This window comes from Fukomys damarensis, unplaced genomic scaffold, assembly GCF_012274545.1.
Source record: "Fukomys damarensis isolate Sample0158 unplaced genomic scaffold, DMR_v1.0_HiC HiC_scaffold_39, whole genome shotgun sequence".
NCBI lineage: Eukaryota > Metazoa > Chordata > Mammalia > Rodentia > Bathyergidae > Fukomys > Fukomys damarensis.
The window spans coordinates 68,367,361-68,439,449 of NW_022900951.1; the positions used below are offsets into that span (position 1 = coordinate 68,367,361).

The window sequence follows — 72,089 nt, forward strand, 5'->3', positions numbered from 1 at the left end:
TCCCTTTTGTAAAAGATTCAGTCTAGGATCAGGTATATTGTCCTTCCTTGTTATGTCTGTTTAATCTCCTTGAGTCTGAAATGCTCCTGCAGCTTTGTGTACCTTTTTAAAATCGCTGGTATTTTTAAAAAATGCAGCACAACACAAAACCCTCATGCACATTTATGAGCCTTAAATTTTTTCATAATAAAACTTAGTCAATTTGATAGGAAGAGGAAAATGGAAAAGATCGCTCACCTTTATATTATAAATGTTGTTGTGAAGCTAATAGTACTTTATGATGTGTTATATCAGGATGTATTTTCTACTGATTTTTGCAAAAATAGACTAAGCTTACTTTCATTCACAGGGATTTGTATTCACAGTTCTCTATAAAAATTGAGAAACTGACAAATCTTGAGATTATATTTCCATAAGTGGAAGATATGGGAAAAAGCATGTTTTATGGATTCTGATTTCAGATTACATTCTAATGTATATATATATACATACATACATGCATACACACATGCACACACACACACACTTTGAACATACTTATTCCATCACCCTTGCCAATTTCAGAAGCAGTTCTGCAAGGATGCTTTAGTGAGTGTCTAATTGTGTTCTTGTTCCTGAATCCTTTCAAAATGTTTACCTTTCATAATGATTTTGACTTTGCAGAAAAGCCAAAAATCAAAAGGTGCTATATCCAGTGGATGGAGACACATCATAATGTATTTAGGAGCCTGCTTTTCTGTTGGATGGCACTCTCAGCAGCAACATTATTGTGTTTTATAGCATAGTTCATAAAGATCAAAAACATGTTTATACATAGGTGTGTGTATTTTCAAAACTGAATTACAATGTTATTTAAATAAAATATTAATATGTAATAATAAATGGTTCTCCTGTTCCCTTCTTACTCATCTCTTCTCCTGGTTGTACAAATACTTGTCCTCCTCATCCTTTCCTCCATCTCCTCTTCCTCCCCCTCCTCCTCCCCCTTCATATCTTCTTCCTCTTTCTTCCTCCCACCCTTCCTCCTCCCCTTCACCTCTCTCTTCTTACTCCCCCTCCTTATTATCCTTTTCCTCCTCTCCCTCCTCCTCCCCATCCTCTCCATCCTCCCATTCCTCCTCCTCATTGTCCTCTTCCTCCTTCTACTCCTCTTATCTGTTTGCTAAAACAGCTAAAACAAAGAACCACAAATTAAGTGGCTATAAAGAACAGACATTTATTCTCTCTCAGTTCATTAATTTTGAAATCATATTATTGACAGAAACATCTTCCTTATAAAGAGTTATGGGAAAATATGCAGGCCTTGTCCTAGGTTCTGTTTGTTCTCAGCAATTCTTATTCCTTGGCTAGTGGCTGCATCATTCCAATACCTGACTGCTTTCACATAGACCTATTCCTGATGAGTTTTCCTACTTGTCCAAATCTCCTTCTTTTATCAATGATATCAGTCGTTGAATTAAATATCCACCTTTATCAACTGTAGTCTCATCGTTTTTGATTAAGAAGTTCAAAGTTCTGGGTGAATATGAATTTGTGGAGGCCATACTTCAACCTAGTACATTTACTCTCTGCCTTGCAAAATTCATATTTGTTCAATGTTCAAAATATAATATTCACATTCTAACATCTCCATCTGTTTTAATATATTCCAGCATGTGTCAACGTGTAGTGTGTTGGGGGTAAGGGTCGCCCAATAACCAGGACACAGGGGATGCAGAGAAGAATAAAATAATTATAACTGCATGCTTTATTTTAAGAGAGCTAGTCTTTTTATAGAGACTTAGAAGCAGGATATATTAATCATAACATCACCTTAGTACAGACTTCTCACAGACTTCTTACAGACTTCAGGCTGTCAAGATAATGTCTGTCTCCTACTATTCTAAGAGCCAATATTATGGTTATAAAAGTACAAAATAAAATTTTTACACATAAAAACATTGGGAGACAAATAGTCACAAGGCTATTTCCTTATCCCAAGATATATTCTGGCAGGACATTAACATGAAAGCAGAGAAAGTTTACTTTCTCTTCACTTGGCCCGTCAAGCGTCCAAAGCACCTCAAGTCACCTTATAGATCAAGGGCAGAATGGCATAGTTTGTTGACTATATCTCCACAAGCAAGACAGAATTTGAACTGAATACCACCAATTTAAGCAGTTCTAAATTTTCTTACTTGAATAATTTAAGTAAAGTATAGGTGAGACTCTGAGCATGATTCATATTGAGGAAAAAAATGATGTCCTAGAAAGACATTATGAAGCTAACAAGACCCAAAGGGCTAACACAAATACTATGCTACACAGATTGAGAAGTTAAGTAGAAGGGAATAAAAGGGAATCATCAACAGGAAAATAATTCAGTGACAGGAATAAGTCAATAACTTTCAGTAACAACTCTCAGTGTCAAAGATCTCAAATAATCAAAAGACACAGATTGGTGTAATATATCAAAAACCAAAAATCTAACTGTGTGCTATATACAAGAAATACATTTAACACAAAATAGAAATTCTTAGACTAAAAATCAGTGGGCCAGGGATTTAGCTCAGTGTTTCTGATGCCTGCCTTGCAAGTGAAAGGACCTGAGTTTAATCCCTGGTACCAAAATAAATAAATAAAATAAATAAAAATATTTCATACAATGGGAAACCTCAAAAAGCAGGAGTAGTTATCTCATTTTCAGACAGAGTGTTTCATGATAAAACTGATAAAAAGAAAAAAAAATAGTCATTATGCATTGGTTAAGGGAGTAATAATACAAGAAGCAATCACAATTTTAAATATATATGTACCAAACACCAGCCCACTGAACTTCATGAAACAAGCACTATTAGGTGACATTAAGCATTAGATAAACATGAACACAATTATAGTAAGCAGACCTCAATATTCTATGGTCACACATAGATCAACTAGAAAAAATAATCAAAGAAATATTAGAATTGAATCAAACTTTTGAATAAAGAGTATACAGCATACTAGCCAATAAAACATACCAAGGTAAAAGAGAAATAATTGAAACTATCCCATTCATAAAACTATAGCACTATTAAACTAGAAATAAATGGCAAAAAATAGGGAAATTCTGCAAATGAATGAAAAATTTAAATGCATACTTGCATAATCAATGGGTTACAGAAGAGATTAAGGAAAATGTTAGACACTTTCTACAGTCTAAACATAATGTTAGTACAATGTACCAAAACTAAGAACTCAGTGAAAGGGGCTCTAAAAGATAAGTTTATAGCTGGCAATCCCTACATCAGAAAAAAAGAGCAAGTCCAAATAAAGGACCTAAGGATGAACTTGAAGGTCCTAGAAAAACAAGAATAATCCAAATTCAAATCTAGTACACAAAAAGAAGTTAAAAAGGTCAGAGCAGAAACCAATTAAACTGAGACAAAAAAGAAAAATAAAAAGAAAAACTATGCAAAGTATTAAAAGGGTTTGATCTAAGGAAGAATAAAAATAGACAAATCCTTAGAAAATCTTACCAGAAAAAGGAAAGACCCAAATCAATTCAATTAGGAATTAAAAACTTGAAATCACAACAAACACAGGCAAAATCCAGTATTCATAACTTCTTTAAAAAACTGTACTCTAATAATTTGCAGAATTCAGAAGAAATGGATAAATGCATATAAATTTCTAAAATTGAACCAGGAACTTATAAAAATCCTGAATAGTCCAGTAACAATCAATTGAAGCAATAATAAAAAAAAACTTATCAACTAAGTAAATCCCCAGTCTTGATGTATTCACTGCCGAACTCCACAAGAACATCAGGGAAAAATCTAACATCAACATTGCTCAAACTCCAATGAAACTGAAAGGGAATGAGTATTCCCATAGTCATTCCTGCAAATGCATATTAATTAGATTAATAATTAATTACATTTATTTTATGCTTAATATAAATTTAAATTCATGTTGTTTTTATTAATCACAGCCTGCTACCTCATGGCAGTTGAAAAAAATAAAGAGGGAAAAAGCCAAAGAGGAATGTTATAAGAACCTCAGGCAGTTTCCAATATCATGCCTGTGTGACACATTTTCTTCATGCAGGCTCCAACTCCTAAATTTTTATTACTTCTTGGTAATCCTATCTAATTATAAATTCATCAATAGATTAATCCACTGATGTAGGTAGAGCTCTTATAATCTAATGATTTTCAGAAGGCAAACTTCTAAACACTTGAGTTTTATGGGTTATGTATTAAATCCAAACCATAATGGGCTGTGATTAATAAAACTACATTATTTTCATCACAAAATAATGATGTGATTAATATGAAATATAAGAAAAACAGATATGAGGCTTCTGTCAGTATAATACAGTATAGTAATTTCAAATGAAGTTGTTTTAAATAAGTAGGAAAAAATCTAAAAACCATGATGAAAAGTATATTGTCATCATATATATCGAACCATTAATCATTAATAAAGTGCTTTGTACAGTATATAATTTTATGTAGAATATCTTTATATAATGTACACTGTAATAGCTTTATTTACACTACCATTGTCACAAATTTCATTAATTCATTGTGCTGTAATTACCTAAATGCTTACACCAAAACTAGGAGAGACAAATATTTCAGCAAAATTATAAACTTATGCAATCATAGTCATATATGTCATATATTACTGATTGAAACATTTAATGTTATTCACTATCTATCTATCTATCTATCTATCTATCTCTCTATCTATCTATTCAGTACCTTGGTACTTGTCATTAATTGCTTTTAGGAGGCAATGTGTACCAAAAATGGCAGATGCCAAATAATTGTTTTGGCAGGAAAGAGTAGAGTGTCATGAAGGAATTGCTAAGGACAATTGCTAGATTGTGCTTTGATTACTAAACAGCTAGTACCATCATACATATTTTTATGTCAAAATATGTCCAGCACCAAAGCGAATAAATTTTAAAATAGTCAATTATCAAGTTTTGATGGTATACATATTCATATACATATTATGAAAAGAGAGAAAATAAAAAATATTTTAATGTATAGGCTTATGACATTACAGAGGCTTGTAAGTCCTGAATCTTTAGGGCAAGGTAGAAATATAAACAGTAACTGATGCTGTTCTTTCATAACATAATTCTTCACTTTATAGGAAACCTCTGTTTTTGAAGACGTTCAACTAGCTGTTTGAGGTTTATCTCCATTATTAAGGGTATTTTTATGTAAAGATAATTGACCTTAGATGTTATTCATCTCCTCAAAATACCTTTATAATAATACTTAAATTTGTTACTCATTAAATAATTTAGTAATTTGGACAAGCCAAATTCATATATTGAATAACCACCCCATTTTCCAATGCAAGGTTCTCCATATTTAATTTGTTAAATTATTAAAGAGATACAAGTTTTACTCTTTGCACTTCCTCTAATTAATTTTCAAGGTTTAAAAAAGCTAGTCATATGTCCTTATGATTTCTCCTCAAGAGAGAACCCAAAAGTCCACTGTGGAAGCCATATTATGTTCTACTGTCTACAATGGGGATTCACTCGCCATTACTTCTAATATATTTTACTGCACAAAAGAGTGGTCATGATTCAATGTTGAATAGAAGCAAAAAAGTTATAAATTCAGGAATAATGGTTCATTGGAAGCTAACAATCACACTTTATTCTCTGACCTTTTGCCAATTATGTATTGTACAATGTCTCAAAAAATTCATTTCTAATAAAAGATTCTCACATGTACTGAAGCTATAGCGTTTTTGAATAAGCTCTGTAATATTAAGAGACAGTGCCTCCTTACAAGAGACACTTACGAGAGTTTCCCACATTCAAACATCCGTGTGATTTCTCTCAAGCAGTGGTGTGAAGAGACATCAATGAAGAGCAACTAAAATCCTCAGGAGACACACAGTACCAGTTTGTACATGAATCCCCAAATTGAAATTGGATCTGCTGGTCGAGACACACCTTCAGATGGTTTCAACACCAGAGAGCATATAACCACAACTGGATAATACAGAGTGATCTCATGTTTAGACTATTTGAGCTTTCCTCAAATGCCTGACTAACAGAAGTTATCATACACAAATTAATATTTTTGCTTTAAACAATTAAATTTTGCAGTGATTTTTGATATGGAACCTTATGTAAGAAGAACACTGTGAGAAATGATACTGTATAATATAAAATATGCAAGGATTTAAAAACTTGTGGTTATGGGAATGCATTTAATAAGAAAGAAACCCTAATATCATTGAGTGTCAGAAAATTCATCCCAAGGGAAATCTATCAATTTGAATTATAGAAGGCCAGGGTATGAATTTATCCCTGACTAGTTGGCGGGGAGGCAAAGACTCAAAGATAACTTGGAAGAGGAGGGCCAGGAGACTTTTGCATCTAATGGACAAAAAACTCTGAACTGGAAATGCTCCTAATTTTTATTAGATGCACACAAAGAAGGAAGCAATCATGTGATCCAGGGTTCAATGAAAATTTATCAAGTTCTCATAATTTACAGATTGCACCCAAATAATTTTCTTTAATTAGAATTTAGTTGTAATTGTTTCTCTGTTTGAAACTCATGGACACTGGCATGCTGGTGAACAGCCAGCAGGGGTGCGGTACGTGCTCTTCCCTCCCCTGAGTCTCAAGGAGAGTTCAACCCTCACATCTGCTTTCCCACCCCTCCCCACTTTTGGTTTTCTAATTGCAGAAGCTATATCAGTGTAAATTAAGGTTGAACTTGTCTCACTATTCATTGGTTTCTTCATCAGAGGTGGCAGACTATAAACAGAACAATCAAACTTTTAGAAATCTGGTAATCCTGTATACATTCTAAAGTGAGTTTTCAAATAAATCCAAGAGTTCAAGTTATCTAAATCTTGCACCACATGATTCCACTCTTGGACTTGTTTATTAAAGTCAGCTATCTGTTTTGTCACAGAAAGCACTTGTTTTTGTACCTTACAAATATCAAAGGTAAGATTGCTGCTCAAGGCACCTTGCATGTGCCTTTTTACTGGCTCCCACTGGTGCAGGAGAGAAATCATACCATGCAACAGGCCGTAACAAAAGGATTAGGTATATATGCCTTTGCACTACTGGTATGCATACAGTGCTTGCTATGATAGTAATCGTAGCAATGGAAAGATTATCAAGCATTCTGGATAGGCTCTATTGATGGTCAAGTCTTTCTGCATTCTGGGTGGTTTTCTTGAACTGTCTTTCTAGTATGGGCTTTCTAACTCACATGGATCGTAGAGGCTGCCTTTGGTTGTTGTCATCCAGAGTCACCTTGGAGAAGGCCCTTACTGGTGAGAAAAACAGAGTTGAAATCCACTATGGATTCATTATGGGGAAACCTTCTCCATTGTTGCATAATCCTGGAAGGCACTCACACTGATTGTTCATTTCCTGCAATGATATATGCGAATTGTCACTCTCATGTTAATAAAGTATCCAGATCTTTACATTTAGACATCTCTAGAGACCACCATAACACAGGTGCATCCTTTTTCCCCTTATTCCTGTGCTTTTGACCAATGTAATGCTGCCAGAATTCCATGAATACCACTAATAGGATTCAAAAAATTAAGTGTAAACATGTTTAGGTCAAGGAGTGAATATGGCTTATTATGGCTTATTCCCACCTTTTGTTTTTGTAATTGCCATTGTAGCATGAAGTGTGCATGCTCAACAGTAGCTTGTCCCTTTGGATTATGAAGATTTCCAGTAGAATAAGTAATATCCCACTGTTTTAAAAATTATGGAGAGGTTTTGTTCTTGTAGGCAGGGGGTTGTCTGTTTTTATTTTCTTAGGGACACTCATTTTTGCAAATTCCACAATAAAATTGTACAATCTTATCAGAAAGATAATGACTACTCATTCTATAATGTATCTAATCTGTCCACAATAGTCGCCCCTCTGTCAAGCTATCTCTAACTGTTGTTTAGCAGGGAGGGGACATAGTTTCCATCTAACTGCTTTGAGCTGAGATATGTCAGTGTAGGGGAGAGCACATTTAGGGGCCCTCTCCAGAAAGCTAATCTAATGGCCCTCAGAAGTCACATTGTACTTTAGCAGTTATGAACTTTCTTTACAAGGTTGATCTGGTGGATCCTGGAAAAAGGAGTCTAGCACATTTGCAATTGGTTCCATCTGTATGATCACTTGAAATTTGGCAGCCTCTAGGGAAGAATAAACAACTTTTCCAAGAAATTAGAAGATGTCTAATCAAAGCATGAGAACCGGAATGAAAATACAGGTATCTGAGTCTGAAAAAGGTCATCACCACAAACAATCCTAGTTTTATGTCTTAAAGGACGTGTACACACAGAAGTCATGAATGAATTTAATATATCATGAAATCGGCAATAATGAGTATCCTAGCTATATGAAACTTTTTCCCTTAATTTAATTTTGTACCAATTGCATTTTTTTAATAAAATATTATTGTTTTTTCCACAGAAAATTTAAACTTTTGATGCTGACCAATGTCAACATATCACAATACTCTCAAGCATTGCACCATGGGGTCTGTCTCCCATAACACTATGGAAATCATCAGTGTCCCCTTGAACAAAGGATGGAAAATATTTCTAGGCAGCTGCTCCTCGCATTTCATCAAGAGGAGTCCTGTCCAGCAGTTCCCCTGGGCCTAAGAGTCCCCATTTATTTATCTGAACAAATCTTTAGATAAACTATGAGAACAAGACCATAACAATAAGAATGAGAAGAGATGAAAACATTTTACACATGTAAAAGCAAAAATAGTTTTTAAGATGAGCCCTAGGCTGATGGCTTCTTCCATCTCATTTACTATACAATTTCTATAACAAACTTGGCTGTAGCCACGTGTTATTAGTGTATTATTCCTTATTTTTCTTACTTTTCCCTTATTTTTCTCTTCTCAGATTATCACATTTTTAATCTGATCAACTGCCAATAGACCCCAAAGCAACTTTGAATTAGTGATAACAAACAGAGTGTAGAGAGAAGAGCATGTTAACCTTATAGTAACAATACAAGAATTTGCAATGCACAAGAAATGTTTTAAGCCCACTAATTAAACATCAATTCAAATTGTAAACCAAAGAACATTTATCAGTTAGCTAAAATTTGTAATTTAATTTCTCCCATAACTCCCTTATGCCTGTCAGAATGAAGTTGTAGCCCTTTGACTTTGGTCATTTAGCCCCAGGCTGGGGCTGTATTAGCCTCAGGACTTGAACACAGTGCATAGTCTCTGTGCTCAGATCTTGAGCACTCCCAGTGTGCTGCTTGGATATGTGATAACTGTCACTGGACAGCTTCTTACAGTTGAGCTAAGAAAAGCGCATAAGGCTCTTTTCTGATCTATAATCAGATGTGTTATCCACTGCTCCACTGGCCTTGTGCTGGCATAAGGCTCTTTTGAGCTTTGAAAAATGTATAAAAATGACTAACTGGGAATATTCTCCAGAATAGTTGCTCTAGCATATTTCATAATGAGAGGCATTTGCTGACATGCCTAATCTGAAAGGTTTAATGATTGAATTAGATCTGAGTACGAGTCTGTTCCTAACAGCTTATCTTCAGTAATTCCAGGATGTCTTGCCACTCAGTTCATCACAATTGCTCTGTTGCTAATTCTTGAAAATTAAAATTAAAATTAAAATATTATTCTTCAGAAAGGCCGGACCTAGTCAAGTATTAATTTGTGAAGTATATTATTTATAACAGATTTTAACTCTTTAAGCAACTTATATGTTAAAGGATGATGTTTATAAACATTTTGTTGTGAATTGATAGGAATGGAATGAACAGTAATTAGAAATGCACGTGTCTCAAAGGACTTTCCATTGAGCACAGCTCTAATCTCTGATAAGAAGACACTACTTCATAACTGGCTGTAGACAGAATGGAAATAGAGAAGGCCAAGACTCCTAAGCCTTTTTTTAATCCTCTCCCAAAGGTGCAATAGGTATGGGATATATATCTACTGGCAAAGAGCAAAGGTATCTTGTGGGCCCAACACCATGCAGAGAAAGTATCAGGGGATATAATCTAGCCCTGGGAATGAGAACACTTTAAATTATCTTCCACTTGATCCCAGTGATTCCACATCTAGCAGGCCAATGTGAGAGGACCAAAGATTATATTTAACAATATCTTGTGACCTACAAGAAATCAATTGAGTATTAATTTGAGCACCAGATTGACACAACAGTATTTTTAACAAATAGATACAGTGTTGCTCTTCATTTGACAAATGCTGCCCATTAGATTGGTTAAGAAAGTCTTCCACAGGAACTTACTTTTATTTCAAGCCATCAAACTTGGCTCACATGCCATCAAACTTGGCAGAATTCCCTGTCATTATTCCTTCTACTGAAGTGGGTTGTCCCCGGTGGCCGGTCAGCTCCCCATTTGGGTGTCACTTATAGGAGGTTAGCCTATGAGTTTATTCTCAACTAGGGTCTGGGGCAGTCAAAGCTTAAAGAAAAGAGACACAAAGATAATTTGGAAGAGCAGTGCCAGTGGAAATTTGCATCTAGTGGACATAAAGCCCTGAACTAGCAATGCTCCTCACTGTATTAGACTTGCACAAAAGAGAAGAAAGCAGGCATGTGAACTAGGTTAAGCGAAAGTTTATCTGTCCCCCATAATTTACAAATTGCACCTAAATGTGTATTTTCCTTAATTAGACTTCACCTGTAGTTTCTCTTCTTGAAACTGGTTGACACCATCATGCTAGTGAACAGCCTGAGAGTCAGGTGGCTTGCTATACTTTCCCCCACATCTGGAGGAGAGTTCAACCCTGGCCTTGGTCTCACACCTGGTTTTACCATATAAGATAATTTGGAGCAAAATGGTTTCATCAGTTAAATCATAAGAGAAAATTTAAAGGTAAAAAGAAAAATTGTATTCAGTTTAACCCATATAACTATGGAAAATTATAAAGTGTCAATAAATCAGAATTAACCTGTAATTACAGTATTTGGGAGGCTGAAGCAGGAAGATCATTAATTTGAGATCAGTCTTGATGATTACATAGTGATTTCCAGGCCAACCTGAAAACAAAAAGAGAAAAAAAATAGAGAGAGAGAGGAGCTGAAGAAAAATTTCCCAATTAGAAATAAATTAAGTGTTCTCCCTAAATGTATGCTTCATTTGGAAGGAAAGATAAACAAAAACCATGTCACACTAATTTCAAGAGAACTAAAGCTTCTTTTTGTGTGTGCATATGTGTGTGTGTGGGTGTGTGTGTGTTTGTGTGTGTGTGTGTGGTGCTGGGGAGTAAGCCAAGGGCCTCCCATATGATCCCAAGTCCTCCTTACTTTAAAAAAAATTTTCATAAAGACTCTGTCTCACTTGCCTAGGCTAGCCTTGAACTAGCAATTCTCCTGCCTTGGCCTCCAGAGTAACTCATATGTGTACCACTATCCCTAGCTTAAAATTTCTTAATATTTTAATTAATTAAAGCTTTAAAATAATTTATTTATAAGTAACTTTAATAAAAAGTACATTATGTAAAAGGAAAAGCTGAATATAAATCACAGCAATAATTTTTATGAAAACAACTTATTTGCACTTCACAGGTAGAAATCAAACTAATCTCAAAATAATTGATACACAGATACAGACAGATAGATAATAAATGATATTAACAGTTAAAATGTAAGCAGTTCAAAGATTGATGGATTTCCTCATTTTCTGTTAGCTAAAATTTATTTTCCGATTTCCTTTCTAGTCCACTCTCACTTAATAGTAAAAAATTATCTTCATTTAAAAAGTAATAAGCAAACCAATCAAAGAAAAACTGAGCTAAATTCATGTACTACTGGGTCATATCTAAAATAATTTGTATGAATAAATTAAAATAACTATTGGTTTTTAGATGAAACATTTTACATTTGGGGTATTCTCTCTATTTAAAAGTTATGCTATGTGTGCCAATTATACATTACTCATGCTTCTGGTAGAAATAGTCATACTTACCTGAAGGAAGAATTGATTCATGCAAAATATACTTATTGGTCATAGAACATTGCTGTTTTAGAATTTACAAGACAGCTGTATCCATATTAATTTCTTTAGCTATGAACTATAAAAACATCCACAGGCAGTTTTTATTCAATGATATAATTTAATTATCCAAGCTTCAAGAATTAATCATGCACTTAAGCAGTTGTACATATATTATAACACCAAGCTGAAGGTTCAAAAAACATGAGCCAAGCACTAAGAAAGCAGTTTGTAGAAAATAGCTTCTAGTGTTATTTTAGTACTTAAAAATTTTTTTAGTTATTCTTATTAAATTTTATTAAGTGTTTTATCTTGTCATCTTGGAAACTATACAATGACTGCTTCAAGTTTATTAGATTTACACAATTTTCATGCAATAGTCATATTAAGAATAGACACTTTACCTAGGAGAAGAATTTAGTATACTACAAAATAACAAGAAGAACAAAAGCAGAATTCCTAATGAATGTCTGGTTTAATGGTTGTTAGAATCCTTTAAAACTGATTAGATAAAAGAGGTACAACCTTCAAGAATGACTTCAGGCCATCTTTAAGAGACTGGTTTAGGCATGTCAGGAAGGATTTAGTTATAAAACCAAGGTATTTAATCCCCTTTCCCTCTTTCTAATATGTGCTACCTTTCCAAGGAACACCTCTTGCTATGTTGTGACACAGCAGAAAATTGCTAACCAGTTGCAAATACTCAATCTTGTCCTTTCCAGACTTTGAATCAAAGGCAAACAAACACCTGTTGTTTTGTAATTTACTCAGTATGTTCTACGGTAATTGTAGGAACAAAAACAAATTAGACAAGATTTGACTGAAAAAATATGTTAGAGTGACTTTTTTTGTAATCAAGTTTACAATAAGCCCGTCACACTTGCTGGTCCTTCACCTCTTTCAAATATTTGCTCAAACTTAGTATCAATTATAGACTCTGATACATATTATGATTAAAAACAGTAAGACCTCAGTCATTGGTGAATGGGAGGCAATAAAGCCTTTTCCTCTATTTCATAAAGAACAAATGAATGAATGAGTGAATAGAATGTGCAAAATGAACCAATCTTAACAATAAAAAAGAAACCTCTGTACACTCAAAACATGCCCCATTACTTTGTATTCCAAACAGTTCCTTAAATGACCTCTTTACCCAACTCCAATATATTCCTGTAAAACATAGAGTCCTCCATAGATTATAACAATTTTTTTCCACACTTGTGTTTTAGTTTGTCTTAAAGTTCATAATGACACAGTATCATATATTATATCCTAAAGCCAATGAATGCACATTTATCATCTTATCTTTTCCCTCGAGATATTCAAATAAAGATGTAAGAAGAAAATTCAATCAGATATTTCGATGTTGTTTCCCCCCCACCTCAAAATGTTTAGGTGGCCTGGTGGAACTTTATGGAGCTAATCTTAGTATTCTTTTAAGTTTCAGATAAAATATGAAATTATATACTTAGAAACTGGTTCCCATTCTTGTTGCCTTTCATTTTAGTGGTTTGGTGTTTTGGTAGTCTTAGAAAACCTTGCAAAACATAAAAATATAGATGAAAAGATAAAACTCTTTCCATGTCACATAATTAAGAATACTTGCTACATCTTTAATAATTTACATGCTAGCAAGGAAAATCATGCTAGAATAAATATGATGGTTTGTAAATTTTTAATAAAAAACTGAATACAACATATAAATCCAGGCACATTGTTCTAAAGTATTAATGAAAAAAATAATTATATTTATGAAAATGGAAAAAAAATTCTGGACTACAACACATATGTTGCCACAATTTTCTCACATTGTCTTGATCCTTCCAAAAAATAAATCTAATTTTTTAATTTTCCAAGAATTCTCAGTTATTTTAAGGGAACTAGTACAAACTAACTGTAGGTTCAACAATCAAGTAGCTATAATATTAAAGACTGAAATTTTCAAAATAACATTATCAACTATATGTAATTTATTCAATCCCTATAATTATGAGTGACACGGGTAACAATTGCAATGTTCCTCTTGTTATTATCTCAGGTATTTTATTTTCTCTTTTAGATGAATATAAAGATGAATATACAGAATATTTGAACACTATCTTCACACATTTACTGAGACATGGAAATCCCATAATTACAGGGTTTATATGTTCACTATACGTGTGTTATGTAAAATGTTTTTTATGCCTACTCTTGGTCATATATACATTATCTTACCTATAGATATCACTATTCATTGAGATAATGTAATGCAGAGAGATTTTCTCTAATAAATCTGTTATGTTGGAGGTGAAAACTAACAGGTAACGAACACGTTTTTAAGTATCTATGCTATCCTGTTAAATTGTATGTTTTCATGACTAGAAAAAGAGAAGTAGATTTTGTAGAGAGAAAAATGTACTCAATTTATTTCAAATTTAATTTTGTCTCTTTATTTTATATTAAGGGTATATTTAATACAAAGTTCCAAGAATTAAGGCAATGCCAAATATAGTAATGGTACATGTTTGTTTATATGGAAATGATTAGCTATTATTTTCCATTTTATACACTTATATTAGAGCTCAGAAACCTCAGATTCCTCATTCCTGCTCCTCCAACACCAGGAAGGTTTGATTTGGGAAAGTAGCTCTGACATCAGATCTCCCTCCTGCCTGCCTGGGCCCAGTCCACCGGTCTGGGTAGCCGCACCCTTTCCTACGGGCGCCACTGCTGCTCCTCCAATGCCAGGAAGGTGAGATTCAGGAAAGCAGCTCAGACATCTGATCTCCCTCCAGCCTGCCTGGGCCCAGTCCCAGTGTCCGGGTGGTTGTGCCCTCCCCTGGGGCCAACATTGCTGCTCCTCCAAGGTCAGGAAGGTGAGATTCGGGAAAGCAGCTCAGATCCAGCCTGCTTCGGCCTAGTCCATGAGTCCGGGTAGCTGAGCCCTCCTTTGCAGCGTTGTTCCAGTGCTAGGAGTGTAGCTGTGTGGGCTCAGCTGAACACCCCGACCCCCCAACTTCCTCATTGTGCCAGTCCTTGGACCCAATGCACAGAGTTATAGCTGGTTATAAAGGGTCTGCCACTGGCTAGCTGAGATAGGGGGATTTGCTTCTGCAACAGGCTGCACACGATGTGTATTATGACAGCAGAGATGTCATCGGCCCTTCAAAGTCATTTTTTGTCCTTTTCTTTCCTTTCTTCCTTCCACTCTGTACATTTTTTTTCTGTCCTCTTTCACCAACTCAATCTCTTGCTCCACCATATTGTTCCTCATCTCCCTTTCTGTTCCTGTTCCTGCCCTGACTCAGAGTTCTTCTTTTATCATTTTTTTCTCTTTTCTTAATGTTGTTTTTTTTTTTTTTTTTTGTACCAGGGATTGAACTCGGGTCCTTGTGCTAAATCCCCAGCCCTGTTCTTTTTTTTTCTATCATTGTGCCTCACTTAAGGGTCAGTAGTTTCAAGGGAAACAGAGCCCCTATTGCTGCTAAGGGGATATATTCTTGGCCTTGGGCTTGAACTCTGTCTATCTCTTTTGAGTTTAACAGTTTACTAAAGATTGTGTGGTCATTCTGTGTCATCTGGTTTCACTTGAAACTTTCTCCAGTTCTTTTATTTATTTACTCTTCTTTTCCTAACTCTGTCTAGGTCCCCATCCTAAATGGTAAATATGCTATGTTGAGGAGTTTGATCACTGCAAACATACTTTGGGCTGCTTCTTTATTTTAATTTAATTCACACAGTTTAAAGGTGATAGATTAATGAAAACCACAAGTGGTCAATTTGCAAGTAGTATGGATCCTATTGTGTTGCTGATTGTATCAATTGAAATAAAGGATTGTGATTGATTTAATGAGGGATTTAGTAGGGATTGATTTGATGAGTTGTTTTCTTGGATACTGTGAAAATGAGAATGTGTATGTGTCATTAGAGAATCAAAAGCTTAAATGCAATGATATCAGGAAGATTTAATAACCAAGAGATTGAATCAAGGACAACCCATCAGCAAAAATAAAAAGGAGAAAAACACTTAAGCAAGACACAAAGACAGACTTCCAGTTCAACAATGGCAAACAGTAGGGCAAAGGAGGATGAAAATTCTGATAGTGAACCACCAGGACACTCAGAACTCACAGCACAGGAAGTAACAAAACAGATCAGTCAGGCTCTAGAAAAGTTCAAAACAGAAATAATTTCCCAGATAAGCATAGAAATGGCGAGCAAAATGAAAGTCATGATGCGAGACTCTAGAACAGAAAGTGACAAAAAAAATAGATGAGCTCAGGACCATGATAGAAATCATGAAGGGCCAGCATGAGAAAGAAATGGAAACAATGAATGCCCTACATAGGAAAGAAATGGAATCCTTTGAACAGATTCAAAATGATATCCAGGAGATTAAAAACTGAATTGAAAGTGTATGCAACAGAATAAAAGACTGCAAAGATTGAATCTCAGACATAGAATATAGGATTGCAGACAGTGACCATGAAAAGAGAGGTCTCTTAAAAAGAGTAAGGGATCATGAGGAATTGATCCAACAACTCCTAGATGATGCAAAGAAGAATAACATAAGACTGATAGGAATCCATGAAGTAGCAGGAGAAAATGCAAATGACATAAAATAAAGTTCTTCACAGAATTAATGACAGAATATTTTCCAAACAGAGGAGAAGAATTTGACATACAGAGAAGTGAGGCATATGGGACTCCAACTAGCCACAATAAAAAAATATCTACACCTAGACATATAATAATCAAAATCCCGGAAACCCAACAGAGGAACAAAATATGACAAGCAGTAAGAGAAAAGAAACAAATCACATGCAAAGGAAAGCCCATCAGAATCACAGCAAACTTTTCAACACAAACCCTTAGGCCAAGGAGAACCTGGAGTGAGGTATTTCAAGTCCTAAAAGAAAACATTCTCCAACATAGACTGATGTATCCCATAAAACTCTCTTTCAGAATGGATGTGGAAATAAGATACTTCCAGGACAAAGAACACCTGAGAAACTTCATGAGTACCAAACCAGCGCTAAAAGGAATTCTAAAAAAAATCCTACAAAAAGACAATGAAGGTGACAACACCATGAGGCCCAACAGAGCAAACCAAACAGTCCAGGAAAGAAACTAAAAGGAGAGGGCATAAAATTAAAAACAGTCAACAAAAGGACAATAATATGACAATAAGAAGTCAGTACATATCAGTTATAACCATCAATGTCAATGACCTCAATTCACCAATCAAGAGAAATAGTGGCAGAATGTGTCAATGACCTCAATTCACCAATCAAGAGAAATAGACTGGCAGAATGGATTAAGAACCAAAACCCAACAATATGTTGTATACAAGAAACACACCTAGTGCAAAAAGAAGCCCATAGACAAAGTGAAAGGATGGAAAACAATTCTCCTCATAAGAGGAGCCCAGAAAAAAGCAGAGGTAGCAATCTTATTCACAGACAAAGTAAATTTCAAACCAAAACTGATTAAGAGAGACAAAGAAGGCCACTACATCCTTGTAAAGGGAACAATTCAAGAGGAAGAGATGACAATCATAAATATATATGCACCAAATTTAAATGTCCCCAACTATATAAAACAAATATTAAGTAACATGAAAAACCAAATAAGCACTAATACAGTTGTAGTGGGGGATCTAAATATGCCAGTATCACAAATAGACCAATCATCTAGGCAAAAAATCAACAATGAAATACTAGAACTGAAGGAAGCTTTTGAACTCAAGGTTTTATTAGACATCTATAGAGTGTTCCACCCCACAAAATCAGAATATACATTTTTTTTTGGCTGTACATGGGTCATTCTCCAAGATAGACCACATACTAGCTCACAAAACAGGTTTGAATAAATGTAAATTAATTGAAGTTATTCTCTGTAAATTATCAGATCACAGTGCAATAAACTGGAGATTAATAACATAAGAAACCATAGGAACTTCACAAACACATGGACATTGAACAACATTCTCCCGAACAATCAATGGATCACAGAGGAAATTAAAGAAGAAATTAGACAGTTTTTACAAATAAACAAAAATGTCAAAAGCAACATAGAGGAATCTTTGGGACACAATGAAAGTAGTTCTACATGGAAAATTCATAGCACTGAATGCCCACACTAGGTAAACAGAGTGAGCTCAAAGAAACAACCTAACGATGACTCTTAGACTCCTAGAAAAACAACAGCAAGAAAAACCCAAAGTTAGAACAAGAGAGGAAACTATAAAAATTAGAGCATAAATCAATGCAATGGAAAATAAGAAAATGATACAAAAAATTAATGAATCGAAGAGTTGGTTTTTTGAATAAATAAAATTGATAAACCCTTAGCAAACCTTATGAAAAAAGGAAAGAAAAGGCTCAGATCCATGCAATCAGGAATGAAAAAGGTGAAGTCACAACAGATCCAAAAGAAATCCAGGGGATCATTAACACCGACTTTGAGAAACTATACTCCAATAAAATGGAAAACACAGAAGAAATGGACTGATTTCTAGACACTTATGAATTACCAAAGTTGAACAAAGAAGATATAAACAGTTTAAACACCCCAATTACAATCAGTGTAATTGAACATGTAATTAAAAACTTACCAACAAAGAAAAGCCCAGGTCCTGAAGGATTCACTGCTGAATTATACAAGACATTTAGAGAAGAACTACTGCCATTACTCTTCAAAGTTTTCAATGAAATTGAAAGGGAACCTATACTTCCAAATTCATTCCTGGAAGCAAGTATCACTTTGATTTCCAAGCCAGGGAATGATGCAACTAAAAACAGAACTGCAGGCCAAACTTCTTAATGAATATAGATGCAAAAATCCTTAATAAGATATTAGCAAATATAATACAGAAGATCATCAAGAAGATCATCCATCATGACCAAGTCAGATTTATTCCAGGGATGCAAGGATTGTTCAACATATGTAAATCAATAACTGTAATACACTATATTAACAAAGTCAAGGACAAAAACAACAGGATCCTCTCGATAGATGCAGAAAAAGCATTTGACAAAATTCAACACCCATTCATGATAAAAACCCTGCAAAAAATTGGAATAGATGGTCTATACCTCAATTTAATAAAGGCTATCTATGAAAAACCATCAGCCAACATCATATTAAATGGCTAAAAACTGAAAATCTTCATATTAAAATCAGGAACAAGACAAGGATGCCCATTATCACCACTTCTCTGCAATATAGTTCTGGAAACATTAGCCACAGCAATTAGACAAGAGAAAGAAATTAAATCAATAAAGATAGGAAAGGAAGAAGTTAAAATGTCGTTATTTTCTGATGATATGATACTCTACATTGAAGACCAAAAAACTCCACCAAAAGACATCTAGACTTAATTGACACTTTTAGCAGTGCAGCAGGATACAAGGTCAACACCCAAAAATCAATAGCTTTCTTGTACACAACTAACAGACTCACCAAAAGAAAAATTAGGGAAACAATTCATTTCACAATAGCATTCAAAAAAATGAAGTATCTAGGAATCAATCTAACAAAAGAAGCAAAATATCTCTACACTGAAAACTATAGCACTCTGAAAAAAGAAATGGAAGAGGATATAAAAAAATGGAAAGATATGCCCTGCTCCTGGGTAGGAATAATCAACATAGCGAAAATGGCCATACCACCAAAACTGTTATACGGATTCAATGCAATGCCAATTGAAATTCCAACACTATATTTCACAGAACTAGAAAAAAGAATCCAAAAATCCATTTGGAATCATAAGAATATCAAAAGCCATCCTAGGCAACAGACACATGGCAGCGGGTATAACAATTCCCAATTTGAAACTATACTACAAATCCACTGTGATAAAAACAGCATGTACTGGCTAAGAAACAGACCTGCAGATCAGTGGAACAGACTGGAAGACACAAAAACAACTCCAGATGTACTCAGCTATCTCATCTCCGACAAAGGAGCTGATAATCCCCAGTGGAGGAAGGATAGCCTATTTATAAAATGGTGTTGGAAAAATGGAATCTCACCCTGCCAAAGGTTAAAACTAGACCCTTATCTGTCACCATGCACTAAGTTAAAATCCGAGTGGATTAAAGATCTCAATATTAAAACAGAAACACCAGACTTTCTGGAAGCTAAGTTAGGCAGAACTCTGGAAGACATTGGCATAGGAAAAGACTTTATGAACAAATCCTCAGTAGCATGGGAACTAGCAGAGAGAAACAACAACTGATATCTCATCATATTAAAAAGCTTTTGCACTGCAAAAGTAACCATCAACAGAACTAAAAGACAATCTACAATGTGGGAAAAAATTTTACCAGCTGCTCCTCAGACAAAGGACTATTATCTAGTAGATATAAAGAACTCAAAACAATCAGCCCCACCCAAATGCAAAGACCCAATCCAAAAATGGGCATCCAAAATGAACAGATGTTTCTCAGACAAAGAAGTAAAAGCAGCAAGTAAATACATGAAAAAATTTTCCACATCAGTAGTCATTCGAGAGATGCAGATGAAAACAGCACTGAGATTCCACCTCACCCCACAAAGAATGGCTGCTATCAAGAAATCACACAATAACAAATGTTGCTGGTGTTGTGGTGATAAAGGAACCCTTCTCCACTGTTGGTGGGAGTGCAGACTGGTGAAACCACTATGGAAGTCAATAGGGAGATACCTCAAAGTGCTAGGACTAGAGGTTCCATTTGACCCAGACATAGCTCTGCTGGGTATCTTCCCAAAAGTATTGAAAGAATCATATCACAGAGATATATGCTTATAGCAGCACAGTTTGTAATAGCTAAAACTTGGAAACAGCCCATTTGCCCATTTGTTGGAAACTGGATAAAGAAGATGTAGTTGTTCTATAAAATGGAATACTACTCATCCATAAAGTATGAGAAATTAGAGTCATTCATACGAAAATGGATATATATTGAGGATATACTCCTAAATGCAATAAATAAGTTACACATGTGTAAATACCGAATAGTTTCTCTGGTGTGAAAAACTATAATAGTACACAAGAGCCTAATGGGATAATTAACAATTTGAAATAGGAAGAAAAGGGCTAAAGGTTTTGGGAAAGTGGGAAGGGTAGGGGAAAGGGAATAAGGGAATAGAAGAAAATATGAGAAAATGAAAAAATGGAAATAAAGTTGTTGTAAGTGGTGAGGGTAGGAGGGAGTGAAGGGAGGGCAGTGGTATGGGGAAAAAATGAGAATCAAGACCTTTCATGTAAAAGTACAAGATCCCAATAATGAATGTAACTGTACTGTATACCTAAAATGTACCAATAAACTCAATAAAAAGAAAAAAATATATATATTAGTGTGTGTGTGTGTGTGTGTGTGTGTATGTGTATCACTAAGAATATTTGCTCATCATTGTAAGCACTCTAAATTCTCCTTACTCTTGTCTGGATTATCTTTAGTTATTATAACTTGGTATTTTAATAATTTTCAAATTTTGTAAATATATGTACTGTAACTGTTTTGATGTGCATATTTATCAATTCAAATACATTAGAAGTCCTTGTAATGAGTAAGATGCATCAGAAAAGTATAGATAATTTCAGATAATAAATTCTCAGTATTTTTGTTTGTCTTCCAACTTTCTCTGTGAATGTTTTTCTAATTAGTAGATTTTATAAAAGGTAACAGAAGACAAGATAATCTGGTACATTTTGGAAAACACTTGATATAATACCTCAATTTGTGTCCCAGTGCAAATGTTGATTTATTCACTTGCCGTAAAACCACCACTATTAACTTGCTCTATGGTTTCAGCCCATGTTCAAAGGAACTGAACTGATTTTTTTTTACAAATAGATCTTGCAAGATGATGAAGATGTTTGGATTACTGTTTACTTTTAAGCTGTAAATTATGGTAAAGTGCTTGATGCCGAATAAAGAGAACTGTAAGTTAACAAACAAGTAATAAAATTGATTTTTTTATGCATGGAAGAACTCTGTTTTTTTTTAATGAAAATGCATTGAGTTGCTAATTGCCAAAATGACAAATATCATATTTACTTTACTTTTAAATCTGTTTAAAGCACGCATTTCATATTGTGGACAGTTGACAGGCTTAGAAGTGGAGATGGAGAAGTACGAATATGATGATTTATATATCTTCCTGAGCATACAAGCAAGTGTGATAATTATGTTATTCAGCTTTCTGTTGCTGTGACAATATACCTGAAAAGAATGCTTTTAAAGGAGGAAAGTTTTATGTTGGCCCACAGTTTCAGTTTCAGTTTCAGTCCATGATCCCTTGGCCATATGGCTTTTAGATCTGTGATAAGGCAGAACATCATGAAAGGGAATGCTTGTCAGAGAAGTTGCTAACCTTGTGGTGGCCTAGAAGCCAAAAAGGGGAGAAAGTGTCTGAGGTTACAATATACAATTCAAAGGCATACCTCCAATAACATATTTTCTTCCTCTACACCACACCTAAGAAGGTTTCTACCACCTTTCAACAGTGGCACAGTCTGGGGACCATGCCTTCAACACATGAGGTTTGTGGGAACATTTAAGATCCAAATCTTGATACTTTTCTTTGCACATCATTATGTAAGACATAGTGCATGTCTTACCTAATTAAACATTTTTAATAACTTTGTAAGATAAGTATTATGCCTATTTAAAATATGGAAGAGCAAGGTTTGAACCTCAGAGAATTTGAGTTTAAAAAATGAGAATCAAGACTTGTCATGTAGAGGTACAAGATCCCAACAATGAATGTAACTGTACTGTATCCCTAAAATGTACCAATAAACTCAATTGAAGCTGAAAAAAAAGAAAACTGCACAGCTACTTATTTATAGAGTGAAAAGTAGAAAATGTATATTCCCAAGGTAGGCAAAAAATAGAGGATTTAATATCTAAACACTGATCACTCATTTTTTTAAGCACTACATGCTGCCAATAGTCATCAAATTGAGGTAGATTTTTTTATACAGTCCAAATAAAAAATTTCCCAGCAGAAGCTGGTACTAAACATAACTGTTGTTAATATATTTTTATTTCTTAGTAATCACTAATAAACTTATTTGCAACAATATATTTATATAATCCTTTATTTTATTTTCTTTTTCTTTTTTTTTTTGTTTTTTTTTGGTACCAGGGATCGAACTCGGGTCCTTGTGCTTGTGAGGCAGGCCACAGAACCGTTGAGCTAAATCCCCGGCCCAATTTATATAATCCATAGGCATGGCTCCACTACCAAGGAAACAAGTGATAAGTAATGGATTCAAGTAATTTTCTGAAAAAAATAGAAATATCCCTTTCAAAGCATGCCAACTTGGTAGGGCTAGAAGTTTGAAGCTACAATTTATGTAGTCCTCCACTCCAAAACCAAGGAACAGTGCATGCATGTATTAGTTGTGACAATATATGTGAAGATGGTTATAAATCTTTGACCATCTGGAGAGTAACAAAATGTTTTAAAGATTTTACTAACACAAGTCAAAGAATTCAGGGTCAGGTGAGTTGCTTTTGGTGCTTCCAGTTCTTTTTCTTTTTTTAATTGAGATTATTGGTACATTTTAGGTATACAGTACAGTTACATTCATTATTGGGATCTTATACCTTCACATAAGTCACACATGTGCTTCCAGTTCTAATGACAAGGAAAATGTGGCTCACAGGTTGTAATACAACCACTGAAGGCCAGTAAAGCACATGTGCATAATAGAGCATTGATCTCAGTGCTAATCTATTAATCTGCACTGAAAATAATACAGTTCACTTCCATACAGCATTTAATCCAAAGGTATTAAAGAAACAATCAAGGGTGGTATGCTTTTAATTGACTAAACTGTTTCTCAGGAGCAGCATGTTCACATTTTACCAAATTATAATTTGCAGACTTGTTATATGGTTTTTATTTGCTGATTATATTTATATTATACCCTCATATAGAATTTTCTCATCATTCTACTCTTAATATTAAGAAGTTTTATCTCTGAACTAAACATCAAATTATTTTCTTTTTTAATTTAATTTATTGGTACATTCTAGGAAGACACTACAGTTACATTCATTACTGGGATCTTGTACCTTTACATGACAGGTCTTCTCTCTCATTTTTTCCCCTTGTCCTTGCCCTCCCTTCACCCTCCCCTCCCCTTCCCCCCTTCAAACACTTTAATTCCATTTTTACATTTTCTCATATTTTTTTCCTTTTCCCTTATTCCCTTTCCCTATCCTTCTAACTGTCCCTACACCATTGGTCCTTTTCTTCCTTTTTGCTAATTATTTATGTTAATTATAGCAAAATCATACTTTCCCTATTAAAAGAGAAGAAAAACCTGTGAAATTGAATGCAAATATGCATGAAGGTAGTCAGGCAGTTTGTCAACTGAGCATAACTTAAATATATTATGCATTTATCCTCATTTCCAAAGGAACAGTAATATTTTTAAAAAATCAAAACTATAGAGTTTTAAAAGCAAACCAAATAATTAAAATTTTCAATTGATTTTGAAACCTATACAACTTTCAAACCTTTGCACATAAAGGTTTTTTTTCTAAGGCCATAGTGATGATAATGACAACAAAATGAAGCAAAAATATTTTACTGCTTCTGAACATCTTCATGTTATGAGAAATTGAACAATCAGAGCTGAAGCCCACATAATATAAAGCCTCTCAAAATGAAAAAGAACCACAAAATTCAGTAGCTTGGTCACTTTATGCCTGAGAATAAGCATAAACTCTGTTTCATGAAGATAAAATAACAGTAGCTATCAAGTGCAAGGTCCTGAGTTCGATCCCTGGTATGCCCCCCCAAAAAATAGCTAAAATTAGTTAGTGTCTCTAAGTGTCAAACAGTGTTTTACACAATGTATATATGTTAAATAATTGAATTCTTAACACTCTATGAAGAAAATGCTATTTTAAAAGTGAAGAAATTGATATACAGAGAGGTAAACTAATGTATGAAAGAGACCATGTCATGTATCTAGAAAACCACAATTCAAATCTGGAAAATTGACCCAAATCCTTCACATTTGACCAATATGATACATTGTCCACTATATAGCCAGACTGACAAATACTGTTTTCTATACCCACTATTTCATCAAATTAAGTCTGGAATTAAGACATACTCTTATAGTATATGATAGCTTTTGCTCCATATAAATGTAGTGGTTAAGGCTGAAGCCTATACAATCCTTCATTGTTGGTTTAGGTATGCATGTAATATTTTGCTGACATGTGAGTCAGTTCGCTGAGTGACTTGATTGACGTTCTTTTCTTCTTCCTAGTGAAATGTTACATCATTCATACTCCCACTTACGCTATATAACCTATATTCAATAGCTTCACTAGAAAATATAATGGTCTATGGATCACTAACTTCCTCTCTGCCATCCAAAGCCTTCCTGAACCACACAAAAAAATCACATAGTATGTCAAAGATATAAGTATAATCCATTTATTTTCATTATGCACATTAGTATGGACTGTAAAAATCATGATCCCATTTAAGCAACCCTAATAAAAGGACATATTATGTCATATGTATTTTGTCTGAATTATTTATATGTTTATATGAAGTCCAAAAATGGTATATGTTTCATTGTTTCAGCAGTTTTTTTCCTATCATATTCAATTTGCCCCAGGTTTTGAATTGCTCTTGAGATAACGATCTAAAATTTTAATATGACCTATACTGACCTCCACAATTTGGTCTCTACCTCTATCTAATCTCATATATCCTAGTACTGTGTCTAAATCTCTACATATTACCAATTTTCTCTGCCTAGAACATTAATTTCACATCCTTCTCACTTTCATGGAGTAATGCATTTCCTCTCCCATTCTTATCTGGCTCAAATATTACTTCTTTGGTGAAATATTTACAGATTTCTTTAAGATAGATCCCATTTTATGTTCTCATTAAATCATGAAAGTCTCATAGCACTTTTCAGTTTATGGTCACTTTATTATTGCTCTCCCCAAGAGATTTGAAATAAATGAAAGCAGAGGCCACTTCTGTTTGATTAAGCTCTGCTCTCTTAGTGAAGAATGGAGTTGGGGCCACTGGACAAAAATGCATTGACTACTGAATGAATGAATGAACATTATGATCACGATGTTTCCATGTTCTCACTCCAACCTGACATTTAATACCCCATTCCAGGGACAAGGAAGAGAGTTTTAATTTGACTTAAAATTTTAAGGAATTCAACCCACGGTCAGCTAGTTCCAAGGCAGAAATATTGTGGTGGAAGAGCATGGATGGTGAAAGCTGCTTAGCTCATGGGGGCCAGAAAGCACAGTAGGGAAAGAATGCCAGAAAGGAAGAAGAAATGGACCAGTTATAGATCCCGAGGACATAATTCTAAGACACACTCAAACATACCTGGAAGTGTGTTCCACCAATCTCTCAGGTGAATGCTAAATCCATCAAGATCATGCTCCAACCTAATTAACACATGTAGTATATTCTATTATGCTTGGATTTTTCTTCCTTTTGTGCCCCATCTCTTATACAACAGGCAGTATAGTACATTGATTATAGTTTGTAGAGACAATTCTGGTTCTCCTACTTAACAGCTCCATGAGCTTGCCTAAGTCACTTAAGCTATTTGTGTTCCTATTTTTTGAAATGGTACAACAATATTATGTGTCTCATTCTTGGGATAGTTGTGAGCACAAAATAAGATGATATTTTAAAAATTCTTAACAGAGTATGTGGTGCATGATAAGTGCTGAACAAATGATAGATACTGTTTTTACTATTAAGTGTTTCACAGGTGTTTTGTATGTACATGGTCAGGAGTGACTCAGACAACCAACCCCTCTTACTCCATTAAGATATACCAGTAACACTGCTATGATACACTTAAGAAGATGCACGGCCCCAAATGCAAACATTGGTGATTAGGAATGAGACAAGGTACAAATATGCTGATTGCTAAATTCCTAACCATCCCATAACATAAAAACATTAATTCTATATAATACAGCATGGGAAGATTTTCATTAAAATTCGTGGTCAAGGGCTGGGGATTTAGCTCAGTGGTTCTGGAGCCTGCCTCGAAAGCACAAGGACCTGAGTTTGATCCCCAGTACCACACACACACACAAACGATGTAGATAAATATAATTATTTCAGCTTCAGTGAATGGACATACTACTATCTTCTTCAAAAAATTGCTATAAGTATGACACAGCATATGTAAATCCTCTAATACAGTGCTCAGCACCTGGTAGCACTCAGATATGGTCCTCTTTTCATCACTTCACAGATAGCTATATTCAGACTATGAATAAATTTCCTTCCAGCTTTCTAGAAGCAAGAATTATTGTGTAAGAAGCAAACATTATCTTTTTCCCTCCTTACCAATATATGTAATTTCCATGAACAAAAACATCCTTGAAGTAGAAACCGGTATATCAGTGAGAAATTTTTCTACCAACAAAAGAAGTAAGAAAATCATAACTCAAGGTCATCACTAAGGCTGAACAACTGCACGTACAAAGCTACTTGTGAATTGAAGACATCTCTTAATCCAACTGCTATCAATTCCCAATCTTGCTAAGCCTTTCACTTGGAGGCTAAGCAAAAAGAATAATAAGAATATAACTTTGGTTTCCTTTCAAACAGTAAAGAACACGGCAGTAGCCTAAAAGAAGAAAACCATTCTTTCACTCTATGAAAGGACATTAAAAAGAGACTTTCATACTATGATGGACAAAATGTCAAATAAAATTAAATTGAACTTTAGAATGCAACTGAAAGGAAAACTTTTCATTGAAAGTACTCTATATCCCTGTAGCTATCAGAAAGAATTTTTCTATGACCATTGTTAATAATCTGAATCAAAAGAAAAAAGCAATTTGAAAGTACATTGAATGTGAATATTTGTGTCTGTCTTTCTGTCTGCTTTAAATTTCAGTACAAGTTAACATTATTTTCTAGAGAGAAAAAGCTTTTATGTTTTACAAAGGAAATCTTTAAAAATGTGAAAAGTGAAATATCTTTATGATACAGAATGTTACCTTTTTATCTCAAAATAGCAAAATAAATATTTTGTCTGTTATAACTAATATTTAGAGTTTTTCTTCCTTCTGGCAAAATAGTTTTTAAATAATAAATGCCTGGAAGTTAATGGCCACCTTGCTTAGTACCTCTTGTAATTGAAGAGGCCAAGGGTAACTTGTATTAATTTAATGATGTTTCAAAATTTTTTGTATTAAAATATTTATGCAAGTTTTTCTATTATTTTCCAATACAATACTGACATTTACAATTCTAGAACCAAAGAATAAAGTAGCTTCTAACAATTTCATATTCTTCTGTGAGTATATCATACTTACCTTTAAATACAGATTCACCCTGCTACCAGGAAGTAATTACAAAAATGAAATATTTTACAAGAGTGGATTTAGACACTTCAGAAACCTGCAGAAAGAAATCACTCATTTTCAGGGAAAATTATCCAGACTCACCAATATGAGTGGTGATGGAGATGTAGGTTCCTAGGCTCAAGTAAAGCCAAGTTTATGATGGCATCACATCACATTTTGCAACATATGTTTTAATTCCAAAAATATTTAGAAGGTTGTTTTCACGTAATACAAAGAGATATTGAGAGTAGCTTCCAAATATGCCATCACTCTTCAAAAATCATGTTATGATTTCCTGTCACTTTTTTTCCAGTACTGAGTGTTAAACCCAGAGATACATCAACTGAGATACATAACCAGAACTATTGAAAATCTATTTTGAGAGGATCTCCTTAAATTACTAAGTTGCCTAGAATGGGGTTGAACTTGCAGCACTCCTGCCTTAGGTTCTCAAAGTGCTGGGATTATAGGTATGCATCACCATGCCTATTTATTGCTCTGAAAATAAGGCCCAAACATGCCCCTATGTTACCTGTCCACAAGATCCTTCTCAAATTTTATATATTACCATTCTTTTGTGGCCTCACTCTCCTTATCACACTGTCCTGTTTCAGGAACATATCAAATGGGTTTCAGCCTCAGAACCTTCCTGCTTGCTGTTTTATTTGACTGGAATACTATTCCCACTCTTCAACGCTCAAAGCTTACGTCAAATATCACCTTTTCCAAGAAGCTGTCAAGTAGCTAAATTTCTTGCCTCTCAGGGTGATCCTTCAATTTACCACCCTCCAACATATCTGATTGTTTCAATCTATGTCAATAGAAAAGTAAATTGTTGTATAGAGAAAAATGTAGATTTAATAAATATATACTACTCTACAGTGTTGCTTAAATTAGAAAATTAAATGACCTGAAGAAAAAAATTAAGATAATTTTGTGTAAATTTAGTCACTATATTAACTATATAGTTTAACATAATTATGCTGCAAAATTTTACAGCATCTTACAGCTAGGAAAATATGTTTACAGGAACAAAAACTACTGCACATATGCTGTTTGTATTCCAGGCTCTCTCATTGGTCAATAAAGTGATTGAACACAGTAGTGTCTCTAATCATGTGACCATTATACACAAATTCCACTGAGTGACTTAAGCAGTGGTCACGTACATGAGAACGATTAAATACAGTTCATATGTTTATCAGTCATGTAGCTGGAGATGCTACTGATTTAAGATACACATAGAAAAACTTAGTTTAACATCAAATATAGAAAGAACCATTATGATATGGAATAAATTATGATAATATTTAACTGATGTGAGTTAAGAAATACTATTTACCACATTAGTAATAATATTTTTATAGAATTGTTTACAAAACCTTACAAATGTGGTAAAGAGTGCATTTAGTAAAAAATGAGATAAAAATTTAAGAGCATAATAAACTGCAGATATAATATTCATTTTTCAAGGTACTTGAATCTTCATCATCATGTTAAAACTGAGTAAATTTTACAATATAGTTTTCCTTTTGGTTAATAGTGCCACTCAAAAAAATGTGCCATCCTGGAGGAACTCTCCCTCTATCCCCCTCAGGCCAATGGTCACCAAATATCCTATCTAAAATAATATCAATTTCTATCCACAACACCAGCATTCCCGGTTCTATTACATTATTTTGTTTTCTTCCTATCAGAATATGTGCAATAAAGAAATACCTCCTGGAGAAATTATTAAAATGTCTCCACTTCCAAGTTACTACACAGAGTTCTGAAACTAATGCAAATTTTATATCAAGATAATAAAAAACAAAGGCCTGTCAATAATTTGTAAATACCCACATTTCTGAATATATTGTATCACAAAGGAAAAAACCTGGATCACTAGTTTATTGCTGGTATTGCCTTTTTAACTTTCATCCAATAAATATGATTGCCAAAACCTCAGTTTGTTATGATTTCTACAAAAGGACTATCTTCTTTTAGGAGTAAGAAATAGAGGAAATGTGAAGTCAAGCATCCTCTATTGAGAAGCACTTTAACCAAAAGTTAACTCTATTTACTACATACGTGTCAAATTATACTGAATGGCTAAGTGATATAGGGAAAATGACAATTCCCTTTTAGCCAAAAATACCACCTGAAAAATGTGCCTTCATTTTGGCACTAAATAACTGGGCAAACTTGGAGAAATCACTTGAAAGTTTTAAGTGTTATGTAGAAATGAGTGTTTCTATCTTGTCTAACTCATTGGCCTATTGTGAATTACAAATTGAATAATGCTTATGAGAAGTTACATTATGCTGTTAAGCTCCATGGAAGTGTAAAATGTGATTTTTACTAAAATAACATACTTTCTCAAAAGGAGAATCAGAATGTTTATTCAAAATTTAAATATTTCTAGAAAACAAGTCTCTTGCTTAACTCTTAAAATCCAAACTCAGTCAAGATTGAACCTTGTCACATTTTTTAGAGTATTTCCAAATTCCCAAGGTTATATAAGAGAATACTATTGAAATAAGAAGAACTAGTTGGAACTGCTTTCTCTTGCATTTACCAGACCACAAATTTACCCGCTAACATTACAATGGATTCACTGTGCTAAGAGGCAGGACTGAAAATGAAGAATACCCATAACTGAATAGAGCCAATTTTATAATAAGGTATACATAGTGTGCTTGAGGAAGTAATGTGGGCTCTAAATATTCCTTCACAAGACTATCGTACTGCCTTAAATTTCATCAAGAAGCACTTTTCATATGTGCTAGTGTATTCTAACTTGGCTGTGACTATTATTTTCTTCTTTGCAGAGAACAACCCCTTAACTTATTAACACTAACATAAAGATTAATTTGTCTGATTAATCTAGTCCTAGTCAATATCACTTAGTAAAAATTTTCTAGTGTATCTCTAAGGAAAAAAGCAACAGAAGTTTTGCTAAACTGCCCTTGGGAAAAAGAGGTCAGGGGCATGATGTTTTATTTTGAACAGAAGAGGCTTTAAAATGGGTCCCACATACCTAATCTACAATAAAGACGGTATCTGAAATAAACCTAGAAAATTATTATGACCATACAACCAGCATGTAAAAATTAAAAAATAACAGTGTTGTTACTGAAACTACCCGGTAGCTGCATTTAAATTGAACCAGAAGCTAATTAAAGCCTAAATTGTTTTTTGGGAAAACTTTGCTTGTCAGGCTTTGATTCTATTTACAAACAGCTATCTTTTCAATTATCTTAACAATATCATCATTAAAAACAAACAAAAATTCTTGTCCTTTAGAATTACAATTATCTTTGTCTTTTACTAAAGAAAGTATCCTCCATAATGTTTATTTCCATAAATTCTGGGTAATTTTGACTTAAAGCAGAAAGCTTACAGCAGAAGTTCAATTGATCCAATTCCCCTTAACTTTTAGAAATATGAGCTGACCATGATTCGTTTATAAATAATCTTATTCTATTTTTATACTAGTTGATGTTTTATTGAAAATATTCTTATTGATCATTTTTGCCTATCTTTTAAGTGAAATTATTTTATGTATAACCTAATAGCAATACGGTCTAGTTTTTATTAAGGGACTAGTGAGGATATAATTTACCTAATATTCTTGATTTTCTGGAAAGAATATTATAAAGACCAAAGGTCTTGCTCAGGATTTGTTATAAAAAATTGGTATAGCACTATAAAGCCTCCATATGTAATTACATTTTGTTGATTTTTTGTCATGATTTCCAGCCATAAACTGTCATTGTTTGTTTTTGGCTTAGCTTTTACAGAAACTCAAGTGATGCATATAGATGATTATAAACCAAATTATCATGAAACAAATAAAAAGCATATTAATATTGAATAATATTTCTCTGAGGATTTTCTTTAATACTAATGAAATGTGTGGGGGAAAGCAATATAAAAACTTAGAGTAGGTTATCTTAGGAAAGAGAGACATCTGTGTGTCCAGACAGTAGTCAAATATAGTTTACATAGAAAGCTCATTTCTAGACTCCAGTAACATGTAGCTGACTAATATATAACAATTTTGAAATAGCAAAGAGATCTTCCACAGGAGTGACATTGTCTCACATTGTCATATTTTTTGTAGAAATTCCAATTCTTATAGTTTTTTACTGACGTCAGAATAAACATATGACTAAGTTCTTTCTAATTTGAGTAATTTAAACAGTAGATCCCCAAAGACTATCAGACACAAATTTTAAAAAATAATTTATATTTATAAATGTTCTATTTTATGAACAAATGAAACTCAGAAAAAAGTAATCAGAGTACTATAGGACAACTAATGCCCTGTTTCTCAAAATCCTTTAGAAAATGAGGTAGATTCATCAATTAACAGTTCAAAGTCTGTTTTTTTATGTTACTTTTTTTTCTTCTTTTTCTTTTTATCTACTTCCAGCTTAAACTCAACTTCTTCAGCTGAAAGGGCTCCAAGATGCTCATTCTTTTCTTTCTTACCCTTTTCCTTTATGGTAGCCGCATCAATATTACTTTCAGTAGAAGCTTCCTTAGGTTTTGCAACTGGCTTTTCTTTAGGGTAAATAAACACTTTATTTCTTTCCTCTTGTCTTTTACTGAGAGCTTCTGCTTGTTTAGCCTTTATTGCTTCCATATTCTGTAGTTTCTTCTAATTTTTCTTCAAAAAGTATTCACCACTAGCCAATTCTCTGTCAATCTGACTTCCTGGCTGTAGTGGTGGAAATGGTGAATGCTCTTTCTTAACAGTTTTCTTATTTGGTTCTTTGCATTTATTCACATATTTGTACTTGAGCTGTAGCAAAACTCTTTCCCAACTCTGTCGTAGTAATTCAGAATCTTTTTGTCAACTTTCATTTAATCATTAAGGTTTCATATTATAAATTTGATGAATATTTTTAATGGTATCTAGAACTATATTTTGAACCTCTTTTAAGCCACTGAAAGGTTCAATGGCTGAAACTGTATTTGCCCGAACCATAACGTAACAACAGTTTGTTAGGAATTCCAATGCCTTCAAAGTAGATCCTTTGAGACCAGTAAGTCATTATCTTCTTTTTATGAATCTTTCTTTATTTCTTACTAAAGAACCTATTTTAATGATGTTACATATGACATCATACTGAAGAATTTGTACTGCCTGTTCAAATGAAACACTTCTTGCTAATAGTTTTATTAGATCTCTAACCCTGATGATGATGTATGAATCTTCTTTGTCGTAAACTCATGCTGTGCTCAATTAGGTCCAAGTTTGCATTAATGTGATGTGCATTCAAGGCCTTCTGAGCCAAAGGCCACCACTTTTCCAAGTAAATCTCTCCATTTAGGGAACAAAGTTCCAAAACTGCTCTCGTCCAGAAGTGCTCTGGGATTGTTCTCTTTAGAAAAAGCTGGTTCCTTCTAACCATCAGGAACAGTGAGGAGTTTTGATTTATCATGGTCTTCTGGTTTCAGTCTCTGGCTGTAAAATTCATTTTTCTCAGCATCTAGAGAGGGCTTGTTCAGTGAGGACACCATTTTCAAACTATAAGTAGTGTTTGGTACACAGACATCTCCAGCAGGAAACTCTAAAATTTCCCAGTGGGTGTGAGAGGCCATTCTATTCGTTCTTCCTCATATGGTGATGGATGCAAAGCAAAAAGTTCCTTGTGACGATTTGGTTTCCTTTAATCATTCTGATAATCTATTTCTTTATTTGGAGTTTGATCAAGTAAGTTAGAAAGCAATGTATTAGAAAATGGGGTTTTCAAGTCAAAGATGCTGCAGGCCCAGCTTTCCCTTGGAATATTATCTATTGATATTGAATGTCTTTTGAGATCATCTTGCTCATCGTGGTAGTTGTTGCCATCTGGAGCTTCATCAGATTCGAAGACTTGCTTTGGCAAACCTTTTTGCCTTTCTTCTGCTTACCTAATATATTGGGATTAAATCCTTTTCCCAGTGTATGATATTTTCTGATCACAACTGCCTGGTCTTCTGTATAACTTCTTATACATTCTGTAAGTGGGTCCATTCACTTTCCTCAGGCACACCTGAAAGGAGGGTTCTTCATTCCCTAGGACTATAGACAACTCAATATCATCTGGAGGAAATTCGGTGTAATTCTTCAAAGGCACAGAATCCACAGCTAAAGGATGAGTAATGAGGTCGTGATGAGGTAATCTTCCAAATCCACGGGATCCACTGCTTCAGTAAGGGATTCTGTGGTGCGATGGGAGATACTTCCAAAAATGTTGAGGTTTTTGAGCAGTTGTAGAGAACCACTGTATTGTCCAGAGATCTGCTTCCTAACTTCAACTGCCACAGTTCTAGTTCTGCTGAACTTCTGGGTGAAGGCATGGTGCTTGGTAAAGTCAAGGCACAGCTCCTCGCGCTCCATCTCAGGGTTCCTTTATCCCTCCTTTTATCCTCCATATGTGTCATTATGCTTACCCACCTACCCTGCGTGGGCCTCAGGACCTCAGGGCTAGGCCAGAGTGGGCCCTGCCACTGTAAATCTCCACATTGTCATATTTTATTTTAGTGCCCAAACTTTGTACCCTTACACTTTGCATTTCCTTGGTCACCACAAATTCATTGTATTTACTAGTTTATTAGTTATGTACTTATATACAATTACCAAAAGTCATCATACTGTGCATTTAAAATTGACTATTACTGTAATTAAATAACTAAGCAAGAGTAAATACCAAAACAAAAATTAAAAGTAGCGTCCCGTGTGTTTGCCCCTATTAAAGATGAAGGGAGCAGAGGCATAAACCTCTTATTATAAGGAATGTGTAGAATTCCTATAGTCCGTCTCTCTTCCTAACATCAAGGCTTTTCAGTGAAGTTATATTTTACTTATTTGAATAAAATCAATTTCTTAAAATGATGATTCCTGTAAATGCATGGGCCTCTCTGAATTTATATCATGTAAATTTACTTAACAAAATGAAAAAAGGTGTTTACAATTTATGGGAAAGAAGGCGAGTCAATTTGATGGTTCAACACAAAACTGAAGCAATTCCAAAAAGTAATTGAACTAAGTCATTACACTAAATATTTGGTTATTTCACCTGATAAAGCAAATGAAATTCACTTGACATTAAGTCCACAAGATAACAGCTTCTTGACTATTAACAGACCATCACGCAAAAATGCCATGAAAAGGAGTTATTTCTAGATGCAGTCCATCCAAATAATCTTAGGATATCTATGAAATAATTCCTTTTCATGTGCATCCTTTTTTGATAGTTCATTAATAGTCAAGTTAAGTTGCCACCTTACACAAGAGAGAATGGCATTCATCAAGGAATGAAAAAATAACACATTTTGGCTTGGGTATGGTGAAAAACGAACCCTTCTACATTGTTAGTGGAAATATAAACTAGTGCAGCCATTATGGGAATCAGTATAGAACTTTCTCAAAGAACTAAAATTAGAAATTCCATATGATCCAGTTATCTCCCTCCTAGCTATTTTCCCCAAAGATCTACCTATGGTAGATTAACTAGTAGTCAGCTTGGAATACCCAACTGAACTGATCAGAGCAGTTCTGGGCATGGAAGACCCAAGTGAGGATTGTTGCCAATGTCATAAAAAAGAACTGGAGAGGAAGATCATTTACTATTGATTTTCTTGGAGAAACTCATGATGTCAATTCAGATGTTCTCAAAGTCAGAGGGTCTCACCTCCTGTCACTGGGAATGGCTGCTGTTTTTATCAGGGGAGATCTGATCTTCACCTTTAGTGTTGCTACCAGGCTACAGTGTAGATCCCTCAGCCTGATAGCATGAATCTTTCATCCCACTGGCACAGTAGCTTCCAACACTGGTTTTTGAGCCCTCACAGTGCAGATCCTCTAAAAGGACTTGCTTGAGACAATGCTGTGGCACTACACCTTTACCTTGACTTTTGCAGGACATTGCCATGGGACCCAGGCCATCAGTTGGATTCACTGAGTCTCCAGTAGGTGGACAGGTCTATTCATCTCCTCTGCATTTGACATTTTTGGTGAAGATTATAAAATAATCATATAAATTATGTGTCCTGTATTAAATCTATTCCCTTGCAAACCCTGAGTATAGCAATCATACTATAGCAACAAATGAATAACGATGTTTATAGCAATGTTTATAGCAGCACAATTAATTAAAATTAAATTTGGGAAGTAGCCTGTATACTCATTGACAGATGATTGAATAAAAAATATGACATTTGTAAAATGCAATACATCTTGGCTAAAAAGAATAAATTTGAGACACTTGGAGAAAACTGTATTCACCTAAAATATAATGTTGTGTGAAATAATTCAGACACAGATGCTTACATACTGTATGGTACCTCTCATTTGAGGTAAAACTGTGGGAAATTATAAAGGGAATTATATGAAGGGAATTATAGCTGATAGAAAATGCTTTGTAAAACATCACTGGCAGAGAAAAATATGTGTCCCTAGTTCTCTCAGTAACTATTGTTCAAACTCAGAGACCCCGTGACCTGATGACTCCACAGATAGTGAGGAAGAAATGGTTTCACAGATGGCTGAGTTGATTGAGGTAAATCAGTGGCCACTGTCAATAATGATGCCATCCTGCTTTCTCAGTACTATCTGATAAGGATAGGGTCTTCAGTGTACTCTTTGATGTGTGACTTGGCAAACAGAGGCCGAGACATGCAAAAATGCCAATGGTGTTTCTCTAGGAGTTAAAACGTAAACTAAGGATCACAAGTTTAGTGATGATAGACTGCCTGTCTAGAAAAGTATAAAACCTGATTTCACAGATAAAGGATTGTCGAGCAGCATAGAAAAAGGAATAAAATGCTGTTCATTCCCTAGGCTGTCTCCTTTTCTGTCTTTAAAAGGGAGTGCTCTCGGGGGTCTCTGGTCGCCCTCAAGAGAGATCAATGACAGAACACTACCCAAAAAATTGCACAATAAAGGATAGATAGAAAGCAGCAAAGGGATAGATCTCTTGCAAATGAGAAGTGGTCTTAGAGAATGTGGGTGTGAGGAGAGGGGTAGGGAAAGGGAAAATAAGTAGAATAAAGGTATGCTTTTACAGAGGGCCAGGGATTTAGCTCCGTTGTGCCACTGCCTGCCTCACAAGCACAAGGTCCCAAGGTCGATCACCAGTACCAAAAAAAGAAAAAGAAAGAAAGAAATTATAATGAGTTGAAAGTCTGTACTATTAAAGCAAGTTATCCGGGTGTGGTGGTGCACACCTGTAACCCCAGCACTCGGGAGGCTGAGGCAGGTGGATTACTGTGAGTCCGAGACCAGCCTGGTCTACATAGTGAGTTCCAGGTCAGTCTCAACTACTTAGTGAGACCCTGTCTCAAAAACCAAAAAAAAAAAAAGCAAGTTAAAAAACCTCAATGAATGCAGATATTACACATCATAGACATGATATAAGTTTAATATTATGAACAAAAACAAAAATGGAGAAAAAGAATTGATTGGAGGAAAGATGGAGGTTGGAGGGCAGGGGAGGGAATATAAAAAAAAAAAAGAAATAAGCTCTATTTTGTACATGTACCTACTGCCCAATAAGATTGCAAACTGCATTGCTGCAAATATGTACTAATGAAAAGATTTTTTTTAACTAATGAGTTTCTTGAAAAGCAATGTTTGAAGACTAGCATCTTTTAAAAAAAGATTTATGATAATCTAATTAGAGTATCCCCAAAAGGTGCAATAGGAATGCCTGGGGCAATTCCTATAATCTGTTCTTTGATATTCACAGTACTAACCCTGCTATAGATTAGTAGAAGTCAAAGCTGCTTTAACAATAAGGAAATATTATTCAAAAGGAAACAATGTGTCATCAAGCCTTAATATTACTGGGTTCTGGTAGTCTCCACTCAGAGGTGTTTTCAAGATCCTTTCTCCCTCAAACCCTTGAACAAAACAATCATAAACCATGGTAAAGTTTCACATGTATTAGAAGTAGGAATAATAAGAAAAAAGAAAGTTGAGAAACAACAGGCTCTACAGAAAGAGTTTGGACCTAGTAAAAGGGGACGAAAAGGAAGTAAATAGGACACATGTGTAAATACTGAATAGTTTCTCTGGTGTGAAAAACTGAAAGTGTAAATAGGGATCAAAATGTATTCTAGATAATATGAAATAGGAAAAAAGGTGAAAAGGGGAAGGAGAAGTGGGAGGGGTTGGGGAAGGAAAGAAGGGAATGAAATTAATCTGAGAAATTGAAAAAATGGAAACAGAGTCTTTCTTAACTAAGAAGGGTGGAGGGATTGAAAGGAGCATAGGAGAATGTGGAAAAATAAGAATCAAGATACATTGTATAAAGGTACAAATCTCCAATGATTAATGTCATTATATTGTATACCTAAAACATATCAATAAAATTAATTTTTAGAAAAAATTTGTAAAGGGGAGAAAAAGGAAGAAAAATATTTAAACAAAAATAAACATACAACACAGGGCAAGCTATTGTGTAGAGGCACAATAGCAAGTGCTTAGTTGAAAATGTCTCTTTTTCATGCTTCTCATACTTATATCATACCCAGGTCATCCTATTATTATAGACACCTTAGTTAGGTCAAAATAATATAGGTAGGCAGATAGGCTAGATCCTTGGTAAAGTCAGGACAAAGGTGAAACACACCACATCTGCAACTGGAGACATATCTGTTGGAGGCCAAGTTTCAAGATAAAGATGAACAGACCTTTATATTTCCTCAAAAGAAAAACACTGGGTCTAAAGAAGTCTAGATAGATATTTACCACCCGGGTGGGTGACCAGAAACCTCTGGACCTCTTAGAAGAAGTATTCATTCTTTCCTTCCATGCTTGTTATATGACTTGTTTCATACCTGGACCATTATTACTTAAGTGACTGTGTTGATTACTTTTCTCTCATCGCTGAGTGAAAAATACCCCTGACATCCAAAGTTAAAGGGGAAAGGTTTTATTTAGCCCGCAGTTTCTAGAGGTTTTTAGTCCATACTTGGCTGGATCCAAGGCAGGTTTACAAACAGGCATTGAAGAAGAGAAACAGTTCATGGTGCCCACAAGTTAGCAAAAGCAACTAAAGAGCTAAAGTTTTGTTTTGTTCCCTTTACCTTATTCAGACATCTGGGATTAAGGTGGTGCCAAATCAGTCACTCATGTATAGTGGTTTGATAATCATGCACCCTTAATCCCAGCATCACACACTCTAGATTCACCTACTTTATAAAAGAACTAACCAATGACTGCATGAGGCTTTGGGGAGACATGAAGACACAAGCCATAACTGTGACTACACTTTTAACATTATTGATTGATCACAGCTGTGGCCCACATTGCACCCACATGGATTTTGTTTTATAAATCTCCTCTATAAAGTGGAGTCCCTGGTCTACCCAAGCAGGTCCCCTCCTGCTTCTCAGGAGCTATCCTATCAAAAAATGTCTTCCTACTCTTAACCTCTAGGGTTTCTAGAATTCATTCTTTGATTTTTAAAGAATATGAGCTGGGCGTATCAGACAGCTAACATGTTGAGATATATAATATTTGGTAATTCATCTCCAGTATTATTTCCTGTACCATTATCAGAAGCAATGGAGCTAAATCCAAAGCTCTCCTTCCTTCTTAAAGGATATTTTTTATCTACATAGTTCCTGGACTTTTGTAGGATTCTCTTTCTTTCATCTGAGATACTACTGTAAGGGGCCAAAATGAATTGGACATTTCACTATGATAAGTCAAAAGCAAGTTTGAAACTTTTCTGCAAACTTACTAGTGTCCTCTGGTATGTAGTCTAGACATTCTTTGCATTGTTGGACATCTGTAACTGGAAATGTACCTAAATTCAAGCAGTTCTTTACACACCTGAGACTCTCTTTGGGGCAGGACAAGTTGTGAATTAGAGGAGTAAACCGAACCACTTTGGGTTTATCCTATGAGACTTAAAGCTCTCTGTGTCCACCCAGTAGAACTTGAGGCTGTCTGAGAAGTATGTTGAGGGGTCTGAGGAAATCTGGGTTTGTTTGTGGCAATATGCTCTAGTGGAGTTTCTGAATCACATGAGGGAACTGAAATTGATTTACTTGCCTGAAGACTATAAGGAAGAGATCAAAGATACTTCCCAGCACGGTTGTCTTCATTAAACAGACGAGAGAGACCCATATCCCCCAGAAAGACAGTTGGGAATTCTGATGAGAAATAATTAGCAGAATCTCTCTCTTCCTCAGGGGGAACTCTAAATACCATAGTTTCTGGACATTTCCTGAAATAAAGTATCACAAATGCCTGAAAATCTGGGATTTCATTCTACCTTCTATGTTTTAAGCAGAAATGGTTTAACTGATAAATAGTCTCATAATTTAAACTGCTACCCCATACCCATCTCTTGCCATTATATAGAACCCAAACTGTATTTCAATAGTGGATAAGATGCTCCATTTTTAAGTTCACAGGATTGAACCTTTCCAATTAATCAAAGGTATGACCTACTGGTGAAGTTTTTGGACTGTGGGGCATTGGTCTTGAGATTTCTCATGGATCAGATTGGGCCTTATATAGAGAGAAGCAGGTCTTAGCGCCTTAGTATTGTATCCCATACAGAAGAGATACTATTTGATCCCACATTGTGTCCATAGCGTAACTCAAGTATTTTTCTAAATAAACATCACTTACTGAACATAGAATGAGGTTGGTATGTTTCATAGATGTAAGCAAACAAGATGGATTTTCCCTATTTGGGCCCACTAACTCAATAAGGAAAAGGATGTTGAATAACTTGATGGCTTTACTAAGCCCTTTGAAAGTCCCATGAGGTCAGGTAAAATACTCTCCCCACTGAGAGATTCCTTTAGCCACTGCTAAGCTACTTGATGGTTGTGCTTAAACAGTTGGGGGCCACTTGGGATGTGCTACTCCTCATACTTACATTATAGCAAAAATTCTGGTGCTTTGTTTAAGGCAATAGAGAATGAAAGCTTTTAAAAATACTGAAAAAGTTGTAAAAACTGATGGCTCTACTATTGTGTACAGTGGTACCTCAAGTCACAAACACTTTCCTTTGCAAACAATTTGTTTCACAAACAGAAGCATTTGATAAAATAATACTTTTGTTGGAAAGCTCTGAATGGGGTAGCAAACATGACCATGCCATTTTTATCATGCAAACAAAAATGTGACCATCTTTTCAAGAATCATAGAACAAATTAATTTCACAAATTGAGGTACTACTGTACACTTCAGTTAAGCTTTGCTAGCTGTTATTTTTTTCTGCTTAGGCCTTTGTGCATAGATACAAAATTCCTAAATTTTGCTAGAAAAAAACCAAGAAAATGATCTAACCCAATGTAAAAGGAAAGAGGGAGTAAGCCCACATGTTTACAATCAGAGGCTTATTTCATACCTACAAGTGTGAGATTCCCCAGGACTGTAAAGCCAGTTGAAAAAAAGAACAAAAGGGAAAAAAATGATAAACAAAATGGCCACAGTTGAACCAAAATGGCATTCAGCCACCTCAGAAGACAATATGTTGTCTGGGTTATGATAAGCTAAGATGGCACCTGGCATCCCAGCCTAAGATAGCACCCTGAGGGGGAAACATGGTCATGTAAGGAAAAAGTGAATATGGGATTTGGAGCTGAAAACAAAACAAAAAACTGGTACAGGCAGAGGCCAGGGCAATTTTCCAAGATCAGCAAAATCCCAAAACATAGCAAAATACCATGGAAAACAGAAATGTGTGGATGAAAAGGGCATATAACAGATTCAGTGGCTGCTTAATTTGGACAAGCTGACTGACTATAAGCAGGTCACACATTCCCTTACCTGTCCCAAATGGCAGGAAGAGCAGAAAACAGTTTCCTGTACTCTGAGAAAAATCAGCCTAGGGAAGAAAGAGAGGGAAGGAAACACATATTCCTAATTGGTTTTATCTGGTCTCCTGGCTGGCTAAGCGAAATTGTGTTACAGGTTCTAGAGTGCTGACGTCTTCAATTAGAGATGATTTCTAGTTCTTCTCTGTTCCAAAGAATTTAAAACAACATAAGTGGTGGCAACATTTCACATGTCTTAGAGGTAGAAATATCTAAAAGGGGTTGGGGAAAATTGAGCTCTGCAGAGTCAGTTGGGTCCTGGTAAAAAAAAAAAGAAGGAAAGAGACTAAAAAAAAACAACAAAAAAAAACAAATAAACCCCAGATTACTGGGTGAGCTCTTGTGTGGAGGCACAAAAGCAAGAGTTTAAAAGCGCTTGTCTCCTTTTCATGTTTCCCATGCTTCCACCACACCCAGGTCATCCTATCAGAGAAACCTGCTCAAGTTCTCATGAGAAGTCAGCACACAGGATTCTGAGAACTCTTCTGTGTATGTGTTCCAGGATCTCCTCAGCTTCCTTTCCCAGGTCGGTTTTAGTCACACCCTAATTTTCTAGCACATTACTACTGAAACAGACCTCCCGGGGCAGTTTAAATACATCAATAGAAAAAGGGCAAAATCTGAAATACACTGGCGAGAAAAGATTTGAGGCATTTGCTGAAATGATCCTTCCTTTGTTGTAGCAGGATTGTAATCAGGGAAGCTTTTTGTGAAAATGCTGACCTTGGTACGACCATGGTAAGTGTTTCAAATCAGACAACCTCTGTCTATCCTTCCCAGAAAAAAGATATGTTTAAGTTTTCATCCTCAGGCAGCTCCTTCCTATTAAAAAACAAATACAACATAAGCCAAATTATGCAGTATTGAATAAACACTTCATCCTTGACTTCAGCAGCAATTTTCAAGCCAATATGAGTAATACCAACTATATGGGGCTATTTTATTATCTCTGTTTTACCCTTGGCCATCTGCTAATGTTTTATGTAATCACAATATTTATAGCAGAAAATCCGCAATACCTTTATTAGGCTTTTGCACTTTTGCTTATAAAAAAGGATACCTTGCAGCTGCGACACTATGAAAAGTTTACACAGGAAAGTTAACTTATTACCTGAGCTACTGTAGAAAAATGCTCAAGAATTTTTGAGCTCTTAATATGAAAATTTTCAAACATATACAGTAGTAGAAATGAGATTGCAGTAAATGACTGTATACCAAATACACAGGTTGAATATTTATCAACTCCTATTCAATCTAATTTCATCTAGAGCTCCTTTGTATTTTTTATTCTTTTGTGAATTACTTAAAGTAAAATTTTATTGTATCAATCATAGTGGTCTATGCACAAAAATATATATTAAGTGGTTTGTTTAAAAAAACTTAAAGATATAATAACAAAATTAACTTTAAAAGATTAAAACTGAATCCTTAATATGAAGTTTGAGATTTATTACTGCATCAGACAGAAAGAAAATAGAGAGATCATTCCATAAATATGAACTCTTTCTGACATTTCAAAAGAAAACACACACACACACACACACACACACACACACACACACTAACTGTAGTGAATTTAAGGCTACCTTTGGGGCAAAAAAATGGAATTATTGTAGTAAAAATGGATTGAGAAATGCTTTTGAAACATAAATTTAACTGACTATACAGAGATCTTATTCTTCATTTAAAAGGTTATAGCTTGAATGTAGCTCTCTCACTTCAGTGTTAATTACAAGAATTAATCATTGCAAAAAATCTAATTATAATATTTTATCAAATAAAATACAAAAATATCTCTTCTTTTTCCAGGGCACAAATTTCAGGTTACTGATAACTGAATGCCTCTCACCTGGTGAATATCTTCACTATTACGTTTTCAAATGGTCATGGAAACCTAAATTTTGCATGCCTTTATGGATTGAGCCAGAGGGGAAGGATGAATGAATTACAACATATGGCTCTTTGCCCAATTTAATATAAAATGTCAAACAGAGCAGTAGCATAAAAATCTGGAAAATATTTAAATGTGGAGAAGAGTCTGACAAATTGAAATTAGAAAACAGGGTTGAAGGAAAACGATGAGTAAGTGGTAACTGTTTTAAAGGAAAGAAAGAAAAAAATCTTACTGTTTTGTCGGTTAAGATGATGATGAGTCTGCTAGCATCCCAAAACAGAATTTGCAGAGGCTTATTTTCAAAACATTTCTGCAAAATCAGAATTTGGAGAACTGTGAGACCCAAGAAAGCAGGGAGCTAGTTTGTAGTGACCTCTGAATTCTGAATCTCTGAATCTCCCCCTTTTCCCTCTCTCTCAATATCTCTCTCTCTCTCTCTCTCTCTCTCTCTCTCTCTCTCTCTCTAAAATAAAATTTTGATAAAGAAATGAAGTCTAACAAGAACATTAGTTGTAGGTTGACTAACTGCCATAAACAATCTTAGGACAAGAGACTAAAAGGAAAGGATTTCAGTAAGCAAGTTTACAGAGAAAGAAGATGATGACAAATGAGAGTTTTAATCTGGAATTCTCCCAAGGGTCCATGTGTTAAATGCTTACTTTCCAGCTTGGAGATATTGGAGATGATGGAAACTTCAACAGGAGGAACCTACTGGAAGGCCTTCAGTCACTGAGATATACTCCCTCAAAAAAGAATGTAAGACTCCAGTCCCTTCATTTTCCTGTCTCTTTTCACTTTCTGCCCATGAGCTAAATGATTTCCTTTATGATATGCTCCATGATAAAGATATCATTCAAAGTAAGCCTTTTCTATTTTATGAGTTTCTGTATTTCAGGTGTTGTTATAGTGACGGATAGCTGAAATAATACATTAAAATTGCTTTGTAACACACCTTAAAACTTTCAACAACTTTTTTTTATTTATTTATTTATTTATTTATTTATTTATTTATTTATTTATTTATTTTGGTACCGGGGATTGAACTCAGGTCCTTGAGTTTGCAAGGCAGGCCACCGAACCACTGAGCTAAATCTCCAGCCTTCAACAACTCTTATATGAGTGTTTTGCATTCTGATGAAAGCTCTGGGCATTCATTTTATAAATATGTTTAGACTACCTTTAATTTTTTGCCAAATCAAATAAAAAGGACTGAATTCATCATTCTTCAAATAACCAAAACACAAAAAATATATAAAACATTGAACATCAAGCAATGCTAGAGTATTCACTAAATTACAGAAAACAAGCAAGATGATCTCTACAAGTGTTCATGCTTTCTGCACTTAGATTTTAAGACCATGATGCAGAAAAGTGAAATCCAGGTGGAGCCTGCAGGATTTCCTGAGTTGAATCAACAAAATGTAGTGTCCAAAGAGTGAACAAAATTCAGTTAATTTCCAGCAACATATCTAATTTTAACAAAGAAAAGAACTGCAGAGTTAAGCATTACACATAGAAAATATTCCAGATATATTAGAGGGCCTTCTTTGAATATTTGTCTGTGTACTGATTATGTATATAGGGAAACTAGCCAAGTCTAGCAAAAAGAAAACATGCATTTTAAAGTAATAGTTTCAGTGTTCACATAGAGCCAGACACAGTTCCTGTTACCACTAGGTAAATAAAAAAAACTAAGTTTGGTGTAATTGGGTATCAGAAAAATTTTGTCATACTAGTGGAATATAGAGTAAATTGAGCAACACTCTGGCCTGACTTAAAACATTTTAAAAGCAAGATATAAACATATCAAAGTATTTCCAAGAAAATAAGCTGTGTTCCTGAATAAAGAAAAAGAATACTTATATTTATTTTATACAGAAATGCACAAAGTTTGGCATCCAACCAAAGTGTTGCAGGCCATTTGACATTTTAGAAGTGTTTTTTATGATCATTTTTGCTATTTTTAGACTGGAGTACTTGTTCTTTTGTTGCCAGCTATTTGCAGTTCTTTATACATTTTGGCTATCAATCCTCTGTTGGAACAGAAGTAGGCAAAGATTTTTTTCTCATGATGTAGACTGTTCTTTTATCTGATTGTTTTCTTTGCTGTGTAGAATCTTTTCAATTTGACATAATCCAATTTGTAACTTTTTGCTTTCATTTTCTGAAAAAGTGCTCAACATTTTTAATCATTAGGGAAAAGCAAATCAAAACTTCATTAAGATTCCATCTTGCCAAAGCCTATATAGCTACTATAAAAATACACATTATAATGATTATAAATGTTGACAAGTGTTTGAGAATAAAGAAACCCTCATAAACTGTAGGTTGGCTATAAATTAGTATAGTCAACATGGAATTCAATATTGAGGTTTGACAAAAAGAACCTAAAATCTATCATATGATCCAGCTATATAAATACCAGGTATATATCCAAAGGAAATGAAATCAGAATACAAAAGATATACCTGCATACATACGTTTCTTAAAGCATTATTCATAATTGCCAAATTATGCAATCAGGCTAGATATCCACCAGTGGATGAATGAAGAAATTTTGTGACAGATACACAGTGGAGTATTATTCAGCCAAAATTAGAACAAAATCATGCCATATACAAGAAAGTGGATGCAACTGAATGTCATCATGGTAAGCATACTAAGCCAGACACAGAAAACAAAATGTGATATGTGCCATATTTGAAAACAAACAGAAAGATGAAGAAAAAGTAGAAGAAGTATTATTATGAAAGGGGGAGGATATCAAGGAAAGAGGAAAAAGCAGAGGGTAAAGAAGAGTATAAGGATGGTGGATATGATCAAAACTTGGGCCATATATGTATGGAAACAGCAAAGTCCGTTATGTGTACAATTAATAAGAATTAATAATTATAATTTTAAAATATTACTAGGGATAAAAGAAGGCAAGACTATATGATTTATAATAAGAAAAAAATCAAATCAACTGAAACTGCTCCAGAACTAATACAGCTCTTAAGAGTTGCAGATAAGAAAATAAAAAGTGCTTTAACTATATTCTGTATTCTGATTTCTTTATTCTGTATAGTTAATTTAGTAAAGATACAAAGATATAAAAAAGCCATAGCAGACTTTTAAACATGAAAATTATGATGTCTTAGATGGAAAATACGTTGGATGGAATTAACAGCATAGTATATGTGCAGAAAAATTATTTGTAAATTTGAAGTTATATATTAGTAAAAGCTACCCAAACATTGAAAGGAAGAAAAAATGACCAAACCACAGTAGTCAGCTGTGAAACAACCTCAGATAATTGGAATATCTAAAGAAGAATATTAAGGAACTGAAAAAATACTAGAATAAAAAAATGAAGATGTTTCATATTAGAAGAAAACTAATCAACAGATCAAAAATCTTAATGGATCACAAAAAACAAGATGAAAACTACATCACAATCAAATTGTTCAAGTCAGGGATAAGGAAAAAAATTGATAACACAGCCAATTGGGAAGAGACACTTGTGCTCAAAGGAAGAAAGATAAATGTCATATTAGCTTTTTTGTATGTGCTAAACATAATACAAGTGAGAAGACAGTGAAGCAAAATCTTTAAAGTACTGAAAGCATAAAAGGTCAACCTATAATTCTGTACCAGCAAAAATATCTTTGAAATATGAAAGCAAAATAAAGATGTCAGCCACACAAATCTGAAAGAATTCATTACCAGCAGACATGCACTGGAAGAAAAGATAAAGGAAGTCTTTCAGGTAGGTGGAAAATAATACCAGATAAAAACTTTCATATCCTCAAATAGAGGGCTGAAAATGGTAATTAATCAGATAAATATGTGAAACATTTTATTAAAATACACTTTAAAAATTCAATGATTGTCTTTGGAATAAAATATTGTTCTATATTCTTTAATGAGCTCAACAACAGCTACCTAAGTAGTCTATAGGAAAAGTTCATCTTATAAGATCTTTTAAAAATTAAAACATTATATAAGAAATAAAGAAATAAGCATAGCTTCAGAATGTCACCAATTACAACCCTCTAATTAAATAATGAAAAGCCTATAGAAATTTTTATAATGCACTGTTTGACAATGCCCAATCTCAGTGATCAACCTTAATTTGATTAAGAGAGAGGTATTTATTAATTCAACACAAAAAGTTAAAATATCACCTATTAAACATTCCTGAAAAAAATAAAACAAAGCCAATAAAACTGAATATACTGAAGTTTTTACATTAAACTTTCATTTTACAGGAAATGTAGACAATAAAGAGGTATGCCGATATAAATACCATGTTTCTTCAAGAAACTATAAGGGAAAAAAGGGGAGAGAAATGTATAGACTAAGAGAGAGTTAAGAGATGATTCATATATTATAAATTATTGGACTTTGACATGTCAAAGTTTTGATGATCAAAACAGGTTTACTATAGATAAATCACTACTTTAAAAATTCAGTTCAAAAAGCCATAAAGAATATTTACAAAGTTTAGGAATTTCAGTAGTCAAATAGCATTATTTTATCTGATTTAGTCTTTGATAAAAGCAGAAGGTAATTTTTTGATCTTTTGTTTGTTTTGTTTTGTTTTTGGTACCAGGGATCGAACTCAGGCCTTTGCGCTCCCAAGGCAGGCAGCAGAACCACTAAGCCAAATCCCCAGCCCCTGATCTTTTGTTATTGTGCAGTAAATAGACGTTAGTGGAAATTGGATTGCTTTGAACTTAATGTATGCCTTCTTACTATTTGCTTATTTCCACTTTTTGTCTTAATTAATCTATTTATTTTCATATTTCATTACATTCTTAGGAGGTACTGAAGAACTATGTAGGATAATGTCTCAGAATATAGCATGAAAAACAGTGGGAAAACTAAAATGAAGGGAAAAAATACTAGTTAAATCTTAGTCCACTTGCCAAAGTCAGCCCTTTTCAAATTTGTTCCCATCTGATTTCCCTGACACAATTTTGTATTTGGTGCAAATCAAAAACAGAGCAAAACAACAAAAAATATATGAAATAGCTGTAAATGTCTAAGCTGTCTTAAATTAGACTTAGTTACCAGTCTGGCTATATCATTTTCTAGATATTATCAGTGAGCAGTATTTGGACTACGGATGAAAGAAAAGAAGTGAATTAAAGCAGATGAGGACACCATACACCAAGTCCATCTCATCTTTTGCCATAATGCCAAATAAGCACACTAACAAATGAAAATTTCAGTTTGAGTGACAGATTCACAAGGATAAGCATTCAGATACTTCAAAGTCTTTGCAATTTTCAGTTTGCACCAGGATGTTAGTTTTATTTAATTATCACAATATGATTCTATAGATAGGTCCTTAACTAAATGATTCCATGCAATTTGTTTAGAAGCAATGCTATGTATCTAAATAACAGGTTTTATCATTAGAAATAATTTGTGGCAATGATTATTGTTGGAAAGCAATGGAGCTTAACTGGCTTAACCAAAAAGTAAATAACATTTTAAATTAAGAACCCAGAGCGTGTGGCTGAAGAAAAAACACTGAGATAGCGGTTAAAATACTTGGGGTTTTACCAAATTCTAATATTTGTTACCTATGTGATCATGGGAAAGTCACTCCACCTCTTGGTCTTGATTAAAACATTCTTAAAATAAGCTGGCTGAGTTAATTATTTAGGTGGTACTTTCCAGCTATTATTTATTAATTCAGCACATATTTATCAATTCCTATTAAAAATATCAAGGTAATTGAGAGCATGTTTCAGAAATCTCATTAAATACATTTAAATCTTGTATCCTCTCTTTTATTTGCTGTGTGTGTAAAGCAACAAGGTATTTTAACTTCTCTGTGCTTCAGGATCCTCATCTATAAAATAGAGATAATAGCAGCTGCTTTAAAGTGGTGCAAGAATTAAAGGAAAATAATGCATTTAAAGAATTTAGAAGATGGCCTAGCATTCAATGAACATTAGCCATTAGGATTGTGAAATAAGCATTGTAAAGACAATGAGCACCAAGAATGAAACAATCTTTTGTCCTTGGGAACATTTAAAGAAGAATCAAAATAGGAATTACAATGTACTATAATAGAAGAAGTAGCAGTCCACTGGGGAGAAACATAGAAATGAGCTAATGGGGATTTTTTTTCCAATAAGTTTATTGGTATAGTTTAGGTATACAGTACAGTTACATTCATAATTAGGATCTTGTACCTTTACATGATGTATCTTTGTTCTTATTTTTCCTATTCCCCTGCCTTCCCATTCACACCCTCTACTCTTCCTTATTTAGAAAGATCCTGTTTCCATTTTTTAATTTTCTCATATTTTTCCTTTACCTTTCTTTCATTTCCCCTACCCTTCCCACTTCCCCTACTACTTTAGACCATTTCTTCCTATTTAAAATTATCAATTTTACAATTTGAACCTTATTTAAACTTTAGTTTTTCACACCAGAAAATCTATTCAGTTTTTACACGTGTGTCCTATTTATTTCACCTGAGTATTGCTTCAGTGTGCATCCATTTAGCTATAAATGACTCTAGTTTCTCATTCTTTATAGCTGAGTAGTACTCCATTTTATAGAAAAACGGTATCTTCTTTATCAAGTCACCAGTTGTTAGGCAATTGGGCTGTTTCTAAGTTTTAGGTATTACAAACTGTGCCACTATAAACATAGGTGAGCATATATCACTGTGGGCATACATGTCTTGTTCCTCATTTTAACATGAAAATTTTCAGTTTTTGACCATTTTGTATAATGCTGGCTGTTGGTTTTTCATAGATAGCCTAAATCAGGTTGAGATAAAGATCTTCTATGCCAATTGTCTCTTGGGTTTTTATCATGAATAGTTGTTGGGTTTTGTCAAATACTTTTTCTGCAACAATTTTCATTGTTCAGGACAATGTTATTCAATTTCCATGTGTTTGTGGGGTTCTTGTGGTTTCTTATGTTCTTGATCTCCAATTTTATTGCACTTTGTTCTGATAATATACAGGGGATAACTTCAACTTCTTTAAATTTATTTAAGCATGTCCTATGAGGTAGCATCTGGTGTATTTTGGAGAATGACCTGTGTGCAGCCAAAAAGAATGTGTACTCTGATTTTGTGGGGTGGAACACTCCGTAGCTATCTATTGAGTCCATTAGTTCAAAAGTGTTGTTTAGTTCTATTATTTAATTGTTGATTTTCTGAATAGATCATCTATTATTGACAATGGGTTATTGAGGTCTCCACTATAATTTTATTAGTGCTTATTTAGTTTCATATCCATTACCATTTGCTTTCCATACTTGGGGGCAAAATATTTGCTGCATATATATTTATGATTGTCATATCTTTCTCATGAATTGTTCCCTCAATAAGGATGTAGTGCCTTTCTTCATTTCTCTTCATTTATTTTGGTTTGAAATCTACTTTGTCTGCAAATAAGATAGCTACCTCAGCTTTTTTCTGGGCTCCTGCCCCATGGAGAATTGTTTTACATCCTTTTACTTTCTTTCAGTCTATGAATTTTTTTTTTGATCATACAAGATCTGTTTTTCCTAGAGAGAATGTGTGTTCTCTTGGAAAAGCTATTGCTGGTCATGCATTTTCAAATGAATTAAGAGAACAATATTAAATTCTTTAATATTGAGTGTATTCCCTAGTGCTTATAAGTATTAACTTGTAATAAAAAAGAGTTTATTTTCAAATTTGTTATGGATTTTGACATGGCAAGATTATTATTCTGGATTTTCCAAATGGTCCCTACATCATCTCACCAGTGCCTTCCTAAGAGAGAGGCAAGGTGAAAATATAAAGCAATGTGAAGACATAGAAAGAGACTGGAGTAATGCAAGGCAAGGAATGTCAAGGAATGCTGCATCATCACGGCAGCCAGCAGAAGCTAGAATAGTGCAGAAAATGCTTCTGCTTCAAGTATGCATATATGGTTTGATTTTGCCTATACAATGCTTTGACTTCAGCCTATTAAAATTTATTTCACACTTCTGAGCTCTAAAACTGTGAGAGAATAAATTTTTGTTGATTGAGCCACCAAAATTTATGGTATTTTATTTCAGCAGTCAAGGGAAACTAATATAACAGCTCTCTCATAAAAGGGGGAAATGTACCATATTATGAATATGTACATATAAGAAAGGACAGAAATTCAATATGGATATATGATATATTTTACTTTCTGCCCCAAGGAAAGGTAGTAATGGGCCAGAGATTAAGCAAATTGTATATAACACTATATCAGCTAGTGATTTCTAGAGAAACAGATTTAATATATGTTGTACAAATATATAAGTATTTCTAAGATTGGCTTGCAATAGCTGCCCACAGAGTCAGGTGTGGAAGAGTACAGAGGATTAGTCTGCACACTCGGGATCCCAAGGACCCAGTCAAAGGCACAAAAAACTGTAGTGTCCCATGTGAGTCTGTATCAGGAGGAGATCTCTGGTGATAGATGGTAAAATCTGTGCTGAAATGCTGAAGAGTGTGTGCTGGAGGCAGGAGACAACAGCCAGGGGAAATGCAAATATTGAAGCTATTCTTCCTTCTTTGTTTCCCTTTTAGACCATTCTGGTGCCACTTCTCCTTATTATGTGTCTTCCACACGCAGAATTATATTGAGCCAATTTAGTTGGGGATTTCTTACACAAGTTGACAAAATCAATTAACTACCACAATCAATCCCTGGTCAGCTTGGCATCCAGTCACATTTCTTTAAAGGAGATTCTCCAGATACAAAGACAAATTCAAAACTATACCTACCAAAACTATACCTATTCAAATGATAATGCACTAATTCCCTCCCCAAAATAGAAAGCAAATTTTCTTTGAGTGGTTTACTCTTGACATCTCATAACAGAGGTTTAACAATAACTAAAATCCCAAATTATGTCTATTGACATTATATGACATTGGAAGCATATCAGAAGATAGCTATTACAATTAAAATCCATCCTCTCTTGTGTAGCTGATCTAGAGGTCATAACTCATATTTAGAACTACCTTTTCCTACTACCTATTTTAAATATCCTTGGCCTCCAGCAAACAACTTAGTATGACTTCCTTGTTTCTCTGGTGAGGTGCCTATATCTTCCTGAAGGTTCTGTACCATTTGTCACTCTGCCTAGATTAGGTTGTTCTAGTTTCCCATTGAGTTTAATAACAGAGCATGGTAACACTTGGAGTTGCCCTAAGTGATCTCATGCACTCCAAATATATTCTTTCTTTTCCTTTCTTCCTTCCTTTCTTTTTCTTTCTTTCTTTCTTTCTTTCTTTCTTTCTTTCTTTCTTTCTTTCTTTCTTCTTTCTTTCTTTCTTTCATTGTGGCATAATAGTCCAATTTCCTCTTGATAGCATGGATCAATAAGCCCTGCAACACTGTGACTCTCTTTTTAGCTTGTTTCCTCAGAGGCATAGGGAGACCAAAATGACTAAGGGGAAATCTTAGCTTCTTGTTGAAGGGCATGGTTGTTGCTCTTTCTGGTACAAGCCTTCCCTTTTATGGAACTGAGTCTTCTAAGCCAGCAGAGTATAAGGTCATGGGAAGAGGAAGCAAAATTTTGCCAGTAGATCACTAGGGGTAATGGTGAATCATGCCATTCCCATTTCCTCCACCAGATTCCTGGACCCAGGCAGTGTATAGTAACACATCTGACCATTTCTCCTACTGGGAAAAATGTACTACCATGTGCACTGCAAAAAATTCTGGCTATTGTGAAGATTTTCCTTCACCACTGTTCTTCATGGAAATCCTGGAAAGGTGCTGTAATGCTGCAGCTGTCCACTTGTGGGTGGTGCCTAGATATCATGAAGAACCATCTGTAAAACAGGCCCTGTTCTTCTCTTACTCTGACAGATGATCATATGTTATCTTATGAGGCCATAAGTGCATGCTGGGAAACAGAAGGCAATATATCAGGAGCAGGAGCCATGGGCATCTGAGCAATTATTTAATGTAACTTACTGGTAATTTCAGGATTTGCTCTGGTACAATCAGGTATTTACCATTTCCATTTATTTATAGATTGTTTTTGTGAATATCCAAAATTATGACTTTATGGATCAGGTAATACCCAGCTCATGATAGGCAACTCAGATTGCATAGTAACCTAGTATCTCATTGTCAAGCATTCAGTTTCTACTAAAGCCTAGCAGCAGCCAAAGAGTTATTTTTCAAAGGGAGAGTAGTCATCTGCAGCTGATGGCAGATTCTTGATGAAAAATCGTAAAGGTCTTCACTGTAATTCACCTATGTGTGACTGCCAGAGACTCAAAACAGCAACTCTACCTTCCACTGCCACTCCAAGCACCATTTGATCTGTTAAATTATATTGTCCCAATTGTGGAGCATCCTGCACAGCAAGCAGCCTGGAGTTCTTGCAAAGCCATTTCTTGTTCTGGGCCCTAGTCAAATCTAGTAGCTTTCCAACTCACTCAGTAAATGGGCCAGAGTAAAACACTTAAGTGAAGAATGTGCTGTCTCCAAAATTCAAACAGGCCGACTAGATATGGTGACCTCTTTTCTAGCTGTAGGGGTAGCCAAATGCAACAACTTATGTTTTTACTTTAGAAGGGATATCTCTACATGCCCCAAACCTCTGAACTCTGAGAATTTTTGCTGAGGTAGAAGGATCTTGACATTTAGTTGGAATTATTTCCTATCCTCTGGCTCTCAAACAATGCTTTACTAACCAGGGATTGCTATCTCCTGCTCACTTAGTCTGATCAGTATAACATCGTCAATGTAGTGAGTCAGCATTATTCTTCTTGGGAGAGAAAGGTTATCAAAATAACAGTGAAATAAGTTGTGACACAGGGCTAGAGATTTACTGTAATCCTGAAGCATGATAGTTAAGGTGTATTGCTGGCCTTACCAGCTAAAGAAAATTGTTTCTGATGGTCCTTATGGAAAGATATGAAGCAAACATTTGCCAAATCAATAACTGCATATGAAATACCAGGAGATGTGTTAAACTTCTCAAGCAAGGAAACCACATCTAGTACAACAGCTGCAATTGGAGTCACCACTTGATTCAATTGATGGTAATCTACCATCATTCTGCAGACCTATCTGTCTTCTGCATGGCCAAATGGGAGAATCAAATGAAGATGCAGTGGATACCACCACCCTTGCATCCTTCCAGTCCTTGACAAGGGCACTATGCCCTAAAATCTCTCCAGAGATGCAATATTGTTTTTGGTTCACTATTTTACCAGGTAAAGGCTACTGTAATGGCTTCCATTTGGCCTTACTAATCATGTAATCATTTGGCCTTCCTCACAGTACAGGACAAGAAACTAATGTAAGGATTCTGCCAACTACTAGGTCTATCCATCCCAATTATGCTTTCTGAAACAGAGGAAATGACTTTGGGATGGATTTAACAATTTACTGGGGCCATCATAAGTCAAACCTTTGCTAAAATTCTGTTGATCATCTGGCATTTATAGGCCCCTACTTTTACTTTTATTGGGTCACAATGATGTTTTACATCTCAGTATTCAGTAGTCCCCCAAATATCTCCTCATTTCCCTTCTCCCAATGTATAGTTACTCTCATAAAAGGACTCAAGTCCCTGTGGAGAAGGATGCAAAAAGGTTGACCATATAAATATTTGGTGATGTGCAGAGCCCTTCCTCAAAATAAACTGAGTTCACCTTCAACCAAGTGGTTCCGGGTTTATAAATTGGTTCATATCTATGACCTTATTAAGGAGCCATGAGTCCCTATCAATATTATTTGATTGAAGGTTCTGTTTATTTGCCCTTAAATATTTTTATTATATAAATCTAGTAAAAATTTTCTGCATTTCTCATTTATTTTACTTTTGGGAACACGGTAACTAGATTATAATCAAAGCCATAAGTCTTCATGTATCAGACAATTCTGATCATCGTTCTGCTACTGAGGCCCATTACATTAAATATGTGTACAATGCTTTTAGCAATTAAATGTTGCCACTTGAGCCCTGCCACTCTGGGATCCAATCAAATCCATTTCACCTAAACTTCTCATTTGAACAACTGCAGTCCCCTCTGTAATGTCTGGCATAGGCAAGAGCAATGATAATGCACTACAGGGATGCTGGTTCTCCCTGAATGAATCTATTTTCCAAAATATTAATGAAGGGTCTATTTTCTGGATCATCCCAGTGTGACACTTTAGGTTGGACATGACAAATTCACTCTAGCATTCCCATTTCTCTGAGCCTCTGAATTCTCTCATCAGCACTAAAGCACGGAAGGTCAGGCATATCTGACTCATTCACAGTAAGTTAGGTCATCTTTTAATCTATAATTCTGCCAAACAGCCAAGTAAACTATTAAAACCTTTCCCTTACTCCATGGTCAGCAACATTAAATTCTGAATCTCTGCAAACAGGCTTGTGTAAACAGACTCAGACTGATCCAGGTGTATGATTTTGCCATCATTATTCCATAAAATCCATTTCCATATTTGCTCCTCTGGACTATGAATGATAAGAGCTAGAAAATTCAAAAAGGTTGGGAGAGTAGGCAACTGCGTTGTGAGTCACACTATGTACCTCATCCTTAGGACTTTCTATGGTTTGAACCTAGTTATAGGCCTTGAGCCAAAAATGAGTGATAATGGTGATTCTTGAAGACCATCAGAATTATCAGTCTTAGTCAACACAGGATTAGTGTCTCAGGTATACTAGGAGAGGCCATCACCACAAGGGTGAGGGTGGGGTCAATTCTGCTGATATGGGTGAGGAAATATCTTCTTCAGGCAAAATGATCTCATTAGAGCGTAGGTGCTTAACATCCTGAGCCCTGTCAAGATCCTTCGACACATCTCCTTCCCCATTTATAAGATCGCATTATTTTTTGTTCAGTTACCTCACTTTTACTTCATATACCCTTCAAGGCTGAGATTTAACCTTATGTTGTATGCCGGCCAATCAAATTATGAGATCCTGTTTTGGTATCTGCTATCTTGGCCCTATTGAAAAGGAGAGGAGACTCTCTTTTAAAGCACACATAGGAACTTTCAAATGTTTATTTGTGTCTGAAGCAGGGAATCAGAATCTTTGATATCCTTATCTTCCTTTATTAATTTGTCCTTACAGTTAGGATTTAGATTATGTATGAATGATTTGAGCTCACTATATATTTCTTCTCTAGTCTGTCCAGAGATGCTGAGACCAACCAGCCAGCATCATTGTTTTTCCCACTCTGCTTAAATTATTCAAAAGTTTCATATATGAAGTTGCTAATATCTTACATCTTGTAAGTGGTGAATTAGGATATTCAAATAGTTCTACACTGAGTATTACTTTAAACAGTTAACACTAAGGGCTATCAGTATTCCTCATAGTATTAGAAGAAGAGACAATGACAAATTTAGGTCTCATCAAATTAAAGAACCAACTCCAGGAACGCCTAAAGCCACTAAATAATTTTTACAATTATGTTTCTCTAGAGACACTCCCAGTACCAAAATTTGTATCAGTCAGTGCTCACTAGAGAAACATATTTAAAACAAGCTATACAAATGTATAAGAATTTCCAAGATTGGCACACAATTTCTGCCCACAGATTCAGATGTGGAAAAGGCCTGCCTGCTCACTGGTGATTTGAAGGATCCAGTTGAAGGGATCGAACTCATTGATGTGTTCTCTGAAAGTATGCATCAGGAAGCTGAAAGGTTTGTGATGGAAGGCTGAAGAGTCTGAACTGGAAGCCAGGAGTTGACAGCCAAGGTGAAGGCTAAGACTGTAGTTCCCCCAAAGAAACAGAAGCAAATCTTCCTTTTTCATTTCTTTTATATATTATTCTGGAGGAAATCCTCCCCTGCATCAATCTTCCACACCTAGAACTATGCTGAGCCTTCTAGTCAGTTGTTTCTTACTCAAGCTACACTCAATTAACTGTCAAAAACACCAATTTCCTAGACTCCCCAGCCTCCAGTACTGTTCCAGGTACTTAAAAAAGTATTTTTTTAGTCATGACTGAAAATAATGTTTAAAGCATTTCTCTGAAATTTTTAGGTAGATTAATCTCTAAATGTAAACATTTTAGCATATTAAAAGTTTACACACAATTTTTTTAAAAAAATAACCTTTTACTCAACAAATCATCTGAGGACCAGAGCATTAAGCATATCTGGGGAGATTTGTAGGAATACAAATCTGAGGTTCTACCCTATATATGCTGAATCAGTCTTTTGAGTAGATCCCCTGATGACTACTATGCACAATGACCTTTGAGTAGCATTAATATATAACATAATCAATGAAAAGTGATCTTATTATTTGACAATATTAAGGATCTACTGTTAACATTTTTTTTGGTGTGATTATGAAATTGGCTGATGAGCTCTTTTAAGAGATATACAGATATATTTGTGGGTGAATTAAATCATGTAGATTTGTTTTAAGTTATTCTAGCACTCAGGATGTGAAGATAAAGGTTTGTAAAATCAATTTTGGTCATGAAATAATAATTATTGAGGCTGAATGATATATACATGAAGGTTATTACTGTTTTATTTATTTTTAGATATTTCATGACAGAATATTTTTAAAGTTTAAGTATGGAAGAAACTATTTTCTCCCATAACTCCTATATGTGTGCATAGTTATGCTTCCCTAATAGAAGTTGCCAAATAAATGAATGGCCATTTAAACACAATTGATTTGTCATTTGTAAGAATGAATGCAGTATGTTGGCTCCACATTTTCTCTATTCTCCCCTGTTATTTGGGATGGAGAAGGTTCAGGTAAAATGGAGAAAGTATTTATAGAGGACTCTCAAGAATGATGTGACCTTCTGGGACTGGCCGCAGAGCTTTTTCAATGCCCAAAATGCATACTCTGAGCTGATATTCATCCAGACATTCTACACAGTAACAATGCTTGATTAGGGAGTGAAGAACTGTAATTTGGGCAATCTTAAATGGATAAAAAATGGCTGAATGATTGGGAAAGCCATTTTTGGTAATCCTTTAAGGAATAGTGAGTGTGAAATCAAGTTAAGAAGTGGAATAAAATGGATCTACCTTGCTGGAACCACCTTAGCATTACTACAGATAATTATTTATTTTAGCGATACATACTCTATATCTACCAGTTCATAGGCAGAATTCTGAAAATTTTGTTCCAGTAGCTTAGCTTTATTCCTTTCTTTGGCATTTAAAACAATAATTACAATTCATCTGTCTTACTTGTCTGCCTCTTTTGCTACTGCAGGAAAAAAGCAGCACTAGCTCCACCTGTCATGACTGGTCGCTGTGAACATTGATACTCTACCCTCAGTTTAAACTCACTTTTGCTAGGCAACAATCCTGATGTCATTGTTGCGGCTTCAATTCAGATTTCAATTATGATTATGAAAGTCATTCAATCAAATTCAGTTTTCCTAAAGGAAACCTGAAGGTTTTATAACTTTCCTTTCCCTTTTTTTTTGAAAACCTTAGATTTATTTTTTAAAATGCAATTATTACTACACTATAAAGATGCTAATTTATTTTGTATTCTCAGTATTCACTATTCTTGATTATGCATCAGGTCACATTCAAAACAGAATCGTAAAAGAACTGACTAAAAAATTAGGGTAAGCAGCATGATTGTGATAAAATGTATAGTTATTTAGCTGCTTCAGGCCTAGGAGATGATGGGTTAGGCATGAGAAGGTTAGGGTTTCCATAATAATATAATTATACCATATGTTTTTCAATGAAATAAATAGCATTTAAAAAATAAATTTAATGATATTCATTTTGTTGTCTTTTAAATATGTAAGCACCTTCTGCCTCAAAGGCACCATAAAGTCCAATCTTTAGAATTAATATATGAAAAATTCAAATTCCAAATACATTTATCTTATACCAGTATCAATTAAACACATTGTTAACTAGTATGGAAGGACATTTTTTGATCCTAAGACACATGCCAGGCACCACAATGAGCAATCCCTCACTTTGTGAAGCATTAGGCTGAGATAAAATGAAATATCTTCAACAGAAACTTTGCAATATCAGTTTCTGTGTGGGATCTGACAGTTTAGGACAGTAATATGTCTTCTTTTTCTGTCAACAAAGGTTTGATATTATTGTGCTCATTTTGCAGTTCAAGAAATTAAATCATAGAGAACCAGTGATCATAACATTTTTTGAAATTTATATTCTAACCATCTCTGTTGTGTACTCTTGCATAATTTAGCCCAGTTTTCTTTAATACACGAAAAAATATATGAATACAACAGGTAAGTAATTTCCAAGGGTACATAGGAAAAAATTTTTAAAAAATAATTTCTCAAACTTTTATTTTCATATGCATTTTCCCTATCATCCTTCTCCTACATTGCAGAAGGAAATAATATTTTTATCAATCTAGAGCTTGAAAGGTGATTGTTTCAGGATATACACTTTAAGTGATGTATGATATTGTTTATGATGTTTAAGCTTGATTGTGTCAACTTGAATGGATTTAGAATCTTCCAGGGGGATGAGTGGAATAAATTTTAGATGTGGCTGGGTCTGAGTGGCCAGCATGACCTTGGGTTCTGTGCCTGACCACTTGTTCCTTCCTCTCTTGCACTATTTTCCTGCTCTGCTGCAAGCCATTATGAACTATTAAGTGGGTTTATTCTGCCAAGCCCTTCTGCCATGATATTTCTGCCTTGGAGACATATAATATGAATTTAATCCTCTGAAACTGTGAGACAAATTAAACTTTTGAACTTTAACTATTTCCCCCGTTTGCTTTAATAATACTGGCCAATAAGACTTGAAGCTTCAGCATTATCCCAAGATAACGTGCAGAGTATAATCCTAACCTTACCTCTAAAGTTCGCTACAAAATATCTTGCTCTTGTTATTATTTTATTATTGTTTCTTGCTCATATATTAAGAATCTTTGGAAAATAAAGAAATCATTTTACTTATAGAATTCTGGGTTTACTAGTGGTGTTTCCATTTATAAAATATAGTAATTCTTGATCATTGTTTTGTCCTTTCAAATTTACAACACAAAAGTTACTTAATACTGATTATCATATACATTTCTCTTACATTAAGATTAGAGGCAAGTTCTATCTAGAAAATTTTCCAAGAACAGTTTTTATATTTTCTTTTCTTTTTATTTATGTATTTATTTTCTTTTATAGAGTTTATTGGTACATTTTAGGTGTACAGTACAGTTACATTCATTATTGGGATAGTGTACTTTACATGATAGGTGGTCTTGGTTCTCATTTTTTCCCCTTCAACTTTAAAAGCAGTCAGATTTCTTACAACCTCAAAGAATACATTTACATAAATGCAATGAATATTGGTAGAGATCTGGATTGTTTTTCTGAATAGGAAAATGGTGAGTGTGTTATGTATTGTGTCCATTGATGAGAAAACTAAAATAGAAAATCCGTACTTATAAAGTAAGATCATTGCTATGACTGTACATAATCCTGTGGATTAGAAGTCTTTGGAATTGGTTTATGGAAGCAGTTGGGAAATCTTGAGAGATGCTGTAAACAGACACTGAACAGTCTCTAGGCAGAGCTTAGAAGACTAGAATGCTTATAGAAATTTGGACAGTAAAGACCAAGCTCAGGGTGATTTAGATGAGAGCGGAATTAAGATGATGTGTGCAACATTTTGCAGAAAAAATTGTCCACATTTTGTCAATATCTTCATTTTTTTCAAGAGACTGAGATTAAGGAAATTGGACTAATTAGTCTGGTGAATAAAATTTCAAGGTATCACAACATTTAGGCTGTTTTATTTGTAGTGGTAGTTACTTATTAGCAAGATTTATAGTGAGAAATGAAGCAAGAGGCAGAGAACAAAAATTTGAAAAACTTAAATTCTGGCACAAAATTTAACTATGTGCAGTTAGCTATGTGCAACAACAGAAGTAACTTCATATAAAATTGGAGCAAAATAAAGTGTGATTGTCGAAGATATTATCCTCGTTAAAAAAAATCCTAGTACTTTGTACAGTCGTAAGAAGAGAAAGGCCTTGAGGGCATGTAAAAAATCAGCAAGATCAAAGTATAAGGATGAAAAAATGTAAAGGTTTCATGTGACAAAAATCTCTAAGACCCATTATCAAGAAAAGCCTAAGACAAAATTAATTCATAGTTAATAATTTCCTGCTGCTCAGCCATCCAGGCAATCAGATGCTGCTAAAGCTATCATTCAAAGGGGCTTCGCTACTGCTCTCACTGACAGCAGACCTTGGTATTTTCCTAATGATGCTGTTTTTGCTGTTATATAGAATGCAAGTTTTGTGAGGTAAGGGAAGGCTCTTCCCAGATATCAAAAGAAGGCCTAGAAAGCCAGGTAAAGAACCCATGACAGGACAATGAAAAAAGCTGTAAGAATAAAGCCAAAGATACAGTGTAGACCTCAGCCAGTTAGAGATGCCAGGAACCTGGAACATCTTCTGAGAAGAGCTGCAGGCTGTGAGCATACAGAGTCTAAGTAAGAGGCCAAGTAAGAGCTATAATTAGGCAAGCCTTAGAGGTGGAGTTATGCAAGCCCTATGAACTTACATGTACACGGCAAAAGAATATAGAGCTATAGGACTGAATTTTTGCCCTGCTGGATTTCAATTTTGCTTTATCCTGCTTCTTTTCTATCCTCCATTCCATTCTTTTGGAGTGGAAATATTTACTTTGTGTCATTATACCTTGGGATTACATAAATTGATTTCTATTTTTACAGAAGTTCATAACTAAGAATTTTCCTTCAATAGCAGAGGTGACTAGGATTTAGATTTCTGAAAAGTGCTGGAATGTTTAGACTCTGGGGAAGGAATTATTATATCGTGGTTGTACACATGGTAGTCTTAGGTTGAACGATGACCTCATGTTTATTTAGACAACTACATGGTTTCAGGAGATGTATTTGGAAGCCAAGTCAAAAGATTATGAGATATGATGGTGGGCCTTTGTTGTGTCAACTAGAATATATTTGGGATCCACCTATGGGATTGTTGTTTTGGTACCAGGGATCGAGCTCATGTCCTTGAGTTTGCAAGGCAGGTAGCGACACTACTGAGCTAAACCCCCAGCCCTGGGTATATTTAAATGGGTCATGAGTTATATTCCTGGTCCCTTGCCCCTTCCTCTTTCTGTCACTGTTCCTCTGCTCTGCTTCACATATACCACAACTAAGCAGCTTTGTTCGGCCATACACTTTGCCATGATATTTTTGCCTTGGAGATAGTTGACCATAGATAAAATCCCTCAAACCTGGAGCCAAATTAAACTTCTGATTACACTTACATGGAAATTTCCACAAAAGAAAATTAATAGAGTTGTAAGACAAGGCTTACCTGGTAGAAGCAAAGATGAAAGGCAAACATATTGTAGAATTGTGTTCCTTTACAATTCCATAAAGTTACTTACTTTTGAAATCCTCACCGTTTATGAGCAGCTCTCTATGAAATTGATTTGACTACAAAGACATCTCATAGTTTACTTACTTTTAAATAGATTTTTAAATGTCACCTATGATTGAAGAGCTATTTAGCCAGTGTAATTTTTGTTTGCTTATCTGCTTGCAAGCACAATGCACATTCCTGACTTAGCCTTTATGAGAAATGGGGTCATTTTTTTGTTCACTAATGTATTCCCTGATTGTAAAACAGTGTTTAAAAATTATAGGACCTCAACTCCTACATATTGAATTAATTAGCTCTTTCATATTGATATGCTGGAACTTTCATGCTCTAAAATACTTTATTTCATCAACTCTTCTACTAAATGCCTATACCTAATTATTGTGTATCACCGTATAATATAAAACATATTTCAAAATGATTGGACTGGTGAATTTTCCATTGTGACTTATCATTGTCCTTTTTTGTATTTTTCTTTTTCTCATTGAGTTTATTGGTAGTTTTTAGGTATTTCAAATTAATAAAGGCTATCTATGGAAACCAACAGCCAACATCATATTTAAATGGCCAGAAACTGAAAACCTTCACATTAAAAGCAGGAACAAGACAAGGATGCCCACTATTATCACTCCTGTTCAATATAGTTCTGGAAACGTTAGCCACAGCAACTGGACAAGAGAAAGAAATTAAAGCAAAAAAGATAGGAAAGGAAGAAATTAAACTATCATTATTTGCTGATGACACGATATTCTACATTGAAGACCCCAAAAATTCCACCAAAAGACTTCTAGACTTAATTAACAGATTCAGCAGAGTAGCTGGATACAAGTTTAACACTGAAAAATCAATAGCCTTCTTGTACACACATAACAGACTCACTGAGTGAGAAATTAGGGAATCAATTCCTTTCACAATAGCATCCCAAAAATGAAATATCTAGGAATAAATCTAATAATGGAAGCAAAAGCCCTCTACACTGAAAATTACAGTACTCTGAAAAAAGAGGTCGAAGAGGATATAAGAAAATGGAAAGATATCCCCTGCTCCTGGATAGGAAGAATCAACATACTGTTTTGGTTTTTTTTTGAGACAGAGTCTCACTATGTCATTGAGAGTAACCTGGAACTCACTATGTAGCCCAGGCTTGTCTCGAACTCACAGCGATCCTCCTGCCTCAGCTTTCTGAGGGCTTGGATTACAGGCATGTGCCACGATGCCCAGCTTCATTGTCCTTTTAAGATGGGAAGTTCTAATAAAAAATTTATCCTAAAATTTTTGGAAAGATTACTGGACTGGATTATCTAGATCATGATTTCTGTTCTTATTTCACTCACTGTTTGACTTTATTCCTTAATTTGCTCATATATAATATCAATAGAGCAAAATTTTTCTAATAGTTTTGTGTACTGATTCTGAAAATCAATGAAAATGTAAGATAGCATTGGTATTTAGATACTATAAGTCTGACACATAATGGAATTTAAAATTATCTTATCTTATCCCAGCTTTCATTCTACTTTTCCTTTCTACATAAGCCAACAATAGCCATTGGTGCAATATGATTCATTCATTTAAAAAAAATGAAATCCTTGGGCCAGAAATTTAGCTCGGTGGCCCAGGGCCTGCCACACAAGTGCAAGGTCCTGAGTTTTATCCCTGGTACAAAATTTAAAAAATAATAATAATTAAAATAATAATAATAATAATAATAGTTTTAAAAAGAAAAAAGAAAGTAATTTATTAATATAATACCATTTTGTAAATTGTCAAGATTTTTTTGTAAGTCAATGAGCAATACTGTCAAGTTGCCTTTGGATATAACCCTGAAATCTGCAGCACTGACTTGCAGTCTTTCAGTTTTAGCCCAATAACTGATCAAATGTTGAAAATTATTTCTAATATTATGAGTAAATTACTCATGGTAAATAATTTTGTAATGCTTTATTAATATGTTAGGATTAATAGAGACTTTAAAATTATATACGGGGGCTGGGGATTTAGCTCAGTGGTTCTGCCACTTGACTCACAAACACAAGGTCCTGAGTTTGATCATCAGTACCAAAGATAAATAAATACATAAATAAAATATATGGAGGAATTAATAAATTATTGTACTGTTCAAAATAACTGCCAAATAGAATTACCTACCTTCAGTCAGAATATCTACTTTTCTATTTCAGCACCTATTATCTAATTATTTGGTTGCTTGTTGGAAAAAGATAGACACAATTATTAGTAATGTTTTACTTCATGGAAAAAGTCTAAAAGATTGAAACATTTCTCCAGAGCTTTTAGAAAAATAATGTGTTATATAATATTTGGTCTTACTACTTTAATGACGCATGCACAAGTAATGTTCAAACTGTGGATAATTATAACTATAATCCACAAAAAATGTTTCAGAAAAATTTTGAAGTGTGGATAATTATAACTGTAATCCACAAATGTTTCAGAGAAATTCATAAGTGTAGCAAATTTTATGCAGAAAATAAAATCTTTTGTGTCTTTAATTTTCATAAAGAATAAGTATCTAGTATAGTATTTAATAGACTCCAAAATGCTTGGACAGTATGAATTCATACCTAATTACTATATATGCTAATAGAAAAATAGATGTTTTCAAATTTCTGTATGTCAACCCATAAAAATATCAATTAATTTTCACCGAGTGACTATAGCAATACTTCTCATGAAGGAAAGTAGTGTACACTTGAATATAATTAACCTCATTGAATTATAAATTCTCTTTCAATAACTATGGTGTAGAGGCTGGGCTTTTACACTTCTAACAAGTCGCAAATGATGCAAATTTTGATCCTGATCACACTTAAAGTTGCATGAGACAATACAGGTATTATTATATAAACTGTTGTGAAGGCAAATGTGGGTCATTTCATAAGTATCTGGAAGATAATTGAGACAATCATCCATATTTTCACTGCATTTTACATTTGAGGCATCAAAGAAGTGGGCTGGCTTCTAAATGGACTGGATGCTTTGGTTTCATGCTTTTCATCAAGCAGAATAAAAATAATGCAGTCTTCAGGACAATATCAATGATGAACCAGGCTCTGAGAAGCACAGGTATGGCTAAATATGTGCTAGTTTTGAATAGCCAAAGGACCTGGGTCATGATTCTGAGCCTGGTTGATAGTCAAGTGAAATTGAACAATTTTCACATTTTTTCTGAACCTGTTTTTTTATTTCTAATATGAAGATAGCTCATTCTCAGTCACTGAGCACTTCTAACTCCCAGACATGTATCTAAGCATTTTAGACTTATTTTCCTAATTTATCTTCCTGACTGTATTAGAAAGATTTCTTTGTTTGCTTGTTTATTTTTGCAGTACTAGAAAACAAGCTCAGGCCCCTGAATAATCTAGACAAGCACTCTACAACTGAGCCACACTCCTAGCCTGATATTGACATATTTATAACTTTCATTTTTATAGATTAGGAAGTTAGAAGACATGAAAGTGAAATAATATTCTAAAAATCAGAATTGCAGCATATGATTTAAGTGGTATTCAAAACCACCCAATTTAACTGCACAGTCTACTCTGCCATATTTCCCTCAAAGGGCTACTATTAACATCAAAACTAAGTAAGAATTAGAAGCAAAGTTTCAGTAGATTGATATTAAAACTTTAAAAAAATTGATTGTGCAGAATATGGGAAAAGTGAGAGGAAAATTGGTTGATAGTGAACTCCTAAATTAGGCCCATTTATTTGCCCAGGTGATAGGCAGCTAGAGAATACCAAGGCTTTGCACTCAGAGGGATGGTCTTTACTGCAAATTACATGCAGAGAGAAACCAAAATGCTCAATGAAGTAACTGCTGAGTTGTGAACGTACGCAAACACTCCCCAAAAATGACTATTTGGATAAGTTCCTAATGGAACTCCTTATTAAGTGGAAAAAGACAAAACAAGTATAGCATGAATGTTGTCTCCCAGCAATAAGATTCTGCTTTTAAGCCTTAACCAATAAATATTAAAGTGATAAATGTTATACATGCATATAATTAAAGTTTTAGACTTTCAATTATCACATGATACATTAATTTCTACTACCAGTTAGTCATCATTCATGAATCATGAGCAATCAAAGAGATCATTGACAGGAAAAGAAGCCCATTTAGTATTACACAAAAAATTTACTTAGTTTTGAAATTTGAAAAGGAAAATCTATTAGTAAAATATTTTGTACTTAGAGATTATTAAAAGTGACACTGTATATAAATGACATTTGTACAACATGTTTACACATTTCAATAAATAGATGCATACTCAAGAAAATATTTTGCTATTGACAGAAATAGGATAAATATTTATGCAATCAGAAAATAGTAAGAATATATTAATTGGTAGTCAAGAGCCTCAAAACAATGTGGGGGAAAAACAGAAAAATGTAACAAAAGTAAATCACATACTTTATACATCAAGTTCATATACATATTGATTGCCATATATGGCTCATATAGTTTCATATTGCATCACTAAAAAGGAATTCACCAACACTTATTTTTATATATATATGCTTTGAGCTCATTCAGGTTTCTAGTTCCTTTATCTTCTGCTTTTCCTCAAGTCATCAGCCACTTTTTATTCATACTTTTCTTCTTAATCAACTCTGACCCTAGGATTCATCTCTACAATTATTTACATTTTATCATCCTCCTGTCCATTACCTATGGGTATTTGCACAAATAATGACCTACAAATTTCAAAACCTGTATGCTTTGAGCTCATTCAGGTTTCTAGTTCCTTTATCTTCTGCTTTTCCTCAAGTCATCAGCCACTTTTTATTCATACTTTTCTTCTTAATCAACTCTGACCCTAGGATTCATCTCTACAATTATTTACATTTTATCATCCTCCTGTCCATTACCTATGGGTATTTGCACAAATAATGACCTACAAATTTCAAAACCTGCATTAATCCAAATTGTTAAGTCATTCATTCCCACTTTAGTTCAGTCAGTTTTATTAATTTCCACAAATATGAGTATTTATTGCATATTTATGGATGCCAACCACACTTGAGCTTTCAGCAAAACAAGAGAATTTGTTCAAGTATCCCTGACAATGTCTTTTTCCTGTTTTCTATATTGTCATTTCAAATTTTCAAAATATTCAATTCATCTCAAATGAGACTATATGTATCTTGACAAAACAACTGAATTTCCTTTATTCCAATCTGCGAAACTATTTCCACCTTTATATAATCACCTTTAATTATTTCAGTCTTTTGCTTTGCTAGATGAACATTTCTGCTGTGCTCTGGCTTACATTCCTTACTCTCTCCTCTGAAATCTTGTTCTATCAGTAGTTTCTCTTTATGCTATATTTACATGTATATATTCTTGTCTATTTTCTGTCTGGTTCTTTTTAGGCTAAAAATGTTTTTAAATTTCTCCAGTGTTAAAAATATTGAATTTTTATTCTTTCCATGCCTCCTTCCATCTCCTAGTCCTTCTCTCTACTTTCCTTAACTGTTAAACTTAAAAATGTTTCCTATATTATTTTTATTTCTTGCCTTTCATTTGCTTTATATTTCCATGTAGTCTAGATCTTGCCTCTAATTCTACAACAAAACTATATCAATTGTATTAGAATAAAATAGACAACCCCTAAAATTCAGTGTTTGATGATAACTTAATAAAGAAGAGTTTTACAAAGATGATAGCAAAGTATAGAGAAACAACTATAGGCTCCCCGTGCTGGTAAGAGTACAGTCATATTAGCACCCTTAGATCTGATAGAGAAAGAAAAGGAAATAGTTACTAAAGCCTGGAAAGAGAATATGCATTTCTGACTATCCTCTCAGATCTCTTTCAAGGCCTTCCTAATAGTTGAATCTATATCAAAATCCATTAATCAAATCCATATGTATCATGTGCCCAGGTATAATGACCACCTTTCAATTCCTAATTCATTCAGGATTGGCAGCATTTGACATGTTGCTCCGACTGCCTTAAAACTCTGTTAAATAAACATTGCTTTCCTTGTTTTCTAGATGAACAAATGCAGTTAAACAAGGTGATTTGCTTAAAGTCACAAGGCTTGGGACTGACAGAGGTTACAACCGCATTTTAATCCCCAACTCTCTGAACTGAAAAATGTATGTATTTGCTGGTATGCACAGGATATTTAGACCTTATGCTTAAAGCGAGGCTACCTGGGTTTGGTTCTCAGTTTAGAAATCTAAGATGATTAAAAGAAACTATCTACTTTAAGCATTTATAAAAGTGCTAAGTACTCCCAAAATGTTAGCTACTATTATTAGGCACTAGTCTTGAAGGTTACTGGAACTTGAAAGAGTTAATGGCTTTCTGAAGCCTCTATATTGATTGCCATTTTCTCCTGACCTTCAATTGCTTTTCTCTAGGAAAGTGGAAAAAGAGATGGTGCTAATTCTCATTTTGCATACAGAGCAGATTTTACTTGGAAAAAAAACTGCAAGATATTCTCATTATAAATTCAGTATCACATTTGGCTTCAGCCTCACAGACAGATCTTGTCTTTCTGAGCAATCATTTTGCAAGACAACTTGAAAGGTGCAATATTTACTTACTCATTTTGTAGGGATAGAAGAAGGATGCTATAGATTTTGTTTGTCTTATTTGGCTCTTTGGAGCGAAGAAGCAAACTGATTTTAAGAATGTTTCGAGAAAGTATAACATTTCAGTACTAAATCAGTTTATGGGGGTTGTTATAGGATATATGGCAAACACACACACACACACACACACACACACACAGACACACACAGACACACACACACTTTTTTCTAGTGCTTTCTCTGTCCACATACCATAAATGAAACATCCAGTTTTCGAAGCACTACACAATAAATGGATGCAGAAGTAGCCTGTGTCTCTTTTGTCATTGACACAGCCTTAGAACCTAGAATGCACTTCTACCTGCTGAGGAAGAGGCACAATTGAATTATCCAGGCATTTTGTTTTTTACTTTCCTTATATTAACATATGCGTGTGCTCCTCTTCAATATCTTGTCTCAGAATCACCTATAAACAATGCACTTTAGTTGGTAGTGATAAAGAAATTGTGTATTCTTCCTTCTGTTTTGAATTTAAGAATTAAACGTTTATTTTTTTCTTAAACAATCTTCCTGGATGAACTCAATTTTCATTAAAACTATGTGCTTCAATTTAACTCATCTTTTTTTTTGTATTATCACCCCCTCATTTCTTTCACTTTTTAGGCTCATAAGATGGAATCAAAATAATTCAAAAACATGTATTTCTCACTTCCATTTATTGCACACTATGACATAGAACACTGGGCACATGGCATTCAGAGAGGGATCAGATTCACTGCCTACATTGAAGGAGCTTATACTTGAAGAAAATGGGTTGCCATTTATTTATTTTTTTCCTCATTAAGTTCATTGGTACATTTTAAGTATACAGTAAAGTTATGTTCATCATTGGGTTCTTGTACCTTTACATGACTTATCTTGGTTCTTATTGTTTCCCAATTCCCCTGCCCTCCATTCATCCCCTCCTCCCTTCCCTATTTGCAGACTTTGTTTCCTTTTTTTCTTTTTCTTATATATTTTTTCTTTTACCTCCTTACTCTTCCCATACCTCTCCCACTTGCACTACACCATTAGACCATGTCTTCCTATTACACAATATCAATTATACATTTTGATCCTTATTTACACTTTTAGTTTTTCACACCAGGGAAACTATCAGTATTTACATGTATCTCATTAATTTCACTTAAGTGGATGGCCTCAATGTGCATCCACTTAGCTATAAATGTGTCTAATTTCTTATTTTTTATAGCTGAATGATATTCCAAGTTTTATCTATTACAAACTGACCAATACAACATGGGTGAGCATATATCACTGTAGTATAATATTTTAATTCTTTTGGGAAGATACCTAGCAGATGAATAGCCTGGTCAAAAGGGACTTTTATACTAGTTGTTCAAGGTATCTCCTTATTAATTACCACAGTGCTTATACCAGTCTACACCTGCACCAAAAAGGAAGAGGGGTTCCTTTCTTGACAAAGCCCACCAGCATTTGTTATTGGTTGATTTCTGGATAGCAACCATTCCTTCTGGGGTAAGGTGGAATCTTAGTATTGTTTTAATCTGCATCTATCAAAAGACCAGTGATGTTGAACATTTTTCATATGTTTGTTTGCTTCTTTTTTTGTCAGAGAAATGTCTGTACACTACAGATGCCCATATTTTAGTTGAGTATATTTGGGCGATCTGATTTTTTTTTAATTCTTTATATATTCTAGATAGTAGATGTTTATCAGAGGAATAGCTGGTAAAACATTTTTCCCACATTGTAGGCTGTCCCTTAGCTCTGTTGGTGGTTTCTCTTGCAGTGAAGAAGATTTTTTTTAAAAAGATGAGATTCTAGGTGTTCAGTCTTGTCCTACTTCCCATGCTACTGAGGACTTGTTCATAAAGGATTTTCCTAGGCTGATGTCTTCAAGAGTTCTACCTCACTTATCTTCCAGAAATTTTAATGTTTCTTCTTTAATATTTAGATTTTAAATTACTTGGATATTAGTTTAGGGAATAGTGAAAGACAGGGTTCTAGTTTTAATTTTTGGAAAGTTGAAATCCAGTTTTTCCAACACAATTTATTGAAGAAGTTATCTTTCCTCCGGTGAGTATGGTTAGCTCTTTT

The 72,089-nt window shown here is 34.4% G+C and overlaps 1 pseudogene; it reads right to left on the minus strand.

The window, feature by feature from the left end:
- Window positions 1–32,723: 32,723 nt before the first annotated feature.
- Window positions 32,724–33,856, minus strand: LOC104856726 (annotated as a pseudogene).
- Window positions 33,857–72,089: the final 38,233 nt, after the last annotated feature.